This window comes from Panthera tigris, chromosome B3, assembly GCF_018350195.1.
Source record: "Panthera tigris isolate Pti1 chromosome B3, P.tigris_Pti1_mat1.1, whole genome shotgun sequence".
Classification (NCBI taxonomy): domain Eukaryota; kingdom Metazoa; phylum Chordata; class Mammalia; order Carnivora; family Felidae; genus Panthera; species Panthera tigris.
Genome location: NC_056665.1, coordinates 69,999,740 through 70,060,687, shown reverse-complemented (window position 1 = coordinate 70,060,687; position 60,948 = coordinate 69,999,740). Strand labels below are relative to the sequence as shown.

General features: G+C 35.4%; 2 protein-coding genes, 1 non-coding gene and 1 pseudogene across 3 annotated transcripts; 3 read left to right on the top strand and 1 right to left on the bottom strand.

Annotated features, from left to right (window-relative positions):
- Positions 1-19,654: 19,654 nt before the first annotated feature.
- On the top strand, positions 19,655-19,789 carry LOC122239981. Its single transcript, XR_006219366.1, has one exon. It is a non-coding gene; the product is annotated as a small nucleolar RNA SNORA17 (small nucleolar RNA).
- Positions 19,790-24,190: 4,401 nt separating this feature from the next.
- Positions 24,191-29,103, top strand: LOC107180140 (annotated as a pseudogene).
- A 5,426-nt stretch (positions 29,104-34,529) lies between these two features.
- On the bottom strand, positions 34,530-35,468 carry LOC102969860 (olfactory receptor 4F6-like). Its single transcript, XM_007087488.2, has one exon. The coding sequence runs from the start codon at positions 35,466-35,468 to the stop codon at positions 34,530-34,532; it is 939 nt and encodes a 312-aa protein (XP_007087550.2).
- A 23,189-nt stretch (positions 35,469-58,657) lies between these two features.
- LOC102970145 (olfactory receptor 4F21-like) lies at positions 58,658-59,569 on the top strand. The gene has a single exon (XM_015539951.1). It carries the CDS (start codon positions 58,658-58,660, stop codon positions 59,567-59,569), a length of 912 nt encoding a protein of 303 aa, XP_015395437.1.
- The last annotated feature ends 1,379 nt before the right edge of the window (positions 59,570-60,948 follow it).

Here is a 60,948-nt window from a genome sequence, read left to right as displayed (position 1 = left end):
ACCCACTGTGAAAAACAGTATGGGGTTTCCTCAAAAGATTAAAAACAGAAATACTAGATAATCCAACAATTCCAGTACTGCAATTTACCCAAAGAAAACAAAACCATCTATTCAAAAAGATATCTGCATTCCTAAGTTTATTGCAGCATTATTTACAAGATATGGAAGCAACCTAATACTAATATATATATATATATATATATATATATATATATATATATATATATATTTATTTATTTATATATATATTATTATATATATATATAGATTAATATATATTACACACACACACACACACACACACAATGGAATATTACCCAGACAAAATAGGGAATGAGATCTTTCCTTTTGTGATAACTTCGGTAGACCTAGAGAATGTTAAGTGAATGTTAAGTGAATACCAAATTATTTCACTTATATATGAAATCCAAAAAGCAAGACAAACAATAATAAAAAATACAGGAACACACTCATAAATATAGAGAAGAAACTGATGGGGGTGTCAGAATGGGCAAAGTAGGTGAAGGGTATTAAGAGATACTCTTCCTGGGGTACCTGGGTGGCTCAGTCAGTTAAGTGTCCAACTTCAGCTTAGGTCATGATCTCACAGCTCATGGGTTCAAGCCCTATGTTGGGCTCTGTGCTGACAGCTTGGAGCCTGGAACCTGCTTCACATTCTGTGTCTCCCTCTCCCTCTGGCCCTCCCCTGCTCATGCTCTGTCTCTCTCTCTCAAAACTAAATAAACATTTAAAATTTTTAAAACAAAGAGGTACTCTTCCTATTATAAAATAAGTAGGTCACTAGGGAATACAGGCAATAATACTGTAATAATATTGTTCGGTGATAGACAGTAACTACACTTATCATGGTGAGTGCTGCGAAATGTATAGAATTGGTGAATTACTATACTCTACACCTGAAGCAAGTATAACATTGTATGTGAACTATACTTCAATAAAAACTAAGCCAGAATTTTTTGACATGACAATAATAATACACACCAAAAAGTTTCAATTATCCTTCATTTACAACCAAGAATCTCACTTGAAGAAAATTTGCTTAATGCTACAATAGATTAGTTAAAAAATAAGCTATAGGGCTACATATATATTAGAACCATACTTATTAAAAAATATTAGAAATAACCTAAATGTCTACAATAGAGAATTAAATTATTAATGGTAATTCCACCTGAGGAGCCATTCAAACATGTATAATGAAATAAAAGTCAGTAACATCAAAATATATGAATAATTTTCATTGAATAAAAAGAAATGGTTATCAAATAAGATGAATATGAAATCCTAACCCCTAATCCATAACCTTGGAAGAGGTCTCTGAACAGCAGGATATTAGGCACATACCCTAACCCTAACCGTAGATCTGAGAGAGAAACAAATGAATAGGAAACCCATTTTTAAACTTATATGTCCAGGAAAAAAAAATAGAAATTCTTATCTTCTATGTTTATCAATAAATTGTCATTCTCTGGATTTCTGTGTATTTATTAGTTTGAAGCATATGGAATTGTTCTTTCTGTAGGTCCAAAGATGATTAAATTTTAATGTCATAAATTTCAGTCTAATATATTAACTAATTTGTTTCTTACATAATTTTCTAAACTGCCATTAAGCAACCAAACTAAATTATGGATGCTTATTTCATGCCTGAATTAAATAACGTGGTTCCCCCAATGCACTGCCACCACCAGTTTTCCCCCCAGCCCCACACTACTAACAACCATTCTTTCTTATGTCATCATTCTTCCCTTTTAATACCCCACATCATACCCAGACTCCTGCATGTCACAAGTCTGTGCTTCCTCAGAAGGAAAGCAACATAAGAAGGTGGGAGCATCATGGTCCCACTATAGCCAAGAATAGACTTGAGAAGAGTCAGGCCAGGCAGTAATAGGAATCCTGAGGGTTACTGTAGCCAAAAGGAAACACTACAGAGGTCCTACTAAGAGGACCCACCACAAGGGCAATGGATGTAGAATTTTATAGCCAATATCTGAGATAAAATACATAAAGATTAAGCAAAGAATAATGGGGTAATTACAGAACTGAATAGTGGTGGATATGACATCTCAAAGGACCTATAATCAACTCTATCTAAAGATTTTGAACACACAATGTGTGGGTATTTTAAAATATGGATACTCTGGAATACAAAAAGACACACATTTAGTATGTTCCCAACTCTATAAAATAAATAAAAATATTTTAACGACCAACAGAAAAGTCAGTAAAAATAAAAGATTATTTTTTTTCTTAGTCGCAGGAAAATTAGGTGTTTTTCCCTGTTTTTCTCTTTTCTTTATCTTCCAAATGTCAAAAAATCCTTTATTAAACAAGTGGTCTTAATTTGACACATTTCAATAGATAGGAAAAATATTCTCATCAATCAGAGTGGTATATTTGATAGAAAAATCAATATATTAACTCTACAAGGAGAAGGTCTAACTTTAAAAAGTGGGAAGGCATGCACAGGTAACTAACACCAGGAACAGCAACAACACATACAACTGGCCAATAAACATATTTATTGATATTTAGTCTCATCATCATCAGTGATCATCATCAATCTTCATTGTTTTGTGTTTTACTGATCAACAGAGAAAGAGAATTCTCAGTATTATCAAGGTTTCAAAAAAAAGTGCTCTTATACATTGATGAAGGGATTATAAATTAATATTTGTTAGAATTTAAAATGTACAAATCTATTCCTAGAAGTACCAGCATAAGAGCAAATATTATGTACATGCAGCATATATGTTCATATAATATATATGTATTTACAAACAGATACACACATGTATACAAATAATAGAATGTTGTTGGCCCATGTCAATCAATAGAAAAGGTATTAATCACATTTTAGTATATTTATATAATGGAATACCCTGAAGTTCTTAAAATCAACTAAATAATTCTACACATACAGATCTGGAAAGATTTAAATTTTAAGTGAAAAGAAAGTGCATAAAATTAATATGAAACTTTGTGTTTGAATAAAAAAATTCTCCAAGAATGAATACAAAATATTATAAATAGTAAGTCCTGAAAAGTAAGATTACATGTGGCTTTCACTTCCTCAAGTCTGTATTTCTTTTCTGTTTAAATGATCTAAAACAACTTATATTGTTTTTGACTTAAAAAGTATGATTTTTAAATACAAAATAAGGGGTTCAAGATGTACGCCCTTTCAAATTCAGATTATAGTGATATCAATATTCAAATAAGCATTTAAAAATTGAAATAAAGTTTTACAAATGTGTGAACAACTGTATAGTCATAAAAGTATCACAACCGTCACTTTTAAAATGTTCTCAGAGATTCATTGCCATGATAAAGTGACTTGTGAGCAGTCTATTGCTATTGTTTAGTTGATGGATACTAGTAAGAAAGGAGAGGGTAGGAAAAGGCAGGAGAAGGGAGGAGCGAGAAAGGACAGGAGCAATGAAAGAAAAGAGAGAGGAATAGAAGCAAGGATTACCATAAAGGTTTTAAGAGAGGCAGTTAACATACATACCAAGAGAATATTTCCTGTTTCTTCTGTCGCCTACTTACTGCTTAAAATTACGCAGTGATTTTTCCTGCTCTCAACATCACAGCATTTTGGCATATAAAACTCTTGGGAGCTGTCTATAGCCCATCTTTCTTGCACCTCACAAATGTCATGAACTACCTTGCTCCTTCATGAATGATCAGCTTTACCCATACTTTTGTTCTGCACTTAAGGCACCCTGACTTATTTCATTTAGCTGATTATTTCTTATAAAAATTCATTCCATCTATTCCACAACTAGTCAATGATGTCTCACTCTCCTCCAGTCTGGATTAGATATTCCCCTTCTATGCTTTCACATCATACTTGCAAACCTTTCATAATAAATTTTTCATGATAATATAATTTACACTTAAATAGTCTCTCCATCTCCCCTACTAGGTCTATGAGCTTCTTGAGAGAAGGGACTGTGCTTAGTCATAAATGCTGGCCCATGTAAATGTTGTGAGTTTGGGGAAAAAGATGAGTGGTTGGATGGATGTGGGCATGCATATGTATATAAATGCATGGGTAGTTGATGGTAATGGTTTTGTGATAAAGACTTTGATTTTATACTTTATTCCTATTGAAAACTGATTCCAGTAAAATAGAAAACAATTGCCACTCTAGAAATTGCCACAAATGTATGGCAGGTATAAGTTTACTCACATTAAAACCAGTTGCTAAGATCTTTTCTAGTCTCTATCCAAATGTAATACAATCAAGACTCAGAAATTTCCCTGTAAATCAAGACATAATCTAGGCATATGGAGCAATGCATACAGCCTGAAATGAAAATTCTCACTTCCCTTGGAGAGACCAGCACCACTGGGTGTCCAAAAAGTGCTTGTCGAATTGGAAAACAGAAATGGAGATTTATTTTTTTTATTATTTTTTTAAATTTTATTTATTTATTTTTGGGAGAGAGACAGCACAAGCAAGGGAGGGGCAGAGAGGGAGACAGAGAATCTGAAGCAGGCTCCAGGCTCTGAGCTGTCAGCACAGAACCCAACACGGGACTCGAATCCACAAATCATGAGATCATGACCTGAGCCGAAGCTGGTCGCTCAACTGACTGAGCCACCCAGGTGCCCCCAGAAATGGAGATTTGAAAAAAAAGGAAAGAGGGAGAGATTTTCTAATGTTGTGCCATAAATGTATACACTGTTAGGATAAAAAGAATAGCCAATAATTTTAGCAGGCTATTGACATAATATCTCCACTTACCTGGCCAAAAAAAAAATTTTTTTTTAACCCAGAAAGTAATATTTTCACTGTTACTGGATCTTTTAAAAAAAGGTTTCCCTCTTTGATGCTATATGGGTAGTGCTTCTCACAGCTGCTCCTGCTCTAACAATAATCTAACAGCTTTTGGGGACCACTTAATGGTTCCATGACCTGAGTCCCCAAGCCATTCATCATGCGAGTTTTACTTAATTCTCATGGCATGGCATTAAGAGAAGGAAAGAGTATTAGAAGTTTGGTTAAATAAGTAAATGGAAAGCAAAGGAAACTACGTATAATAAACTATGACAGCAAAATATCTTTAAGGAAAGTTAGCATCTTCTAAAATTTTAATGTCTATTTATAAACTAATTATCATTTAGATCAAATACCAGTGAAAAAGGAATAGTTATTAACAAACTCATTAAGAATTATTTAGGATATTTTTGAAAGCATATCCATGGACTATCCTTGGAAACACTGTACTTGCTTTTTACCTCATTTATACAATTAACATCCCCATTTTAGAGATACTAATATTATATACCAGAAAAAGACTAAACATGTTGGCAAAGGTCACTATGCTAGAGTCAGATCTATATTCAAAAACCGTTATTTTTTTATTTCAAAGTACATGGATTTAATCCTACACTCTACTGCATCCTTTTATATAAAAATAAGAATTTACAGATTTGTCTTTTAAATTTTCTGAGTGTTTTTACACATATTATCTCATTTATTCTTTCAAACAAAATGGTGAGATGGAAATGCAATATTCCTCCCTATCAGATGAAGAAACAGGTTGTCAGTTATGTCCAGTTAATAGCAGAAAATAGTTAGAATTCATGTTCCTTGGGATTCAGTGCAGTGATCTTTTTCTTCATTAACTGAATGCAGACATACTGAATGTCTCTAACTGCTTAGAAAAGCAATGTCTTTTTTTAAGACACAAGAAAAAATATCACACATTCTTGTATCATGTAACACTATAAGAGCTCCATTTGAACATATTGTTCTAATAAACTTGATTGTTATTAAATTGTTAATAATTATTCTCATTATATAAAAATTTTTAAACTAAATTCTATATAATATCTGACCTGGAGAGTTTAAAATGAGCAAAAACTTAGTGTGTGAATTTTAAGATACTTTTTTAGATCAAAACTGAATTTTCACCTAAATATCTAGTAGAGGGAAAGGTAAACCTAATCCAACTATGACTGAAAAACAATATGCCAAAACAAAGTGGACAACTAAAATCTTAATTCATAATAGAAAATAATATGTCCTCATTTATCTTTCTCAGGTATTTAATTTTATTGAGGGAAAATTCACACAACACAAGATCATTTGAAGGGTAGAATCCAATGGCACAATTCTGTGCAACCATAACTTCTATCTAGTTCCAAAATATTTCCATCACCCCAAGGAAAACTCCATATCCATTGAGCAGTCACTGGCCATTCCTCTCTTCCAGCTCCTGGCAAACACTAATCTGCTTTCTGTCTCCATGCACTTACCTATTCTGAATATTTCATATAAATAAAATCAAAACAATATGTGACCTTTAATGTCTGGCTTCTTTCATTTAGAATTTTCAAGTTTATATATATTGAAGTGTATATCAGTACATTTCTTTTTATGATTGAGTAATATCCCTTTGTGTGGATAAACCACATTTGTTTCTCCATTCATCGGATGATAAACATCTGCATTGTTTCCACCTTTGGCTATTGTGAAAAGTTCTACTAAAAATATACATGCACAAGATTTTTTTTACCTGTTTTCAAATATTTTGTATAAATACCTAGGAGTAGAATTAATGGGTTATATGGTGTAGAATTAATGGATTATATGGTAATTCCCTGTTTAACTTTTTAAGGAAATGCAATATTGTTTTCCACAGTGGGTGTCCCTTTTTATATTCATACTAATGATCCACAAAAGTTCTAATTTCTCCACATCCTAGCCAACACTCATTTTGGTTTTTTGTTTTTTTTCTTGCTTATAGACAACTTAATGGGCAAAAGGCGGTATTTCATTGTGGTTTTGACTTATAATTCCCTAATGACTAACAATGTGGAGTATCTTTTCATGTGTTTGTTGGCCATTTGTATATCTTCACTGGAGAAATGTCTGTTCAGGTCTTTTGCCCATTTTTATTGAGCTGGTTTTTATTTTTACTGTTGAGTTATAAGAGTTCCTTAAATATTGTGAATAGAAGACCCTTATCAGATATATGACTTGCAAATATTTTCTCCAATTCTATCTAACAAACTATCTTTTCACTTTCTTGATATTTTACTTTGATACACAATATTTATTTATTTTTTCTTGATGTCATACCTCCTCAGGCTGTTCTTGGCTGTAATAGTTACCTAGACTTTCTTTGTATTTAATGACCTTGACAGTTTTAAGGAGCACTGGCCATAAATGTTGTAGGATACCCTTCTATTGGAATGTATTTGATTTTTTTTTCATGATTAGACCAGAGTCATGGGTTTGGGGGGAGGAACACCACAAATAAAGTGCCATTTTCATCACCTCCTATCAAGGTTATATTCATTTCTCATGGCCTTGATTATCAGGCTGAAATAGTGTTTGTCAGTTTTCTTCATTGTAAAGTTACTTTTCCCTGCTTTCCATACTGTACACTTTGGAAAGAAGTCATCGTGCTGAACCTGTATTTAAGAAATGAGGGGTTATGTTCCTCCAGGTTTAGGTTAGAATGTCTACATAATTTACTTGTAATTCTTCTGTATGGAAAATTTCTACCCTACTTATTAATTTATTCAATCATTTATATCAATATGGGCTCGTGGATATTTATTTTATAATTTGGATTAAGATACTTATTTGGATTAAATATTATTTTATTTTGTTGTACAAATTTTTTCAGTTTAGCCCAGTGGGAGCTCTTTCATTTGGCTCCTGATATACCCTGATATCCTCCATCAAAATGGGTGAGTTTGTATATATTTGAACATTTCCTTATTTTCTGGCATTACAGAATGTTCCAGGCTTGTCTTGTGTATTTCTGCCCTATTTCTATAATCAGCCACTTCTCCAAGGATATCTGGTTCATTTTACTGGAGATGATATTAGAAACAAACATCTGGGCACTACACATGCTCGTTGTTGCCAGGGCATCATTCCTTTTAGGTTCTCATTGATGACACAGTATGCATAAAACCACATATCCAAAATTATACTATCATATAGAACAGTATCACTGCACTGAAATCTCCTGTACCTCACCTATTCATCCACCCCACTGAACCCCTGAACCCTTGATAACCACACATCTTTTCACTGTCTCCGTAGTTTTGCATTTTCCATAATGTCATATAGATGGAATAAGTATGCAGTCTTCTCAGATTTGCTGCTTTCACTTAGCAATATACACTTCAGTTTCCTGAATATACATTCATGACATGATACCTTATTTTATTTATTGCTAAATAATCCATTGTATGATATACCACAGTTTTTTTAATCCACTCACCTATCTTGGTTTTCTACAGTTTTTGGTAATTATGAATAAAGTTCCTATACACATGCAGTTTTTATGAGAACCTAAGTTTTTAACCAATCTGGTAAATACCTAGGAATACTATCACTTTATCTTATGGTAATATTATCATCAGCTTTGTAAGAAACTACCAAAATGTATGTCCCATTTCCTATTTCCACCAGCAGTGAATGGGAGTTTTGAAAAAAAATTTTCAGTTTTATTGAGGCATAAAAGAAAGACAAATACTACGTGGTATCACCAATATGTGAAATAAAAGAAAAAAGCATAGAAACAGGGAGTACAAAGTGGTTGCAAGGGGATGGGGAGAGGAGGGGAGGAGGAAATAGGGAGATGTTGGCAAAAGTACAAACTTTCAGCTATAAGATGAATAAGGTATGAAGATCTAATGTAAAACAATGTTACTACAGGTTGCTAACAATGTATTGTATAACTGAAAGTTGCTAAAGGAGTAGAACTTAAGTGTTCTCACAAAAAAATTAAATAAATATGTAAGGTGATGGATGTGTTAATTAATGTTTTTATAATGATGAGGATAATGCTTTTACAATGTATATGTATATCAAATCACCACGATGTACACTTTACATTTCTTACAGTTTTGTTAAAGAGAGTTCCTCTTGCTCTGCATCCTTGCTACCATTTAATGTTGTCAGTTTTTTAAGCCAACTTAATAGGTATACAGTTGTATCTCATTTGTTGTCAAAAGTTGAAATTCCTCAATGACAAATGATGTTGTGTCTTTTCATGTGTATGTGTGTGTGTGTGTGTGTGTGTGTGTTTCTCTGTTTGTTTTGCCATCTGTATATCTTTTATGATGAGGTTTGGTCTGTTTAGAATTTTTGCCCATTTTGCAATCGACTTGTTTATTTTCTGAGGGTTGAGCTTTAAGAATTCTTTGTATATTTTGGATATATTTCTTTATCAAATATGTGTTTTCCAACTATTTTCTCCCAATCCTTGGTTTGTCTTTCAATTCTCTTAACATGGTCTTTCACAGAACACAAGTTTTTAAATTTTAGAAAGTTCTACTTATCAATTTTTTCTTCCATGTATCATGTTTTTTGGAATTGTGTCAAAAAACTCCTCTCCAAATCCTAGATCACTTAGATTTTGTCCTCTTTAACTTCTAGATGTTTTGGAGTTTTGCAATTTATATTTAATTGTATGATCCATTTTTAGTTATTTTAGTGAAAGACAAAAGGACTGTGTTTTCATTCCTTTTGTGCATATGAATGTCATATTATCCCAACACCATTGAAAAGACTATCATTTCTCCACTGAATTGCCTTCGCTCCTTTGTCAAAGACCAGTTGACTCTGTTTTCATGGGTCTATTTATAGACTGTCTACTCTCTTCCATTGCCATACATGTCAGTTTTTACACTAATGCCACATTATCTTGGTTACTGTAACTTTATAGCAGTCCTTGAATTCAAGTAGTAGCTATCTCCTACTTTGCTCTTTTTCAGTATTGTGTTGGGTATCCAAATTTTTTTCTTTCCATATAAAGTTTAGAATCAATTTGTCAAAGTTCACAAAAACAGCTTGCTGAGGTTTGGGTTGGGATTGCATTAACTCTCTAGATCAAGTTAGGAATAATCCACATCTTAACAATATTCTCCACTATTCAGATATTATTTGATATCTTTTTTTTTACTTTTTTTTTTTAACATTTATTCATTTTTGAGAGACGGAGACAGAGCATGAGTGGGGGAGGGGCAGAGAGAGCTGGAGACAGAATCCAATGCAGGCTCCAGGCTCTGAGCTGCCAGCATAGAGCCCCACATGGGGCTTGAACTCACAGACCATGAGATCATGACCTGAGATGAAGTTGGACGCTTAACTGACTGAGGCACCCAGACACCCTGGGTCTTTGGTATCTTAACAGAGTTTTATAACTTTCTGCATATATATCACATATATATTTCATAGGATTTTACCTAAATGTTTCATTTTTCGTGGTAATATAAATGGTATTGTTTAATTTTAGATTCCAATTGTGTAGGGCCGTATATAGGAAAACAATTTACTTTGGAATATGAATTTTGTTTTTATGACATTGCTATAATTGCTTATTAGTTCCAGGAGGATTTCTTCTCATTTGTTTGGTATTTTCTACGTAGAAAATTATGTTATCTGTGAACAAACACAGTCTTATTTCTTTGTTCTGAGTCTACATACCAATATTTTTCTAGTCTTATTGCACTAGTGAGGGCTTCCAGTATAATGTTGAATAGGAGAAATGAAATATTGTTGCAGTATTAGGGGGGGGTAAACAATCAGATTCTCCCTCTCAAGTGAGATGTTAGTTATTTTAGTTGTTGGTTTTCATAATTGTTTTTTCACCAAATTGAGAAAATTCTCCTCTATTGTTAGTTTGCTGAAAGTTTTCACCATGAATGGGTGTTGGATTTTATCAAACACAAAATGCACCAAATATTTTAATGTATCACCTCATATGATCATGCAATTTTTGTTCTTTAGCCTGTTATAATTTAATTGCTTTTCAAATGTAACTAGAATAACTCCCCATCGGTCTTGGGTATAATCTTTTTAAATATTGTTGATTTAGATTTGCTAATATTTTGTTAGGGATTTTTCATGTGTGTTCATGAAAGATACTGGTCTCCAGTTTTTCTTTCTCATAATGTCAACATCTGATTAAGAATAATACTAGAAGGGGCACTTGGATGGCTCAGTCAGTTAAGTCTCAGACTCTTCATCTCATCTCAGGTCATGATCTCACCGTTCGTGAGTTTGAGCCCCGCATTGGGCTATGCACTGTCAGTGCCAAGTCTGCTTGGAATTCTCTCTCCCTCTCTCTCTGTCCCTCTCCCACTCATCCTCTCTCTCTCACTCTCTCAATATAAATAAATAAACTTTTTTCTTAAAACAAAGAATAATGCTAGAAAGCATTCCCTTTGCTTTTTATTTTTGGAAGAAATGGTAGATAATTAGTATCATTTATTCTATAAATGTTTGGCAAATTCACCAGTGAAATGAATTGGGCAAGTTGCATTTTTTGAAGGTTATTAATTATTGACTCATTTTTTTATTACAGATAAGCCTATCATATTATCTATTTCTCTATTAGGTAAGTTTTGGTAGTTTGTGTCTTTCAAGGAATTAACTGATGTATTTCATCTAAGGTATCAAATTTGTGGGCTTAAGGTTGTTAAAAAATATCTCCTTATTATTCTTTTAGTATTCATGGAATCATTAGTAATGACTCTTCTTTTATTTCTAATATTGGTATTTGTGTCTTCTCTCTCTTTCTTTTGGTTGCCAGGCTAGAAGTTTATTACTTTCATTGATTTGCTCAAAAAACTACCTTTTTAATGTTGTTGGTTTTTTCTATTTTGTTTTAAATTTTATTGATTTCTGCTCAAATATTTATGTCTTTTTTTCATTCGCTTTAGGCTTAACTTGTTCTTTTTTCAGTTTCCTAACATGTAAGCTTAAAGTACTGAGTTTAGATCTTTCATCTTTTCTAATATATGAATTCAATGCTATAAATTCCCCTCTAAGTACTTTTTTCACTGTGTCCCACACATTTTGATAAATTGTAGTTTAATTTCCATGTGGTTAAAAACATTTTTAGGGGCTCCTGGGTGGCTCAGTCGGTTAAGTATCCAGCTTTGGCTCAGGTCATGACCTCACTGTTTTGTGAGTTTGAGCCCTGCCTTAGGCTCTCTGCTGACAGCTCAGAGCCTGGAGCCTGCTTCGGATTCTGTGTCTCCCTTTCTCTCTGTTCCTTCCCTGCTTGCATTCTGTTGTCTCTCTCTCAAAAATAAAGATAGATTTTAAAAAATTAAAAAAAAACATTTTTAATATCTTTTAAGACTTCTTCTTTGATCCATGTGCTATTTAGAATTGTATGGCTTAATCTCCAAATATATTAGAATGTTCCAGCTATCTTTGTTATTGATTTTTAGTTTCATTCCAATGTGATTTGAGAACATACTTTGTCTGATTTCTACTCTTTCAAATTTTTTAAGGTGTGTTTTATGACCCAGAAAGTGATCTATCTTGCTGAACATTCCATGTGAACTGGAAAAGAATGTATATTCTGTTATTGTTGGATGAAGTGATCTATAAATATAATTAGATCAAGCTGATTGATGGTTCCTTTGAGAGCAACCATGTGCTTACTGAATTTCTGCCTTCTGGATGTATCAGTTACTGAAAAGAGAGACTTGAAGTTTCCAACTATAATCGTGGATCTGTCTATTTCTCATTGGACTTATCTCAAGTTTTGCCTCATGTATTTTCATGCTCTGTTTTTAGGTGCATACATACTAAGGAATGTTATGTCTATTTGAAAAATGAGTTATTTCTCTCTGAGAACATTTTTTTTTCTCCTACACTTTTGGAGGATAGTTTTGCTGAACATAGAAATCTGGATTAATTTTTTTAACATGGTAAATATTTCACTTCACTCTTTCAACCATAACATGGTTATGACAAGAAGTCTGATGTAATTCTTATCCTTGTTCCTCTATAAATAATGTTTACCCTCCTTGGATTCCTTCAAGATCTTCTCTTTTGTTTTCTACAGTTTGAATATAATATGCCTAAGTGTAGACTTTTTTCTTGTTTCTTTTTTTTTCATGTTTGTCATTATTTTTGGAAAATTCTCAAGCCATTATTATTTCAAATATTTCTTCTCCTTTTCCTCTTTCTTTTCCTCTGTTATTCCAATTATACATATGTCCTTTTATTATTGTACCCCATTCTTGAATAATATATATGATTATTTTTGTCATTGTTTTCCTTCCAAGTATTTGAATTTGGGAAGTTTCTACTGATGTATCTTCAAGCTCAAAGATTCCATCCTTGTTATGTCCAATCTAGTGATGAGCCTATGAAAGGCATCCTTCATTTGTCTTACCGTGTTTTTGATTTCCAACATTTCCTTTTGATTCATATAGTTTCTATCTCTCTGTTTACCTTACCAATCTGTTTTTGCATATAGTCTACTTTTCCAATTAGAACACTTTATGTATTAATTATAGTTATTTTAAATTCTTTATACAATAATTCCAAAATATGTCATATCTGACTCAGCGTCTGATAATTGCTTTGTCCCAAGATTGTAGTTTCTCTTGCTCTTTATGGTGCTTTGAAATAAACCTGATTTTAAAACACTTTTATTTCTTGTGGCATATATATACATACATACGTGTGTGTGTGTGTGTGTGTGTGTGTGTGTGTGTGTGTATACACACACACACACACACACACACACATATATAAAATCAGAAGTTGGGAATAAGTTTAGGAATTCCCTGGGCTTGCACCAATGGGTTAACAAGGCATGAAGAATTACAAAGCCATAGGATGCTCACACCCAAGTTTGGGTAAACAAGATTAGGCAAATAAGGATAGAGAGGGCAGGGCAAAGGCCCCCAGGATAGAGACAAGGGGCAAAGGCCCCAATACAAAGGTATATGAAGTATACAAGGTTAGGTATTCAAGGTGAATACGCCTCCCAATATGAAGTATACAAGGTTAGGTATTCAAGGTGAATACGCCCCAATACAAAGGTATATGAAGTATACAAGGTTAGGTATTCAAGGTGAATACGCCTCCCAATATGAAGTATACAAGGTTAGGTATTCAAGGTGAATACGCCTCCCAATTTAGTACAACAGCAGAAAGTTGCTTTCACAGGAAGGAAGGACCAAATTAGGTAAACAGGTAAATAGGGCTATAGACCACTGTGGGGGTGAAGCTGCCCAGAGAGGAACTAATTAGCAAAAGAAAGGTGCCTTGTTAACCCTGAGGCAGCATGCTTTATTTGTCTTATCCCCTAGGCTGGCTAAGATAAACAGACACAGAGCCTCTTGTCTGCAGTTAACATCCATCTGCCCTGAGCCAGGATTTTGTTTTATATTGACCTAAACCCCTAACACTGTATATCTTCAAAACCCCCTTTCCCTCACACCCATGAGTTAATGTTCACAGATTCATTGTCTTTTTGTGCACATCCATCATGCTTGTAAGCCTTCTGATCCTAATAAATATGGAGCAAGGACCCTTACTCGGGGCTCTTGTCTTTTCCTGGACATATCTTGCATTTTAATCCTGCATCCCACTTTCTTGCTGGACAAGAAAGATCTAGACCCAGAGTCTGTGACACAATTGAGGCCAGAATTACCCTGAGACCAAAACCAGAAAAAGATACCACACAAAAAAGAAAACTATAGGCCAGTAGCCCTGATAAACACAGATGCAAAAATCCCCAACAAAATGCAAATGGTATATAGCAATGCATTAAAAAGATAATTCACCATGATCCAGTGAGATTTATTCTGGGCTGCAATGGTGGTTCAATATTCACACATCAATCATAAATGACATCAACAAACAAAAAAGATAAAAATCAAATTGCCTTATCATTAGATGGGGGGGAAGCATTTGATAAAATTCAATGTCCATTCATGATAAAAACTCTCAACCAGATGGGGTTAGGGAAAACATACTTCCACATAATAAAGGCTATATATGAAAAACCATAGCTAACATCATACTCAATGGTGAAAAACAGAGAGCTTTTCCTCTAAGATCAGGAACAAGACAAGGATGTCCACTCTCACCACTTTCATCTGACATAGCACTGAATATGCTATGCCACAATAATCAAACAAGAAAAAGAAATCAGAAGCATCCATATGGGTAAAGAAGAAGTTAAACTGTCACTATATGCAGAAGACATCACACTATACATAGAAAATCATAAGGACTCCACCAAAAAAAAAAAAAAAAAAAAACTACAAGAAGTAATAAATGAATTCAGTAAAGTGGCAGGGTACAAAATTAACAGCCAAAATATGGTAGTGTTTCTGTATACTAATGATGTAGCAGAAAGAGAAAAACAGAAATTTTTAAAATAACACCATTTACAGTTGCACCAGAAGAATAAAATACCTAGGAATAAACTTAAGTGAGGTGAAAGACCTCTATCCCCAAAACCATAAAACATTGATGAAAGACACTGAAGATGACACAAACAAATGGAAAAATGGAAAGTTATTCCATGCTCAGGTATTGGAAAAATTAATATTGTTAAAATGTTCATATCACCCAAAGCAATCTACAGATTCAAGGCAATCTCTATCAAAATATCAGCAGCATTATTCACAAAACTAGAATAAATAATACAATAAACAAATAAACAAAGCAATCCTGAAGAAGACAAGATACCTGGAGGTATCATAATCCCAGATTTCAAGATACATTGCAAAGCTGTAATAATCAAAACAGTATGGTACTGGAGCACCTGGGTGGTTCAGTTAAGAGGCCAACTCTTGATTTAATCACCAAGGTCTCAGGTCATGATCTCACTGTTAGTGGGATCGAGCCCTGTGTTGGGCTCTGTGCTGACAGTGTGGAGCCTGCTTAGGATTCCCTCTCCCTCTCTCTCTGCCCCTCCCCAACTTGTGCACACACACTCTCTCTCTCTTCCTCTCTGTCTGTCTCTCTCTCTAAAAATAAATAAATAAACCTTAAAAAGCCACAATACAAAAACAGATACATAGATCACTGGAACAGAACAGAAAGTCTAGAACAAACCCACACTTGTATGGCCAATCAGTCTATGACAAAGGAGGCAAAAATATGCAACATCAAGACCACCATGTATGAGATATGTTCGGTGTCCTACAACATCTGGTGTATAGGAGTCAAGGCCTTGCTGAGGAGCCAGCTGCAGGTCCTGTGCCACACCACCCAGGTGACCAGACAGTTGCTCATCTACACTGGCACGTACATGCTCCAAGTGCTTGGTGACACAGAAGAGCAGACTCCTCCCAGGTCACAGTCCCGACAGAGGTTCACATGTGGATAAGGATGCGCACTGCAGGGGACCCAGCTGGCTCGTGACCCTAACATTCCCTCTCAAAAAATGAATTTTGAAGATGCTTATGTTCCAAACCATGTGCACTTATACACTGTGGGTCATGTGTGCTCAGGAGTGGCACCCAGGGGAAGAAAAAGGGATTGATAGCATATGAAATGGGGCTATGTATCAAGATGCCCTGAAGGGAGGAGATACCTAGGGGCTTCTGTGGGGGGAGGAAGAACCAAACGTGTGGTATCTCTGCAGCAACACAAATTATGCGTTAAACCTCACCTCCTGCAATACACCAATCACAAGAGCTACTTTTAATATGGATTAAAGAAAAATGGAGAGTTTCTTCAACAAATGGCGCTGGGAAAACTAGCCACCTACATGCAAAAAAATAAAACTGGGGATCACTTTATTACACCCTGTACAAAAATAAATTCTGCATGGATTAAAGACCTAAATGTGAGATCTGAAGCCATAAAAATCCTGGAAGGGAACACAGACAATAATTCCTGACACTACCCATAGCCACGTTTTTCTAGATATGTCTCCACAGACAAAGAAACAAAAGCAAAAATACACTATTGGGACTATACCAAAATAAAAAGCTTTTGCACCGTGTAGGAAACCATCAACAAAACAAAAGACAACTTACTGAATAGGAGAATATATTTGCAAATAATATATCCAGTAAAGGATTAATATAAAAATATGTAAAGAACTCATACAACACCAAAAAACAAACAAACAAACAAATACCCCATTTAAAATATGGGCAGAGGACCTGAATAGACATTACTCCACAGGAGACATAAGATGGACAACAGACACATGAAAAGATACTCAACATCATTAATCATCAGGGAAATGCAAATCAAAACCTCAATGAGATATTACCTCATAGCTGTCAGAATAGCTACAATAAAAAGACAAGAAATAACACGTGTTGGCAATGACGAAGAGAAAAAGGAACCCCCAAACACTATTGGTAGGACTGTAAATTGGTACAACCACTAAGGAGGTTCCTCAAAAAATTAAAAATAGAAACACCATATGATTCCATTTTTCCACTACTGGGTATTTACCCAAAGAAATGAAAACACCTTTTCAAAAAGATATATGCACTCCCATGTTTGGTTTTTTTTTTACGTTTATTTACTTGAGAGACAGAGCATGAGCAGGGGAGGGGCAGAGAGAGAGGGAGACACAGAATCGGAAGCAGGCTCCAGGCTCTGAGCCATCAGCCCAGAGCCCGACGCAGGGCTTGAACTCACAGACCGCGAGATCGTGACCTGAGCTGAAGTCAAATGCTTAACCAACTGAGCCACCCAGGCGCCCCTGCATTCCCATGTTTATCACAGCATTATTTACAATAGCCCAGATATGGAGCAACCTAAATGTCCATCAATAGACAAATGGATAAAGATGATGTGGTATATATCTATATCTATATCTGTATCTATCTATCTATCTAATAATGGAATATTACTCAGCCAAAGAAAGAATGAGATCTTGCCATTTGTGATGACTTTGATTTTGTTTGACCTGGAAGGTATTTTGTTAAGTGAAATAAGTCTGAGAAAGATAAATACCATATGACTTCACTTATAACATGAAATCTAAAAAAACAAAACAAGTAAATAAACAGAAAGCAGAATGAACCTATAAATACAGAGAACAAACTGATAGTTGCTGGGAGAAGGCAGGCAAAATGGGGGAAGGGGAATAGGAGATATAGGCTTCCACTTATTGAATGAATGTAATGGGAATAAAGGCACAGCTTAGGGAATATAGTCAATGGTATATACTACAATGTTGTATGGTGACAGATGGTGGCTACACTTGTGTGCTTTATATCATAGCATGATATAAAGAGAAAGTGAATCACTATGTTGTACATATGAAACTAATGTAATATTATGTGTCAACTATAGTCAAATAAAAAAATTAACTAATAAAAAATTATTTCCTCTTTCACTCTCTCACAGCACTATATACCTTTTCTTCCACAGAAGTTATGTACAGCTTTCAGTTATTTATTTATTTATTTATTTATTTATTTATTTACATAAGTATTTGTTTGCTATCTGATTTTCCCTCAAAACTCTAAGTTCTTGTCTGAGAAGGAGACAGAACAATGTCTTATCATGCCTGAGAGATATCAGGGATCTATAGAAGCAACCATATTGGGCCCCTGGTTGTTAGCAGAGGCAAAGACAATCATTTTATGGATACTGGGGCTAGAAAGAAAGCAAGGAAGGCAAGAGTGAATACTGATGTGTTGTATAAACTAAATCGGGTCCACTACTATCACCATTTTACATATTATGCATTTATTTGTTTACCTGAGCTAGTTTGCTTGGATACTGTCCAGAAATATACAAAAAAAAATTAAGGTAATACAAGAATCCCATTTTAGATAAAAGAATATGAGGCTCAGAGTTTGTAACTTGGCTAAGTTCGCATAGTTCACAAGTGACAGTGCCAAGTTTCAGGCTACTTTTGCCTGTCTTTAAAGCCTGGGCTTCCCGGTTTATACCATTCACTGTCCTCTTTCACATATTACATTCCTTACTCTCGGTATCTTTGGAGAGTCTATCATTCAATCAAATTAGCCATATCCCATAGTACTTTCACCAATCTGTGCTGCCCACGTTGACCTTTAATCCTTTGAAATTTGTAGTCCTTAATTGTATACCACCGTCTGCTGTTCAGTGTCTTACCACTGTTGACTTACCAATCTAATAGCACCTTCTTTAAGGTAAGGGATCTACACTACATATATTTACATCTAGTACTTCTTATAAGATACAGTCTTAACTCAGTCTCTTCCTTGAGTAGACTGCTAGAAAATGATGGGCTAGAAACTAATAGGCACCAAGCAGGTGGGATTCCACCAAACAAAACTTTGTTTTGAAAACAGTAGGTTAGAGAAATCATAACCTTATATGTCCCAGGCTTCTATATCTGGATGGAAAGAAGTTGAAGATAGAAGTAAAATAATCCTTAACAACACAAAAAATGTTATCTCTTAGGAGCTTATGAGGATATCATCAAAATAATACTGTTAAAAATGTAGGAAGTGGGGGCGCCTGGGTGGCTCAGTTGGCTGAGCATCCAAGATCTCCGAGATCTGAGATCCAAGATCTCAGTTCAGGTCTTGACCTCGGGTTGTGATTTCAAGCCCCACTTTTGGCCCCACGCTGGACACGACCCGGCCTGACTCAAGATGCTGCAGGTGCACCTCCTATGCTAGAAAGGCAGAGGGAGGAGGAATAAGGTGGCCTTCCTGCTGAGAGTTTGCCTGCTGGAAACTCAGTGCCTGGATGAGCATCCTGGGGTCTCAGATAAGTTAACACATTGGTGTTAGAATAAGTTCACCCTGAAGTATAAATGTTTTGCAGATTCAGGCCTTTCTGTGCAATATCCTAAGTCAGGGCCTGTTGATCCTTCATCCACAGGGAAATAAAACTTGAATTGTTCAATCTTCCAAATACACTGCACCAAGAGGCATCGCAGGTGTGGCTGCTTTTGTGTCACATTTGTGTCATTAGGTGACAGAAAGGAAAAGTGGCTTATCCAGGCCCAGTGTTCTGGCTGGTGAACATCTGAATGATTAATAGATTGACACTTGAAAAAAAATGTAGGAAGTGGAACACATCCATAACTACACCGCTTAATTCTTCCCTCCTCATTACCTGCGCACAACAATTCTTAGCTCATAGATGTCTTGGTCTTATTTATAATTATATTAATCAGTCTGGGTCTTTCAGTATTTTTTTCATTGTAATGGATTAGGAGCCCCATTGCCTAGCAGCTGGAGAAATACAGAAGTACAAGTTAAAAGCCATTGGAATTTTTAATCTAGTTGTCTATCCAAACTACTCAAGACAAAAAAAAAAAAGGTATTTTTCAAATATTGGTGAGAAAACAACTTAGAAAAACAACTCAGTTTAAGTTGCCTTAATATTTACTACTTTTTCTTCAAACAAGCAGTTGATGTAAAAAATAATAAAGTCAAATAAAAGAACAGAATTTAATTGCCCCCCTATTATTTCATAGAAGCCCATTTGAATTCAGGTGGTCAACACAAACAAAATTATGAGCAGTCTGCTGATCAGAGACCTCAGTGACACTAATCTATTGCTCAGTCTTGGAGAAGATCCAGGCCAACATTCAACAAGTCTACCTACTACTAAGTAAGTAAATTCCTTTTTGTGTAATAATTACTTAACTCCAAATTACAATTATTTTTGAGTCAGTGGTCTTAGAATGGCCCTTCCTAACATAATACAGAATTCTAATTTAAGAAATGAATGTCTATGTCTTTTTCCTAACATCCCCTGTGATATATACACATGTATCCCTTTTTAAGTTGGCAACAACTCATTTCCAGACATCGTTATTTAAACTTTACCTCCTTCCTCCCCCTTAAACATTAGTGAATAGTGTAAATCCAATAGGAATTGTTCTGAGACTTTTTTTTTAAGTTTATTTATTTTCAGAGAGACAGCATGAGCAGGGGAGGGGCAGAAAAAGAAGGAGAAAGAGGGAGAATCCCATGCAGGCTCCACATTGCCGGCACAGAGCCCAATGTGGGGCTTAAATCCATGGACCATGAGATCATGACCTGAGCCGAAGTGAAAGGCTTGACTGAGCACCCAGGCGCCCTCAGTCTTTTTTCTTTTCTTTTCTTTTCTTTCTTTCTTTTTTTTTTTTTTTTTTTTGAGAGAGAGAGAGAGAGGGAGAGAAACAGTGGGGGATGGGCAGAGAGAGAAGGGGAGACAGAGTCTGAAGTAGACTTCAGGCTCTGAGCTGTCAGCACAGAGCCCTACATGGGGCTCAAACCCACAAACCATGAGACAATGACCCAAGCCAAAGTCAAATGCTTAACCGACTGAGCTACCCAGATGCCTCCAAGTTTTGAGTCTTTTTGAGTTGTGTGCATGTGTTTTAACTCTCATACCTGAGCTTATGCTGTTGTGGGTTCTCTGCTTACTTCTACCAGGCACTTATTCAAGGTTTCATAATCACTCTCATACAGCGTGGCTGATCTATTGGCCAGCAAACATTCTAGTAAAAACCTTAGTCAGCTGTGGATGTTGACACGTGCTTTAGGATTATGATGTACAATATAATATGGTTCCCAAAGTGACTTGCTAATGTCCAGGATGATTGATTGATAAGTGATTAAAATCCCTGGTAAATCAGGGCACCTGAGTGGCTCAGTCAGTTGAGCATCCAACTCTTAATTTTGGCTCAGGTCATTATCCCTGGGTCATGGGATTGAGCCCTATGTCAAGCCCCACATCAAGCCCCTTGTCGAGCTCCACACTGAGCTTGGAGATTAAGATTCTCTCTCTCTCTCTCTCTCTCTCTCTCTCTCTCTCTCTCTCTCTCTCACATTCTCACTCTCTCTCTCTCAAAATAAAATAAAATATAAAATAAAATAAAATAATAAAATAATAAAATAAAATAAAAATCCCTGGTAAGTGAATATATTAATATAAGCAAGAGGTATTGCTCTCATCCTTTATCACAATTACATTTTTCTCAGTCCTTTAAAATTACTTCCCTCTGCCTGATTGGACCCACTTTAGGAAGATGATATATCTAAGTGCCCTTTGCTACATAAATGCTCATCTTAGGTGAAGTCTCTGAGACTTTTCACTCTTTTAGTTTTACCTAGGGATAAGTGAGCAAGATCTAATTAGGTAACTACTCCATTCTCCCTCAAAGAATAACAATCTTAAAACCTCTCTCAGTTGAACACATTGACCCACTTCTCTACCATGGTTTCTTCTTCCTTGGTGGAGCTGAAATTTAGGACTCATTTACTCCCTAGAATACCTACATAGAATGTACCAGACACAGGGATAGTGATTATGAAGTCTATACTTGGTAAATGCTTGGAACTTGTGTAGAGTCCCCCACCAGTCAGGACTAGTGAAATGCCTATTTAGCAAATGTTCTCTAACCAAGAGAAGAGAAGGAAATAAACAACAGAATGTGTTTGCAATACACTGCATCACAGCCACTTCTTCCTGATGAGCTAACGTGGGGTTGAGGTGAAGGTATATAACGCTGCTTCACTACATATTCAATGTTATTTTAGTGTAGTTGCCATAATTTAAAATGTTTGTATTCTCCAGACTGTCTAGAATGTTCACACAATGCAATAACTGGTTTATTTACTAGTTTACATGTGGTTTCCATTCCTTAAACATAACCATCTATACTTTAACGTAGTGATGTTTCTAGGCTATGTCTTGAGATACCACCTTCCTTTGCCTGATCTTTAGCCAAGCTGACTAGTGGATTCACATCACTGACACTATCCACATAGTTAATGTCAAGCCCAGCAATCCCATCCTTATGCCTCATTGTTTTTCTACATTAGCTTTCTAAACCCTAAGCATCCATCCTTAAACTGTGAAGAGAACATTTTAAAAATATACCTTTACCTGAGCATGTGGGTGGCTCATTCAGTTAAGTGTCAGACTCTTGACTGCAGCTCAGATCATGATCTCACAGTTCAGTTCATAAGTTCGAGACTTGCATCAGCCTCCATGCTGACAGTACAGAATCTGCTTGGGATTCTCTGTCTCCCTCTGTCTCTGCTCCTCCCCTGCTTACTCTCTCTATCTCTCTCTCTCTAAATAAATAAACATTTTTTAAAAATTAAAAAATATAAATATGTCTTTACTTTTGAACAAAAAATGAAATATGTTTTAAATAAGGTTTCTCTTTGTTTTTCTAAGAGTAGTAATCACCATTGAAAGAAAGATACTTAAGCATAAATTAATTTTAAATAAATTTTAAACAAATTAAAGTACATTTCTATATCTTATCTATTCAAAAACAAACAAGACTCCTCCCAAAAATATGTGGATATGTGTACACATAATTGTGTAATTGAATTAAAAGGAAACTGAAACAACCACCAAAAACGTGAACAGACTTGTGTGTGTGTGGTTAAACAAAAGTAACAAGAAAAGGCAGATAGAGACATATTATCATATTTCCTTCTCAGACCTCTAAAGCATTGCATTCTGATCAATAATACTTGATTTATGTAATACTTTGTAAGTGAAAATAAAAAGGTAGGCTTCCATTATTGTTTTGTTACCTAAAAGAATATTAATAATGTTGACTTTCACCCAATATAAACCCAGAACTTTGGTCATGTAACCACAGAAATTCTCGAGACTTCAAAATGTTTTTCTACCCTCCATTGAAACCCCACAAAACCAGCAATTCAAGGCTGGCTGTTCTGTCATATACACAGGTGGAGTATATCGGCAACCAGCTCATTTGTCTTGACTGGTCTTCTCTGACCACTCACCTAAGTCATCTGGCTCCTGAAGGGACTAGAAATAGCAATTTCGTTTTAAAATAATATAATTATTAAATTAAAAAGTTAGCCAAAGAAATGTTTTAAAACTGTGCTTGACTTCTATCAGTGGAACTTTTATAATTAATTGCACTGACCAGGTCTGTCTTTGATTTTAGCAAAAGGTACACTTTCAAGTGATTTTCTCAATTCAGAGGAACTCAGAAATTAAGAGGTCCCAAAGGAGCATAGATAGCTTGGGTAAGTGAAATTTTCCTACCCCAGAAGGTAGTCTCTACAATGAATATATACCTCACACTCTCACATGGATACTGGTCACAACAGAAAATGGATTATTTGTTTTGCTGCAATATGAGTTTATTTCAGATTCTAGTTAGAATATAGACAATACTTTATCCATGGGAAAAAATATGGTCAAATATGGGGTCTCTCTGATAGGAAGGTACAGTCTATACTCTCTAAATTTCTTAACTACTCCCTTAATTCCCTTACTCTATCACATTTAAGAAAATTTTACAATGTTTTAACACTATATTTCCATTAATACAAATTGGGATGGCTTGGAATTTTTGCAGTTTCCAGAAATATCAAGGGTTTCTTCTCCTAGCTACATTTGGGACTTCTGGACTCCATACAGCATCATAAAGAACACCTGCTATTCAGTCTGACAGCTCCCTAAATGCCCTGGTTGAGGAAGTATTTGGGTTCTCACAGCACCACAGTCATCAGGGGCTACAGTTTTTTCTGGATTATGTTCCAGGCACAGGTATGTAGGCATAAATAACAGAAATTTCCAAACATGGAAAAATGGACTGTTAATAATTTAGCTCAGGAAAAATCCTGATAGAAAATATGGAATGAAATCTCTCAAAAGTTGTAACAGTCAATAGTTACCATGAGAATGGAATTATGCTTTTGGAAATGAAGAGTAGGAAATGTGGAATGATACCAAAGAAGGAGAAAGCACTGGAGTCACAAACATTGGGTGTGCATCCCACTCCCCACCCCAGCCACACTATTTCTCTGTTCTGAGACTTCCAACAGGTTACAAATGGGGACCAACCTCAGGACCTATTTCATGGGGTTATTGTAGAGATTAAGTTAGACAATGTAGGTGAAAATATAGTGGGTATTCAGAGAGATAGAGAGAGCAGGCAGACACAGAAAGAAACAGGGAGACTTAGTTTTTACATGGCCCTAAAATTCATAGTTCAAAACAAAAAAATAGGTATTGTCTAATTTCCTTCCTTCCTTCCCTCTTTCCTTCCTTTTCTTTCTTTCTTTCTTTCTTTCTTTCTTTCTTTCTTTCTTTCTTTCTTCTTCCTTTTCTTTCTTTCCTTCCTTCCTTTCTTCCTTTTTCCTTCCCCCCCGCACCCCATCCTAAGTTTTGATTCTCTTTGGGGAGTTCTGCTTTAAGTCATTTGATTTTACTATTATACCCTTGGAATCAAGATTTAATTCTCCCACCTAGGACATGATTGAAAATAAATTATAACAGTGTTATTAATATGACTATTAATATAGTTAATTTAGTAGTAATATTTTGTCTTTTGTAATTCAACTAAAATAATGTTAACAACTTTTAAAGCAAGTATTAGGTGAGCAAGCAGGCATAGGCTTTTACTTCTTTAGTATAACCTACAGAACCTATTTTTTCATCTATAGTGTCCAAAAGTGATCAGAGTACATAGTAAAAATAAATTCAATAAATTCTTGTTGACCACACTAGAAAATTAGAAGGCCCTCCTATATCTAGTACTTTATAACTCTGTCCTTATTTTTATTGCTGGTATCTGGTAACTCTTGTGGATTTAAACAACATCAACAATTTTATAATAGACAACAGTGAGAATAACAGACTAAATTAGAGGAAACCAGAAGCAGTTAGTGCCAAGAAAAATAATAGAATTATTATGGATACAGAGAATACTTTTCATAGATCTACTGACCATTTATATTTCTTCTTATGTCAATTACCTCTTCATTGGACATGCAATCTTATGAAGAGTTTTATTATTTTTGATTCATAGAAATCATAGTTCTCAGCCAAACTGAACTTTTCTCCAAACCAACATTCTTTCCAGAAGCTAACTCCAAATAGACTATTAACCGTGTTCCTTTTGGGCATTTACCTTTTAACTCATCTTTTCAGCAATAAAATAAGTATGATTATTATCATGATTATGAAACAATGGTTAAAAGTGTTTATTACAGCTCTGAATTATATAGAAAAAGAAAAAATGAAAAAAATACTGTATAGCTGGTTTCCAGCTTTGATAGAGGACTGTGAACACCAGTCATCATAAACTAGTAGGGGCTGCTGGAGATAATTGATCCATTGTAGCAAAGCCCTTCAGATCAAGAAATTTTTGAAAGAGAGAAGGTCAGGGAACAATCAGAAGGATATGGGAAAAAAATAAGGAGAAAGGAAACTGAGAAGAGAGAAAAGGAAAAAGGGAAAGAGAGAGAAAGAATATGAATCTCTTGTCCAGTTTTATAGGTTTATTAGATCTTTAAAATAATTTACGCAGCAAAATGACTAGTTTAAAGGAAAACTTAAAGTTTCTCTAACTTGTTGATAAGAAATATAATTAATTTATATTTTCCATTTACCCTGGTATTACAAGAGATAGTTTGGAAAGAACTATCTGCCAAAGATTGTTAGAAAGAACAGATTTCAAAAATCATGGTTTCTCAGGCTAAAGCAAATGAGACTGAATGGAAATAGCTTCCTGTGGATATGTTGGAAATGATGGAATTTACCTAACTCTGAAACTCCCATTTGTAACACACACAAAAAAAACCTCTTTTCCTCAAGTAACTTGATGCATATCTCTCTCCCAGGGTTAATTATAAACTTTGGATTATTTTAGTCCACCCAGAGATTTCCAGATTTTAGTTTCTCAGAAGCCATCTTGTTTTGAATCAGAAACCTAACACCAGATTTTATATTCAATGGTCCCATACCACGTCTGGCAAAATGGCTTTAATACACATTTTAAAGTGCGATATTCAAAACTAAACCTTTCATGATGGCCGAGGTACACTTCAGGCTATAAGTAATTTCTTACAGGTTATATAAGCTTTGAATTTCATGAACAGAGAATATTTCTTCCTAGTGCTCATGATTTATCCTTTCTTTATGCCTAGAACATTTATTCTTTAACTGATTTTTAACTACCTTGTATTTGATTAGTTTATCTGCTCTTGTACTTAACTATGTTCATTAGTTAAAAAGTTTTGTCATTTTGTCAAAATAGTATTAATATCTCTTTTTAAAAATGATTGATTCAAAAAATGATTGATTCAAAAAATGATTGATTCATCTATTTATTCATTAAAAAATTAAGTCAGGGGTGTCTGGGTGGCTCAGTCAGTTAAGGGTATGACTCTTGATTTCAGCTCAGGTCATGATCTCATGGCTTGTGAGTTTGAGGCCCATGTCCGGCTCCACGCTGATAATGCAGGGTCTGCTTGAGATTCTGTCTCCTCCCTCTGTTCCTCCTCCGCTCTCTCTCTCTCAAAAATAAATAACTTTAAAAAATTAACCTTCAATAATGTATTAAATTGTGTCAGTTTTTCAAATTTATAAATAGAAACTATTTTTCTAACTTACAGCGCCTAAACAATGTCATTTTAAAAAATGTCACTATGGGGCGCCTGGGTGGCGCAGTCGGTTAAGCGTCCGACTTCAGCCAGGTCACGATCTCGCGGTCCGTGAGTTCGAGCCCCGCGTCAGGCTCTGGGGCTGACGGCTCGGAGCCTGGAGCCTGCTTCAGATTCTGTGTCTCCCTCTCTCTCTGCCCCTCCCCCGTTCATGCTCTGTCTCTCTCTGTCCCAAAAAAAAAAAAAAAAAAATGTCACTTTACCTCAGGTCTACAGTATTTATTGAATGATCATAATTCTTTTTTTCTAAAGATTTTTTTATTGTTAAGTAATCTCTACACCCAACATGGGGCTTGAACTTACAACCCCGAGATCAAGAGTCACCTGCTCTATCAACTGAGCCAGCCAGGAATCCCAAATTGATCATAATTCTTGATTCATAACATACTCTCACTATTTTTCCATGCCCATTTTGTGTTTGCTTGTTTATTTAATGATAAAATTACACTGATGGAAACATGACCTAATACAAGATCTAGATAATTGGTAACATACAACTGGTTATATGCTCATCCTTATGCCTACCTTTCACCTCCCTTCACTTAAGGTTACTTAGGTCTTACATCTTCTCTTTCTGTACAGAGTTTTATCATTTATATTTTTTCTGCAAAATATACATTATTTTTCCATTGCTCTTTACTTTATATAAATAGTACTGAGTGGATCCATTTTGGACTTTTTTTTCTTTCAGTATTATGTCTAAGATACGTCTATATCATTTTATAGCTGTAATTTGTTATAGTTCTGAATAATATTCCATTGTCTTGCTTATGGCAATTATTATAAATTTCTCTACATACACATACAAGAGTTTATCTTGGGTATAGAAATGGGAGTGAAATTGCTGAACCACAGAATTCATCAATATTGAGCTTTACAAGATAAACTTTTTTCCACACTGATTATATTAGTATAGACTTCCATCAGCAATGTAGAAGAAATCTTCTTGATTCACATACTGTTATTCAGAAAAATGAATTTCCTGTCTTTCCTTCAGGTGTATTTAGAACAAACTAGACAAAACTGAAGAAGTAAACCAGTCTGTGGTGGCTAAATTTATTATTTTGGGGCTTTGTAATTCATGGGAGCTCCAGGCCTTTCTCCTGGTGATATTTTCTTCACTTTATCTTATCACCATTTTGGGCAACATCTTCATCGTGTTCCTAATTATTGCTGACCTCATCTCCACTCTCCCATGTACTTTCTGTTAGCCAATCTTTCGTTTATTGACTTCTGCCTTTCCTCAGTCACTACCCCTAAAATGATCACAGACTTTCTCAAGGAAAACAAGACTGTCTCCTTTGAAGGCTGCATGTGTCAGGTTTTCTTTGGACATTCTTTGGAGAGGGTGAGATATTTCTGGTTGTGTCAATGGCCTATGACCGTTATGTGGCCATCTGCAAGCCACTCCATTATTCCAGCATCATGAACAGACAAATGTACATTGGGTTCGTGGTGACATCATGGATCATTGGCTTTGTGCATTCAATAAGCCAACTCACTGTGATTATAAAGCTGCCCTTCTGTGGGCCCAGGGAACTGGCTAGCTTTTTCTGTGATATTCCATTGGTGACCAAGCTAGCCTGCATAGACACCTATATCCTAGAAATGTGGATAAATGTTGACAGTGGGGTACTGGCAACCATTTGCTTCATTCTATTGCTAATCTCTTACTCATATTCTGTTTACCATCTGTCTTTGCTCTAAGGATGGGACATTCAAGGCTCTCTCCACCTGCACTGCCCACATCACAGTGGTAGTGCTCTTCTTTGGGCCTTGCATTTTTACTACCTGTGGCCACTCAGCATCACCTGGGTGGACAAATTTCTGGCTGTGTTTTATGCAGTCATCACACCTCTCCTAAATCCGGCCATTTACACTCTAAGGAACCAAGAAATCAAAAATGCCATTAAGAGATTATGTTAGCATATGGATTTCTATATTTCAGGGCCTCATGTTAACAGAATGTGTACTATAAGACCTCTAAATTAGCCATACCTGTCTTATTATTTGGTACTGGGAAGCATTCCCCAAGTCACATATGGAAACAGGTAACAGTTTTATGTCAATTCTATTTTATTCCATAATCACTTGCTAATCACTGAATACAAAATGATTTCCTGTCTGGAAAATTTGGCCAGTGTCTATGACTATGATGTTGGTTGTGGTCCAGAATAAGTTAAAATTAATAACAATGTTAATGTTATTTACTACTAGTCGTGTTGCTACTTCAGCACCTTATCTTAAAATTTCCTGTTAAGCTAAGCATTTCTTTGAGCAAAGCACTTGACATAGATCTCTAAATTTTGATCAACAGGTCAGTGTATGGAATACTGCTCTTTATTTTTATAATGGGTAAATTAGTCTCTCAATTAGTTAAAGCTCTAGCTACCTTATCTGAAGAGACCGTTGGAAAGGTAGTAACTATTATTCATCATCCTCAGAAAAAAAAGAATCGTAATCATAATCTGAAGAGAGTGTTGTCCCCGCAACCTCATATTTTAGCCATCTGTGAAACAATATGATTCTCTTCAGAAGATGAGCTAATTTAAATACAAAGATGGATATACTAACAACCTTTGGGGATTTTGCTTCATCTCTTTTTATTTGTAAATGGGTTAGAAAGTTCATTATCTATATCAGATTAAAGCAGGGAAAAGTGTTATGAGGGTGAGGTCAAAAAGTCTGATTTTAGAACAAAGTATCCATTCAATTATCCAGGGTTCAGATGGCCTGCAAGCAACTGGATTATACACAAAGTTTGTGAATTGTTCATTACTACATATAATATAACTGATGAGGGACAGAAGCAGGGAAATGTTCACCTTTAACCCAGAAGGCTGATCTGAAGCCTGCATAGTTCCAATATGGATCAAATACCTGCTAGTTCCTACATTCTTAAAGGGTCTCGTGACTGCCTGTACATCTCGCCAGTAATTAATATCAAGCTGAATAATAAGCACCAGAGAAATCTTGCAAAAGTAATTTTACGGGTAGAAATTTGAAGAATACATTTATGATCTAATAGTCCTTGCAAGGCCCCTCCCCCTTACACACTAAGCATACAACCACCAGCTTCATACAGCAAAAGTGCAACCCTTTCTATCCTCGGGTCCTGTCCCAGGCCTATAATAAAAGCACTTTTTGCACTGAAAACATCGCAAGAATTCTTTCTTGGCCATTGGCTCCTAGCTCCACATCAACAACTTTCTTAAGAGTTCTTCCTACTCTGTGTTTCAAAAAGGTATGCAAATTTTCATCTCCTTATCTGAAACCCATGGATCCAGATATACTTCAAATTTCATATTGTTTTTTTAATGATGAATTGAGCAGAAATTTTATTTCCAAGCTCATCAAAGATGATTACAAACACAAATCAAATACCCTTTAAAAATGTTCCCAATTAAATCAAAGGTACATCATCAAAGTAAAACACTTGTGACATTAAGAATTCATTTAGGCTATAGTACTTTCACATTATTTTGTTTTTAATCATTTGCAATGTTCTGAAGGTCACATTTAAACATTTTGAAGACAAGAAATAATATAGTGTTTTTTTAAGGTACAACCAAAACTATAAAATAGAGGAAATTAAGAAGACAATGACCAAATCTGCTGCATACACAGGATGGAGTAATCTAATATACACGAATCTTTCCAAACAAGTTTGCTAAAACACAGCTCTCATGATTAGAGAGAGAGATTTAGAAAAATCAAGACATCATTTGATTAATAAAGCCTATTCTTCCCCCAATTTTCTACTTGCTTGTATTCATTTACAAACTGTAAATTCATGAGAAAAGAACACGTTTTGTTATGGTATAAAAATCTTGGGGGGCACCTGGGTGGCTCAGTCAGATAAGTGTCTGACTTCAGCTCAAGTCATGATCTCACACTTCATGAGTTGGAGCCCCACTTTGGGCTCTGTGCTGACAGCTCAGAGCCTAGAGCCTGCTTCTGAATCTGTGTCTCCTTCTCTCTCTGCACCTCCCCCGCTCACACTCTGTCTCTCTCTCTCTCTCAAAAATAAATAATCATTAAAAAAAATCTTGGGAAAAACAAATTACAAATATTCAAATTTTTAACAAAAATGTTTTCCTTCCCAAAATGTAAACATCCATAAAACAAACATAATATTCCAGGTATAGAAACACTAGTAATTCACTTATAAAAGACGTGTATTTGGTGGTAACATTTTTAAGTATAAAAGCACTTTACAAAACAAATCAGGCCATTATTATTTAAAGTCTACTCCTTCACCCAGTTTCCTTTATCTGAGTAGACACTCATCAATTTCTGTAGAATTTAGGCTCTAGGACCAGGCCACAGGAAAGATCTGAAATATCTAAAAGTCATTTGGCTGGAGAAAAGCGTTTTCTTGAGACTGGGAGGCAGTCATTCATCACTTTGTGCTTAAGAGCCTTCCTCAGCAAACTTCTTCCCTACAGTCTTTAGAAGAAAGCCCAGAATCTGGGCTCCAGGGGTTGCTTCCAGCTGGAACACCTACCAGCAGGGCATCTTTACAGGCATTCTACATGCAGTACTATTGAACTCTGTGGCCACCTGCTGAGACCTTGACCCTTCCCGTGTCCACCTCCTGCCAGAGCTGCTCCGCCCCCCATCCCCTCTGCTCTGAGGGGTATTCATGCTGGCCCAGGAAGATAGCAGTGCTGCTGGGCTCCTGGGCTCCTGGGCTCCGAGGGAGGGGACCGGGCTCCAAATTTCAAATTGTTTTGTAAAGGTAACATGGTCCTGTGTATTTTTGTAATATTCCAAAAGAGAGGGTCTCAGGCACAAACCCTTATATAAAATAATTATTATTTCTGTGTATGTGTATGCATATACCCATATACCTTCTGATTTTTTTTTGTCTTTTACATCTCTGCACATCAATATGGGTATCTATTGACTTGTCTTTGAATCCACTGATTCTTTCTGCTGTGTTCACTCTGTTTTTAAGTCCACTTAAATTCATAATTTCATGTTGCTTTTACAGTTCTAAAATATTTGGTTCTTTCTTCAATATTCCATTTCTCTTAAAATTTTTATAGTTTTCTCTATTTTTTGGCTTTATAATCTCTCTCTTAAAATATATGATTTTTTTTCCTCTTTACTAATTTCAACAATTGAGCCGCCCTTGTTCTTAACTATTTTCCTCTTAATTACGAGGCATACATCTCTGCTTCTTTGCATATTCCTATTTTATGTATTTTAGGTACATTTTTATAAAAAAAAATCATATAGATCTGACAAAATATTCCTCCAGAAACTATTTACTGTTTCTTCCATGAGGCATAAAATGTTGTTATAATCACTTCAATCCAATCAAGTACTGAGCTTATTTGAATCGGATTGTAATTTTTACAAGTCTCAGTATACTTGTGATTTGTGCCTGCTCCTTGGATATATCCCTTCCAAGTCTTATTTTTTTTAATGTTTTTTTTTTGTTATTGTTGTTCTGTTTTGTTTTTTGAGAGCACACGTGCGCACAAGTGGGGGAGGAGCAGAGAGAGGGAGAGACACAGAATCTGAAGCAGGCTCCAGGCTTCTAACTGACAGCACAGAGCCCAATGAGGATCTGAACCCTGAGATCATGACCTGAGCCTAAGTGATACACTTAACCTAGGAAGCCACCCAGGCGCCCCTCCCTTCCAAGTTTTACTTGTGATTTTAATGGTTCTCTTGTTCTTCAGTCTTAAAGATTTTAGGTGATTAATTTTTGCCCTTCAGAATTTTTTTTAAGATTTTTAATTTGTACGTAATCTCTATACCCAATGTGGGGCTCAAACTCACAACCCCAAAATCAAGAATCAGCACATTCTGGCTCTATGACTGAGCTAGCCAGGTGCCCCGTTCTTCAGAATTTTTGAGCTTAAAAATTTAGTCTTCTCTCTTCTCCGCTTGCCTTAAAAGTATGGCAAATTCCTCACTCAGAAATCTGACTTTATGTTTGTCCTTTTCAATGTATTGTACCCAATAAGAATCCATTACAAATATAAATATTAAACAACAAAGTAATAACAAACAGGAAAAATATAAAATATTACTGATTGTATAACCAGAAAGAATCACAAACACTCAGGACACAGAGTCCTTTTATACTCTAGGAGTGAATTTGTCTTGGTCTTCTTGTTATCAAAGCAAAATATAAATTAAATTAGTTTTGCAATTTCTACAGATTATACACACAAATGCACAAGCACATGTATACTTGAAACCAATATCTTGAATAAGAAAAGAGTTACCCAAGACAAGTTACTAGAGAAAAATTGTCAACAAACAGTTTGGACAGAATAATTACTGGATAATAATAATATCAGCCATTAAATGATCACATTAATATCTATTTGACATTTAAAGAATATTGGCTGGTCACAGACATTAAGTCAGAATTTCAAAAATTGTGAAATAAGATATATAAATATAATATATATTCTATATTTATAATAAAGATACATTTTTCCCTGCCCTAAGCCAACTGGAGATGGCATGAGTCCATTGGAATTGGGCAAGCAAGGGTAAGAGTAGCAGCCACAGGCCAAATATATGAAACACGCAGTTTCTGAGGCTCTCCCTCTTGTTTTCCCACCCACATATTTCAGTCTTTCCTTATTACACTGCCTTATCCATATTCTATTAACCTCACACTACCTTTCTGTTCCTTCTTCCTCCAGGAACAAATGGGTATCTATTTAAATACTCTCTCATATATTTTTTGTTTTTCAGAAAACAATAAAATTGAATCATTCATATCCCAGGTTTAAATTGAAGGAAAGTTGTATAATTCATAGTTCCCTCAAAAGTTTGAGTATGTTAGCTCCAAGTAGATTAATTTGAATCCAGACAGTCTAATGCCTGAGGCCATGCTTTCAGCAGATTCTAAATCTATAATCTAAGCTTTTCATCAACTTCCCATACTTTTCCTAGGGCTTTAATTCAGTTTTCAAACAACTTGTTAACTAGAGAGTTAATCTGATAGTTCAATGTACCCTCACAATCAGTGATCTATTCTGAATATTATAAAATGGTAACTTTAGAAAAAAACAACCCCAAATTTTGTATTTTTTTAATATTTATTATTGAGATACAGAGAGAGACAGAGTGTGAGCAGGGGAGGGGCAGACAGACAGGGAGATACAGAATCTGAAGCAGGCTCCAGGCTCCAAGCTGTCAGCACAGAGCTTCACACAGGGCTCGAGCTCACAAACCGCGAGATCACGACCTGAGCCGAAGTCGGACACTTAACCAACTGAGCCACCAGCACCCTGTAAATTTTGTATTATTATTTAAGCATTTGTATTACTTGAAGTTGTCTGGAAATGCATAGAGTAACTTGTCCTCTTGTGAATTATTTAGGAGATCATTCTCAAACTCAGGAATTGACTACTCAGTCTTTTCATTGCCATCTTCATGTCCTTGTTCCTCAATGTGTAGATAATGGGATTCAGAATGGGTGTGATCATAAAGTCCAAAATGGCAAGAAACTTATCCACTGGCACTGTGGGAAATGGCCACACATAAACAAAGATGCACGGTCCGAAGAACAAAACCACCACAGTGATGTGAGCTGACAGAGTAGAAAAGGCTTTAGACAAACCACCTGAGGAACGTTTCCATACAGTGACCAGGATGAAGATATAGGACATGAGCAATAAGAAGAAGGTGCCCATGGAAATGAACCCACTGTTGGCAGTAACCATGAATTCCATTCTGTAGGTGTCTGTGCAGGCAAGTTTGATAAACCAAGGAAGGTCACAGTAAAAGCTATCTATCTCATTAGGACCACAAAAAGGCAAATGGACAACAAAAGCTACCTGGACCACTGCATGAATGAGGCCAATAACCCAAGCACCGGACAGAAGCAAAATGCACATCTGTGGGCTCATGATAGTCAGGTAGTGGAGGGGCTTGCATATGGCCACATATCTGTCCAAGGCCATGGCGATGAGCAGGACCATCTCAGATCCACCCAGGACATGAAGGGCAAATATCTGGATGACACAGCCCTGAAAGGATATGGTTTTGTACCCAGAGTATAGGTTATGAATCATCTTAGGAACTGTTAAGGTAGAAAAACACAAATCAATGAATGAGAGATTGGCTAAAAGGAAGTACATGGGGGAATGTAAGAATGGGTCAAAGGTCACTGCAAACACAACCAAAAGGTTTCCCAGAACAATTGTTACATAAAACACTGCAGAGAAAGCAAGGAGAAAATGCTGCACTGGTCTATAGGTAGAAAGTCCCAGCAACACAAATTCAGACACTGGAGAGTAATTTGACTTATTCATTGACCTTGTGTTACCTGAAAGGAACAAATAAAAATAATTACAAAAGGATGCACCAGAGCTATTGAAAGAAACAGATGTCACTGGGTTTCAAATTCTGACATTACAGAAAAAATTTCACTCTTGGTCACAAAAGTCCTTTGAGAAAAAGTCATACAGTAATTTATTGATTTAACAAATGTTCATTGAGCAGCTACCATGAAGACCTATGTACCTGGCACTGTGCCACATTCTGGGATATAATATATACCCTGTCTTCATGTAGTTTGTAGTCTAGTTGTGAAGCTAGGCATTAAACAACTAATCATATAAGTGGATGATTATAATGGTGATAAGTTATTTGAAGAAAAGAACAAAGGGCTATGAGAATTATAAGAGCTCATAGCAGTGCCATCTGCTATGACCTGGAAGAAGACATTTGTGCTAAAATCTAAATGATGAATAAGAGTTAAATAAGTGAGGAAGATAGGAAGAGTGATCTACTCAGAGGACAGATATGGGAAATACTCATTTAGGATGAAGAAACAGAACAATTTGGAATAAACAAACAAATAAATAAATAAGAGTCTGATCAAGGTAGAGTCCTCTACCCTGTGTAAAGAATTTGGTCAATATCTTAAAAGTGACAGAAAGCCACTAGGTAGAGCAGTGAAATAATAATATTAGTACTTTGAAGAGTTTACAGTAGCTGCAAAGTAAAGAATGTAACACAGTAATCCCAAAGCAAGAGAGAGATCTATTAAGAGTCTATCAAAGGACCATTTCAAATCAGTATAGAAAGGGTAAATTTATCAATAAATGGTGTTGACACAATTTACCAAACTTGGCAAAAGAAAATTAAATTCCTTACCTTACAACAGTAAATAAAATGCATTTTAATGAATATTTAAATGACAAAAGAAACAGGAAATAGAAGAAATATAGGCTTACTTTTAGGCAATCCTTTGTGTGAGAAAAGTCTTTCTAAACACATCCCCTCATGTGCAACTCATGCAGAAAAAAAAGGACACCTACAGATTCAAAAATTTTAATGTTCTATATAAACGTTTTAGGGAAAAAAAACAAATGTGGGAAATACTTGTTAAATATAATGATAAACCAAATTTTAAGTGAACAAACACATAAAAACTTGGACAGAATAATAAATATAAATAGTCATCACATGAAGAATAGTCATACTCACTAGCAATCAAAGAAATGTAAATAAAACAATATGGAGTTGCTATTATGTATGAATAATTGAATAATATATCATCAGTGAAGCTATGATGAAACAATCTCTATTATTCCCAGTACAAATTCATATAACATCTCCAGAATACAATTTCAAACTACATATCAATCAAATATCTTTGAATTGCCTTATGACTAAGATTCCCTATACAGTAAATTTTGTTTAAGGTAATAAGAACAGATGAGCCAAAAAATTTACCTATTGGGCAAATGTCATACAATTATTTAAAAAAGGAAAAAAAATGAAAATAGCCTAAATTCAAATGAGGAATTAAATTATGAATAGTATACCCAAATGGGAAAGGCATTCAACCTTAAATGTACAAAAATATGAAAATTTTAATAATAAACATTTATTTTAAAAGAACAGTTTACAAAAGGAAATGTATAGAAAACATTTTTTAATTAAGCCTAGAAAAATAGAAATAAAAAAACAACAGATTGTTGAGCTCCGTGTGTGTGTGTGTGTATGTGTGTGTGTATATATATATAAGTTTGAACCATATAAAATTGGTATTTTGATAGATCAAAAAATACTGAAATATCAATTTCACAGGAATCCAACTAATATATTAATTTTTTCCCTTATAAGATTTTCTAAACTACTTTCCCTTTTCACAACCAAACATATTGATGCTTATTCCACATGTGAATTGATTTCCACAGGTTCCCCATCCACCTGCACTGCTACCACCAAGCTTTCTTCCAGGCCCCACATCACTGACAACCATTCTTTCTCTTGTCATGACTTCTTCCTATGCTACTTCACATTATGCTCAGGGTATAGCCTGGCACAGCCCTGCACTGTGTATGCAGATGGGATCACCATGGACACTATATGGCTAAGAATAGTCTTGAGGGCTGCCAGGTCAGGCAGAAATGGGCATCCTGAGGGTCATGGCATGGGATGGGTATTGTAGCCAAGAGGAAATACTATTGCGGTGATGCTAGGGCCTTCCCACAAGGGCTCTTTATGGAGAACATGGCCAATAACTAAAAAAACAGAGCAGAAATAAACAGAGATGTGGAACAATCACAGAAGTAAATGGCAATGGATGTGACATACAAGGACTGCCAGGCATTTTTATATTTTGACCATGTAAGGGCACCTAGGTGGCTCAGTCAGTTAAGCATCCAACTCTTGATTTTGGCTCAGGTCAAAATCTCATGGTTCATGGGATCAAGTCCTGTGTCAGGCTCTGTGCGGAGGCAGCATGGAGCCTGCTTGGGATTCTCTCTCTTCCTCTCTCTGCCCTTCCCCACATGTGCTTTCTCTCTCTCTCAAAATAAATAAAATAAACTTAAAAAAAAACACAGTGGTATAGATCTACCAGAGGTGAAAACTTTGCATAATAGAATCAATAGTATCTTTGTGTGTATATGCACATAAACAAATGCCTGACTTTTTAGAATTATTAATATAGTAAAATGTGATTGACTAGACATGACTTTAACTTTCTAAAATCCTTATTTCTGCCATTTAGATGCCTTTTACAAAGAATTGGTATTTGTTAATAAAAAACATTGATTTTTGAAAATACAAAAGTGAAGGTTAGATCAGGGGAGTTCTGGGAAGATGGAGTAGATCCTGAGCTCTCCTTGTCCCATGTACACACCAAGATAACAGCCATATTAATACAACTAACTGAAAATAATCCAAAGATTGGCAGAACAGACTTACCACAGTTAATCATTGAAAGGAGGTCATATAGAAAAGGGTATGAGGGGCAGAAACATGGTCTGGAATCAAACTCCTGGGAGACTCACCACAAACAGAAGACACCACACACAGAGAGATGTAGGAGGATCAGACTCCTTGCCAGAGACACTAGGCATGCGGGACCTGTCCTGAGATGGTGACTCCCCATAACAGTTGGCTGTGAAAACCAGTGGAGCTCAACTTCTCCAGCTTTTACAATCAATGGGGCTTAACTCCAGGTATATTAAAAATCAGATGGTTTAGCTCTGGGAAAGCATGCAGGCTATAGGAAACTGAGTCCTTGCCCTGAAAGAGCCAGCATATAACAAAAATTTGCAGAGAAGCAGCAGTTTGAAAAGTGCCCCTGGAATATACTGAAGGAGATTTATCTACTCATCTCCAAACACTAGGGCACACATAACACACATAGGAGACACCCATGAAGCACAGGGTCTGGTGAATATGGGGCATTATGTTATAAGGCACCCCGATATCTCTTCTTCATAAAGCAACTACTTTCAAGACCAGGTGATGTAGTTGACTTTTTTAATACATAGAAATAATTCCATTTCCGGGTATTTACCCAAAGAAAATGAAAACATTAATTTGTAAACATGCATGCACCCCTATATTTATTGCAGCATTATTTATAATAGCCAAGATCTGGAAAGCAACCCAAGTGTCCATCATAGGTAGATACTAATGATGTGGTGTATATATATTTACAATGGGATATTAATCATAAAAAAAGATTGAGGCCTTGCCATTTGCAACAACATGGATGGACCTAGAGGGTACTGTGCTATGTGAAACAAGTCAGTCAGAGAAAAATAAATACCATATGATTTCAACTCATATGTGGAATTTAAGAAACAAAACAAACAACAGAGAAAGAAATGGAAAAATAGACTCAAATACAGAGAATAGACTGGTTGCCAGAGGAAAGCGGGGTGGGGCGGGGTGGGGGGGAAGGTAAAAGAGGCCATGGGGATTAAGGAGACACTTAACTTGATGAGCAGTGAGCAATATACAGAATTGTCGAGTCACTATATTGTATACCTGAAACTAGTATAACAGTAGGTTAAAATTTTAAAAGTTTAGAATAAAAAAGTACAAAACTGAAAGTTCAAAATGCATAGCATGTTAAAAGGAAACATAGAACACAAACAGTGAAAAAAATGGCATGAAACTTCACTAGTAAGTGATCAACTCTTTTCTAGTCAACAATCAAAACTATAAATATAGCAAAAATTCTCAGCAAGGGGTCCATCTTGCGGTGCAAACTTTATATACTTATATTTTTAATACTATCTTTTGCTGGATATGTATATGAGAAAGAGAGAGAGAGAATGGATACATTTCTTGATTAAGTATGGAGATGATTTTAAAAAGAGAGGAAAAGGGAGCGAACTTACAAAGATAGAAGAAGAGGAGAAAATAGAAATAGAAGTAAGCAATTGAGAGAGTAAGAGAAAAGAAAGAAGATGGCTTCTGGGAGAGTCCTCTGATTGGTTATAGTCCTGCTTAAACTCCTTTAGTGACTTCTATTCCTTCACTTGGACTCCTTCATATGAGGCCATGTATCCTCTGTCTATTCCTAGACTCACATCTTGATTCTCCCCTATTCCCACAAAATACTCTCCAATTTTCTTGAACTACTTGAATAATCCTGTTTTTGTTAACGTTTGTTTGCTTGCTTGCTTGTCTGTTATGGCTGAACTGCTATGTGCACCCTGTACTTCTGCTGACTGCTTCTCATACGTGAGTACAATTCATACAACGCCTCCAGAGGACAGTTTCCTCTTCCAGCTGCAACTGACCTTATTCCTTTATGTTCTCAGGCCATGCTGTGCAAGCATAATGTTTATGATACTACTTTGGCTATACTGTATGTCACTCCTACCACATCTATGAATTCCCTAAAGAGACACAGTATGTTAGTAACAAATTCTGGTCCATTAACAAGTGTTCAGTAAATGTTTGTGTGCATAGATGAATGGATGGATGACCTGATAATAGTTTCTTGTTATATATTACTTACATATTTTTGATCCTGTCCATAATATGGCTAATCACATCGACAAACCCCATAACCTGCCTGCCACTGTATCACAAGCCAAGAAAATGAATCCAACAAGTTAGGGGAGGGTCATTCAAAGGCTAATGTGAATCCAGAATTGACTTTTGAAGCACACATGTATGTCTTATTTTAATTTTAACAAAAAGAATTGACAGGAGAGAGTCCAGCTAACACCATTTCCCACAGAATAACATGAGTCCTAATTTAGAAAAGCTAAAGAGACCTAACAAGGGTGCCATCCTGTTGAAACCTGCCACCCTACAGAGGCTGCCCTCAGGGTCCACTGTCTAACTCCATGTCTTTGAGAGTTTAGGATACACAGGCAGCAAGACTGGGTCCTGAACACTGTTGTTGATTGACATTCCCTCCATGAAACATTAAGTTTCAGATTTCTCCATTAACAACTTTAATTCCTGTCTTTCCATTCATCTCTGAATCCTGTCAGTTCAGGGCATTCCCCAACCTGACATCTTAAAGCACCCCTCACTGTAGCTCAGAGCTCGTTTCTTCCTTCTAATGAATCTTTTGATTGCTATTAAATGAAGCAAGAGCTAGAAATGGCAGTGGCAGATGAAGCTATGAGTGTTGTTGGCAATGTACAAGCAATGACCTGGCGATGTTCCTCAGTCATCATCAACATAAATACTTTCCTTCCTTTTTTAAACTATCTCTAACCTGAAATGTGGATTTATCTTGCATGTCCTTCTATTGACATCTATCTACAGTTATCTCAGTGCACACTTCTGTCAATTCTTTAGATCATTGGCTATTTCGCCATGTGAAAATTTCCTCTCCCCAATAAAAAATAGTCAAAAAGTAAACAGAAAATTACCACTATCTAGCTGTTATACTATTCCTCACTTTTTTTTCCTACTCATCTTGATTAGTTCAATGATCAAAATGTTTATGAGAGTATATGCAAACTTTTGTCTTCTAATTCCTCGAGTGAGTCTTCCCTTTATTACTTCTTCATCTTTTTAATACAGGTTAGAAATAAATGAAACACTTATGACATTTTTCAATTCTTCACCCTAATTTCTTTAGATTCCTAAAGAATTCCAAATTTCTAAAACTAACTTTGGCATGCTTATACTAATTGATACTCATGAAATCTGACCAAATGTGGAGGAGCGTGGGAGGATGGGTGAAATAGGTGATGGGGATTGAGCAGTGCACTTATGATGAGCACTGGGTGTTGTATAAAGTTTTGAATCACTATATTGTACACCTGAAACTAATATCACACTGTATGTTAACTAACTGGAATATAAATAAAAACTTAAAAAAAAGAAATTGTCTCTTGGAAAATTATTTTTTCAATGTTGGTTTACTAATTTATTCTATATCCCCCCCTCACTTCTGGAAACTTTGAAGTCATTATAGAATATATTCTTAGGGAATTTTATCTGGTGACAGTATTTGTATGTTTATAGAAGTCTTCGTAAAGAGATTTCCTTTGAATACATTCCCTATCACTGAGAAGTCTATGAGCTATGCAATAATCTCCAAATATCTCATTCATGCCCTTGAAGAAGTTACAAGTATGAAATAAATATTTTTGTAATGTCTGTCCAGTGCAAAACATATCAAACCTTGAAAATCACATAGTAAATTTGTATATTGAATTTATATTTTTGACAGGAGGAAATAAAGCTTCTGTGCATTCCCCCATTAATTTTGTGGGAAGGAATAAAGTATAATATTACAAAGGAACACACTGTGATTCTGGCCGTGGGAAGGCAGAATCACCGAAAGCCTCTCTCATTTCTGTTTTCTCTGCATCCTCCTAACTGACTCTTCTCACTGGCCCGGACTTGTGTCTTCTAAGATTCTGTGACCTACCAGACAAGTTATGATGCCTTCTACAAACCAATCCTTCTGTGAAAGTGTAGATATGCTCCTAATTATTTTGAATCCAATGATTTGTAAACTTCAAATGGCTTTCTCTACACTTGAATTTTCTAAGGTACTGAACTATAACTAATTCATCTAAAAAGTATGGTCTTCTCAAGTGAGACTCACACACATAACACATTTTCATTTCCAGAGGTGTGTTTGCTCAACATGACATGGCCAATAAAACATTACCCATCTTCATTCTTTCCCCACTCCTACCGACACATGCTCATCACAAGCATGAAACCTGGAATACCTCTCTGGTGACACTTAGATTTCCCTATAGCTTCAAGGATAACATCAAGCCTGGAGTAGAAAATTCAGTTGTGTGTAAAGTAAGTTTGAATAAATAGAAACAATCAGCAGAATTTACCTGTCCCAAAAGTATGGTCTATTCTTAGTGAGTTTTCAAAAACCTTCAAGGCACAGTCCAAAGCACTGTACCTAATAATCACTGTCCAAGTCATTCTAGGCCCCCCTGGGATAGGCTATGATCGAGGCACAAAAATATCTTCCTATAAATCAGGGTATAATCCAGACATAAAGAACAACGTATGCAGCCTGAAACAAAAGTTTTCATTTCCCCCTGCTAAAAGTTAGCACCCAGGAGGTATTCAATAAATGTTTGTTGAATTGAAAAAGAGAGAGAAAATCCTTATGATTCTGGAATTGCAGCAGACTACCAACTTTAATTTTATTTTACTCACTTACCTGACCCCCCCCAAAAAAAAATGAAGATAAGAAAAGGATATTAGAAAGCAATATCTTCAGATACGCCTGTGTCATTTTTAAAATCTTTCCACTGTGATGTCCTGTGGTTATTACTGCGATGTCACTAGACTAAGTTAGAACTGCTCTAGCAGGAACATCAACTCTCAATGACAAAACTATACTTTGGTGACCTAATAGTCCTCAGTCCATTCATCTCGGGAATTCTGCCTTAGAATCCCCATGGTCTGAAGAAAGGTGGAATATAGAAGTTTGGTACAGAGTAAAATTAAGTTAAGGGAAAACAAATATTTGTGCAACCAAACACACCTGGGGAACCCTTTAAAGGAGAATCAACATTTCCAGGCAGTAGAATGTTACAAGACACCTGTGAAACTTATCTCAGTGAACAGGAAATAGCTATTAACACATTCAATAAGCACACTTCAAAATTTATTGTGAAGCATATTCATAATGAAAAGGTTTAAGTGAGAAAGTCTGCACATGCATTCCCATTTTAATGAAGTTAAGTTTCAGGCAAAATAAGTTGACCAAGGTTACCCTGCTGATTTTGTGTAACTGATACTCAAATCAGAGATTGAGGAATTAACCACTACACTGTACTGTTTCCCTTTTATGTCATTGTTATAGCATATCAACAGGGGTTCATAGGTTTAGGTAGCTTTTGAATTTTGTAATCAATATGACAAATATCACATATTCTTTTGACTTAATAAACTAAAAATAAGAATTTAGAGCACATCATTCACTTAAGGCTGGTAGCAGAGAACTCACATAACTCTGGGATTCTGCCCTAACATCAGCCACACTAAATGCCTGGAATGTTGTTCAGAAAAGAAATCTAAACAAATATAAAATTCAGTCTCACGCATCTTAATCATGGGAATTTAAAGTTAGTATAAGAATTAATTTTAAACACATGATTTCAGCTGAAATACATACGTAAATTTAATTGTTGTCAATGAAATTGCTATTAATCCTTTTCTGTTTATTAAATATTACACCAAGTTCTTCATAAAGCCTAACCTGGGGGAGCTTAAAAATAGATGAAAAATTTTGTGCATTAATTGTTTAAACATCTCACAGGCACAGACAGGACATAAAGTCGAATATGATTTTTACAATCACATTTATCCAAAGTAAATGACTAGATGAGTAATTAATAGAAGCTAGTCCCTGAAGAATTACTGAAATCCATTTACAATTTTTAATTAATTAATTAATTGATTACTTTGTGATGAATGAATGAAAGAACTGAGTGTACATATATCCGCTTCCATGAGATTATTATTATTATGGTTAGGAAGTGAGATTTCTGCCACCGGAAGAATTCCAGCATCAATGAATAATCATCTGACAGAATTGCCATAGGGTAAAATTATACCAGATAATTTCTAAAGCCTTCTCATACAGAAGGAGCCCTTAATATAACTTCTCCTTTTAAAGTCTAATTAGGAATATACATTTGATAGTAAAACAGTGGTTGGAAGGTAAAATAGTTTACTCATTATTCATTATTGCTGAGCTGAGAAAATACATTTCAATAATCACTGATTTAAATATTACTTTATCAGATTAACTAAATGGCAGTCATAATCCATTCATTCGATACGACAACAAAGGAAAAGTAGAAAATCTAGTCAATAAACCAATTATTTGATGTCCATGATATTAAACAGATGTTTTGACTAAATGAAGTAGTTGGTGTTGGATTGTGAAAACAGCCCTACACAACGCTCCATGCTTGCCTATGCTTTTTAGAGTGAGAAATATCAAAGGAATGATTACAACTAAACATGACCAACTTGGGAGTGGGGCAACATGGGTGCAGCCTTTTAGTCACTGATGTTTATTGACTATCTTCTGCTTGTTCATAAGAACAAAATGTTTTTGCATGTGTACATCTCATACTGAGTGTAGAATACTCTCTATGGAGGCCAAACCTGTGCTTTCATGATTCAAGGCCTTCACAATTGTGCTTACTCAAAATTCTATTGCCTATTGAACTGAAAAGATGCCTGAAATGTCTATTGTAAAAATGGCTTCCTTACATTATGTCCAGAATCCATATTAAAAGGCAAATATGTTACTTTAAAATATTTATATATATATGTCCAGTTTATTCAATATTAATGCAAATATGGTAAAAAATTTTTTTCAAAAAGTATAAGAGTGTTAAATTCCCCTCACCTTCCCCAGTTTCCCAGAAGTAATCACTGTTAAATATGTTCTTATGCATCTCTTGAAAAGTTTTCTATTCATATACATTATATCCCATTTTTACATACAAGAGGAATCACACTATATATTTTGTGGTATTATTTTAAGAATTTTTCTAGGAGCTAAGCCTTGTATATTGGGAAACCAGGGAAGTAAGACATTAATCTCTAAAATTCCTACAAAACATGACATGAAATACTGCATGTTTGTTGGACCTCCAAATCAAGTGGGAACTGTGGTATGGATATAAATAATTTTTCATGTAAAGGCTACAGAGGAAAGATTAAAGCCCAAGTAAACAGCATTCTAAGTAGCCATGTAGTAATAGAGGTAGAAGGCATGAGAAAAATATTGCTAATAATCCAGCTATAAACTTGGAAAAGCAGCAATATGAATTATCAAAGACAGAAATACAGCTATACTGTATCTATCTTTTCATAAGACTTTCACTCTAGTCCCCGGTATCAAAGAAGCGCACTGTTTGCCTTGGATTAGTAGTTTTCCAAGACTTCAAGACTACACTGTATGTTAGCTAACTTGACAATACATACATACATACATACATACATACATACATATTAAAAAAATAAAAAATAAAAAATAGAAATGTCTTGACTTTGGGGGCACCTGGGTAGTTCAGTAGGTTAAGCATCTGACTCTTGATTTCGGCTCAGGTCATGATGTCACAGTCTGTGAGTTCAAGCCCCACATCAGGCTCTGTGCTAACAGCGTGGAGCATGCTTGGGATTCTATCTTCTCCTCACCTGCTCCATCTCTTTCTCTTTCAAAATAAATAAATAAACTTTTAAAAATAATAATAAATGAATTAATTAAATAAAATAAAAATATACTATAGAAATGTCTTGACTTTGGAGAGAAGTTGTGCTTATTTTAGAATTGGTTTGCTTATGTTTTTTCCTAGTATAACTGATCTGCTTAATCTTCTTTGTAAACAATTTCTAGAGTTCATTTTGAGAATAAACATTACCTTGAAACTGATCAATATAATTTTTGTATTTCAAGTTCATTTTTTAAAAATAAATATAAAATTCTTTTTATATTTTTTCTGTGCCTGTGATTTCTTTATCCTCAATTAAAATACTATGAAATTATTTTCATTATTTAAAACCATTATCTAATATTTCAATTACAATATTTTCTTCAAATAAATTATTTTGGCTTTGTTCATTGATCCTACTGTGAACATCCATTAATATTTACTTTTCAATATATTATACCCTGCCATGTTAGTTGGGTTTACTATATTAGCCATCACTTACATTCAAAAGTTGAAAAACAATTACAATATTTTATTCATTCTTATTTGATTGTGTTAAAAGTTGAAGAGCTATAAAATTTTCTCTGAGCAAGATTTTACCCACAATCTAAAGGTTCTAATGACTACTGTTATCATTAGTATTATTATTACTCTACAGATTACTTAAAAATTTTAGTTGCATTTTACTTGATTAAAAGTTGTAAAAATATATATTGGTTTTGTTATTGATTGGATTTCATCTCCTCTTACCATATAAATTATACTTTAAAAAATCTTTAGTAGTTGCCCTAGACTTAAAATACATTTTTGCCTAACCTAAATGCACTTTCAAATAACACTATACTGCTTCACATGTACTTGCAGGTACCTTATAACACAATACCTTCCTTTGTTCCTTTGTGTTAAGGAAAAACATTTATTCTAACATTTATTCCTTCTCCAGTGCCCTTCATTTCTTTATGTAAATCCAAGTTTCTGGCCTATGTCATTTTCTTGCTGCCTGAAGAATTTTTTTAAACATTTATTGCACGATAGGTTTTCTGATAATGGAATCCTACAATTTTTGTCTGCGAAACTTGTTATTTCTCCTTCACTTTTGAAGGAAAATTTCACTAGACATAGAAGCCTATGTTGATGTTTGTTTGTTTGTTTTCTCTTAATTCATTACATATTTCACTCCACTGTTTTTGCTTGCATGGCTCTAATAAGGAGCTCACTGTAACGTCTTACCCTGTTCCTCTACAGGTAAGATGTCCTTTCCACCTTTGGTTTCTTCTGGATTTTTCTGTTTGTCTCTTCATTTCTGCTGTTTGTATTGGATATGCTTACATGTGAGGATTTTGTTTTGCTTTGTATTTATCATTTTTGATCTTCTCTTGGCTCCCTCGATCTACAGTTCTCTCATTTTTTGACTTCTCACTCATTGTTACTTCAAATATTTTTTCTGCTCTGTTTTTTTCTTTTTCTCCTTCTCTCCCTGGTAACCCACCAAAACATACAATAAGCCTCTTTTTATTGTCCCACAATTTTTGGCTATTCTCTTCTCCTTTCTTTCTCTTTCTCTTTCTTTTTGCATTTTAATTTGGGCATCACCAACCTTATCACTTCCTTCCTTGGCTCTATGGAGGCCAAAACTCTCTAGTGCATTTGTTTTATCCTCATCTCTTGACTTTGGGCTTCCCTAAGTATTCCTCCTTGAAAAGAGTCTGTGACATGCAATTCTGTCTCTTGTAATCTCTTGTTATCATACTGCAGCCCTGATCATATTGTGGTACATTGTGGAGGAAGGAGAACTTCTATAATCTTCTGAGATTAGATTTCCATTCTTTAGTGGGTCTGTGTTTTAAGGTTGTATCTCCAGTGATGTAGCTTGTTTAATTCTTCTGCCTCTTACTTCCTTTCCTCAATGCAGCATTTTTAATGTATTTTCTTGAAGCCCTTACCCCTTTGACTATGTTGGTGTATCCAGGAAGACTTAAAAGAAAAAAAACAAAGTCAGCCTGGGAAAAATTTCCTTACCCAGCTGGGAAGGATTTTAAAATTGTATTCTGACAAGGTCGTTTCACCTGTCCCTTGTTGTAGGAAAGGCTCTTAGTTCACAATGTTTACTTTGCTCTTCCCCAGCCATAACCATGAGGAAAAGATCCTTCTCAAATGTTTACAGTGATAACCTGGAAGGGTTCTTGGATGTAAAGGCCCCCAAAAATGTGCCACCCAAAAAGTTCTCACACTAGTCCACACTCAAGCCTACAACAAATCACCAAATTTATCAATCAAGTGTCCCTACAACTTCATAGTTCCAGCGGATTCCTCTCCAGTTAGGTAGACTTCATTTGAATCTTTCTGAATATGCTTCTCTTTCCAGATTCCAAAGTGGCAGTTTGCCTTATGACCTCAGTTATCTTACGGGTACAAAAAAAGTTAATGATTTTCATCATCCAGCTTTCCCTTGTTGTAAAAATTCAAGTGACAACTTGCAAGCTCTTTACTTGTCAGAGGGAAACCATAAGTCTCCTATGCTTTGTTTCTGTTGTACTTTTAAAACATGTCTGATGACTGATTACAAGATAACTACTTCCTTTTGCTTTCTGAGCTTGTAGTTCTTAATAAGTCTCAAATTGGCTCACTTCTGATTGCTATTCATCCTTGAATGTGCCCATCATATGTAAGCCAAAGAGTATTAGAAATAATGGACAGGGAAGAGTTGGAAAAGCAGGAAGCTAAGGAAATCATAAGTACACAGCTATATATGAGTTTCCAAAAATGAAAACAGTCAAGCAAACAGCCAGGAAAAGATATAGAACAACAAGAGCTCTCCAGGAGTACTTTATTGTATTACAAAGGCTTTTATTTTTTTCAAGTTTCATGGTAAGCATATATTTCCTCAAACTCTTCTCTAAACCAGCATCCTTCCCCAGAGGGTACCTCTCATTGGTCTTTCATTTAACAGCTGTAAGGCTTAGAAAAGTCACTTAGCCTCTTTTTGCGTATTTTCCTCTCTATAAAAGGATCTATATGTTATCATGATTATACAAGATAGTGCCTGGGAAGTGTATTACAGCATTCAAGCAAGTAAATAAGCATTGAATCTCTATGTATGGATTCTAGACCTCAGGGCACAAAATGGTTCATGGAGCAAATAAATGTTTTGAGATCTAGAAATGAAAGGAATAAAGGAAACTCCAAGAAAGGGAAAATGAAATAGTAAAGAGGAAGGAAAGGGGCAGGGCCCATAAGGGATAAGTTGAAAGAAAGAAAACAGAGATTTAATAAAAATAGACTTTCAGGGGCAGCTGGGTGGCTCAGTCAGTTAAGCATCTGATTTCATCTCAGGTCATGATCTCGTGGTTCATGAGTTCAAGCCCCCTTGGGCTCTGTGCTGACAGTTTAGAGCCTGGAGCCTGCTTTGGATTCTGTGTCTCCCTCTCGCTCTGCCCCTTCCCCATTTACTCATGCTCTGTCTCTCTTGGCCTCAAAAATAAATAAAACATAAAAAAAATTAATAGACTTTCATATATAATTTATTTAAAATCAAAACTGCAAACAAATAGTTAAGAAAAAAATTTACAATGATATATGTTGATATGTACACTTATCCCTATTGATAGGATCCATAAAAGAAGTCTGTACCACAAGATTGAAAACGGTAGTGATTACCTCCAAGAAGAGATAAAATTGGGAGAGGACAGATGAAGGGGGTCACCAATATTTGCTCCAGATAAATCTATTATTAATAGTTTAAATCTTATTAAGTTATATGGCATTCATATCATTATTTCTTTAATAAAGGAGTAAATGGCATCTGGTGGCTTAGTTTGTTAAGCATGTCTCTTGATTTTTGCTCAAGTCATGATATTGCATTCATGAGACTGAGCCTTGTGAGTGCTGACATCATGGAGCCTGCTTGGGATTCTCTCCCTCATTCTCTCTACCCCTCCCCAACTTGCATACCTGCATGCATGCATACAGGTATGCTCTCTCACTCTCTCTCAAAATAAATAAACTTAAATATATATATATATATATGAGTGAATTAAGAAACGATCCTTTCATTCTCTTTTCATCATTTAGAGAAATGCCTCTAATATGATTTACACTCAAACTATTAATATACAGGACCCTGCTCAAGGAAGTACTGTGAAGGATGAGACCTAATATTCCCCTGAAATCCAAGGAAACAAAGTTCAATAGTTGCAACATTCCAAAGACGAGCTGTCACCTGTCCATATATGATCTAACTTCTGCTGGGACTGGTATCAACATCTTGCTTCCCTTTATGACATGGTAGATACAGAGCAAAAGAAAGAAAGTTACTTCCTCCTAATAAAAAAGAAATATAACATTTGAAACTCCTTTCTTTTATACTTCCACTTGTATTTAAAAGGACTAACTTGAGGGATGCCTGGATGGCTCAGTCAGTTAAGTGTCTGACTTCAGATCAGGTCATGATCTCACAGCTTGTGGGCTCAAGCGTTGACAGCTCAGTGCCTGGAACTTGCTTCAGATTCTATGTCTCCCTCTCTCTCTGCCTCTCCCCCACTCATGCTCTCTCTGTCTCTGTCTCTGTCTCAAAAATAAATAAACATTTAAAAAAAATTTTTTAATAAAAAAAAGGACTAACTTGAATCTAGCTTTCAAAAGAGTAGATTATTGCATGATGCCCTTAATGCCCAACTTTTCCTCAGGGAAAGGTGGAAGCTAAGGATCCCCCAAGAGCATGATAGGGAAAACCTTTCCAAATACTTGACTCACTTAAAACACAGAGATAGAGATGGAAAGCCTCCAAGCTCAGAGGCTACTCTTTACAGCATACACTTGGCACACTGAGGACACAATCCCTCCAATATTGCTCACGGTACCTGGAATTCATTTCACCTAAAGCAGACTCTGGAGGTAAGCCCTCTCATTAAGCTGGTTTCAGAGGTGATCAGTGTAGAGTAAGTATATCCCAGATAAGAGATTATTTTTCTTTGAACTTTTACTTTTAATGCGTCCCCCCTATTTTTTTTTAAAGTTTATTTGTTTTGGGAGAGGTGAGGGCAGTGAGAAGGAGTGAAAGAGAATTCCAAGCACACTCTGCACTGTCAGAATGAGCCACCCCACCCAGGGGCCCCGGTTCCCCCCTATTTTAAAACTATTTTGCAGATTTTTTATACCTATCTATGGAGCTTAGAGTTCTGAATGTTTTATTTGGTTAAATGCTTACAGGAAAGTTTATGGGTTTTTCTCTCCCAGCTGATCCCTGGGACTTCTGAATTCCTAACAGCATTAGACACACTAACAAAAAGCACTGACTTTCTACAATCTTAGAGGTTCTGGATTGCCCTGGTTGGGGAAGATGTTTTCTTATCCTGATGTTTTCTGGATTTAGCTTATTCCACCATTTGATATACAAAACATATGAACATAGGGGAAGGGAAGGAAAAATAAGATAAAAACAGAAAGGGAGGCAAACCATATCTCTTAAATATAGAAAACAAACTGAGGGTTGCTAGAGGGGAGGTGGGTGGGGGATGGGCTAAATGGGTGATGGGCATTAAGGAGGGCACTTGTTGGTATGAGCACTGGGTATTATATGTAAGAGATGAATCACTGTGTTCTATTCCTGAAACCAATACTACACTGTATGTTAATAATCTTAAATTTAAATAAATAAGTAAGTAAGTAAGTAAGTAAGTAGTGGTAAATGCAGAAAAATCTTAGTCATTAACATTAACAGTCCTCTTAGTAATTAACATTAATAGGCCTAAGTACTGTCCTATGAAAACAGACAATGAAGTTAAAATGATTTTAAAATAAATATGAACATTGTTTTTGGACTCTTACATATGTTTGTGTCTGGGCTACCTCTTCATAGAATAAAAGGTCTTATTTTATAAAAACCTTTTCTATTTTTATAGTCTTGTCAAAATCAGAAGGTATCTCTAGGAGGGAAGTTATGTTGGTGGTTTGGGGATCAGAAAGACCTCAGTTTATATTCCAGTTCTGTTAACTTTCTAACTTATGACCTTGAAAAAAATCAAGTAAGTGGCAATAAATGTTGTGATTATTGAAATAGATAATGCCTATAAAGTGCATATTAGCACAGCAACTGGTACTTAATAAGCACTAGGTAGTCAATTTTTTAATCTTCTAGTTTCTAGCCTGAAAAAGGTAAAAAAAAAAAAAAAAGACAGAGAAATTAAGAGAGACAAAGCAAAAAAAGAATGAAAGGAAGAAGAAAGATAGAAAGAAAGGAAGGATTAAAAGAAAAAAATTTCCATTGAAATCAATATATATAATATAGATAAATAGTTCATGAACAAGTGAACTGAGTTTACATATTCTCCCATCGAGGAGAGTCAGGAACTTTCAGAAGTCTGTCATATAAGATAATCTCAAAAAGGAAATTCCTCTTGCCAGTGAGGGGGAAGCACCAGTGAATATATGGAACATTTATGAGTCATTAATTCTCAGTCATGCTAATTGGTTTCATTTCTAATGGTACAATCTATAACTATTTGTCTAGAGCAATGATGATGAACCCAAAACAGACTGAATCTCTCCGTGTTTCTCAATCCCCTGAAGCTGCTGAGGATGAAAAGAGAGCCTGCGCAGGTACATGGAAATCCCATCTTTAATTCTCCAGCATCTGGTTCCATAAATTACCTCCTCTTTCTATGTTCTCCACTATTTACTTCTCTTTCAGTTGCCACTTCCTTTGTTAACTCACCTGATTTGACTGATTTTCACTCACATTGGTTATTTCCTTCTGGTCTTATTCTCACAATTAAAATTGTATTATAAGATGTATTTCTTCAGAATGCCTTGGTCTTTGTTAAAGTGGTATGTGAAGTACTTTGACCTTTTCATCTACTTTCTCCCTAAATATTAGTATCACAAAATAAAAGGTAACATCTATGTCTTGACTATTCTATTCCTACTATTCAATATGAAAAGCATGCTAGCTTTATCTTTGCCAGAGGAATTAAACCACTGCTCCCATGGTTTCCTGAAAATCATCAAAATTATTGAGCACTTATTATATAGCAAATAAGTGCTTTGCTAGCACTTATTATATACCATAGCATTTCTCATGTTTTCTTGTTTCAACTCATTTAGTCCTCGAGACAATCATAAGAAGTACCGACTCTTAGTGTCTACCTTTAACAGAGGAAGAAATTGACCTATAAGGCAGTCTGGTAACTCACACAGAAATCACAGCAGGTAAGTGGAGCATCTAGAAACACAAATAGTTTGGCCCCTGTGTTGGTGCTGATGCTGTATATTGGAAATGGCTCCTATATAAGTGTTCTGATTCTCTCAACTAATTTTGATACATTTGATTTTAAATTTTAAAAAATACTACCTGTAAAAGTATAGGAAGTCGAGTTGGGGATAAAGAAACAAGCATAAAATTAGTTAAAATCCCACCACCTATATGGCCACAGATGGTAGCTATACTTGGGGTGAACATAGCATAACCTATAGAGATGTTGAATCTCTATGCTGCACAGCTGAAACTAATGTAACATTGTGTGGAAACTATATTCAAATTAAAGTAGAATTTGGGGGCAAATTCTAAACATCCGTTCATGCAAATGTAATTTGTACTCTCCTCTCCCAGTAAAAATATTTTTTTTCCTCTCTAGTTTTCTGGACTTACTGATATCTTCCCATGCTAGTTAATGTAGACACCTAATAACCCTTTTAAAACTGGATATATCCACATAATCAGTCCCTTATTAACAAACATTTCCTATTATAACAAATGCTAAAGTAAAATAACATTATGCATTTTGTCTATTTTCTTTCAATTAATTCCAAGACATAGGATTCTGAATTACACTTAAAATATTTTTTACTCTTATGACTCAACTGCCTTCTGGGATGACTGTACCACTTCACATCTCCCATCAGCTGAGAATGAGAAGCACTGCTTCCCCAAACCTACAGCAGCAACAGGTTTATCTATTCTGTTGAGGAGAAAATTTTTAAAAATGGAATCTGCTTTCTGAATTTAAAGTAAACATAGACCTCTTCAATCTCCAGTTTTAGAAATTAACTCGTACCCATTTTATTAAAACTTTACAATTTTATTTACAACTTAAGCCTTCTAAGCATCTGGAAGATACTTTGCTGTAAGAAGAATGGTAAGATACTTACAAGTTTATGTTTCCAATGTTGAGCTTCATATTTACTAACTATCGAATACTCTAATTTTAGTATATAGCCTTCGATTATCCTATTTAATTCCAATGCCTTATTTATCATATACTAAGTTTCCTAATTTGTACCACATTCTTAACTGGGTTTCGTTATATTTATCTGTTCAACTTCAGTTAAATCAATCATTGTTTAATTAGTATGGGTTTATGATATATCCCAATCTCCTTTACAGAAAGTGTTCTCTTTTCTACCCCCTAGCACCCACTTCATTTCCTTTTCACAATATCTCTGGACTTTGAAATGGACATTTAGATCACTCTGTAATGCTCCACAATATTTCTGCTTGGCTTTTTTTTTAAAGGTTATTTATTTATTTATTTTGGGAGAGACAGAGCAAGTGAGGGGGAGGATAGAGAGAGAGGGTGAGAGAGTGCTGAGCCTGACACTGGGCTCAAACTCACGAAACTGTGAGATCATGACCTGAGCTGAAACATAGAGTCTGATGCTTAACCGACTGAGCCACTCAGGCGCCCCTCCACTTGGCTTTTTATTTTACTTATTTTTATTTTTTTATTTTTTTAAATATGAAATTTCTTGTCAAATTGGTTTCCATACAACACCCAGTACTCATCCCAACAGGTGCCCTCCTCAATACCCATCACCCACCCTCACCCACAGTCCCCCTGCCTCCCACCTCCCATCAACCCTCAGTCTGTTCTCAGTTTTTAAGTCTCTTATGTTTTGGCTCCCTCCCTCCCTAACCTCTTTTTTTTTTCTTCCCCTCCCCCATGGTCTTCTGTTAAGTTTCTCAGGAACCACATAAGAGTGAAAACATGGGAACTGCAATTATTGCTCAGAAGAGTTCAGTGAGAACGGCTATTTTTACAACTTTGAATCTTTTTTCTCTATTTACATGGTTTCATTTTCCATTTCAATCTGCATTTCAAATGTTTCAGAAAAGTTCGTTTTTTCAATAGAATGCATATGTTGCATAATTATTTCACTTATAAAGGAGACCTTTCTAAATTGTTTTATTTTATTAAGTTATTATTTACTGTTTATTATTTATTATGTTTATTAAAATAATCCTGATTTATTTTTTTCATTTAATTACAAGTTATTGAGATGGGATTTGTGAACAATTATATTTTTGATATCATCCTTTCAAGAACATTACTTGATTTGCTCTTTCTGCTATAGTAAATTATTGAAACACAATTCTGCAAGTTTCCTTATTCATGTTCCTGATTTTAATGTTTCATCTATAATCAGACACTGACTATTGGTTTAAAAATTATATTTAAAATATCATATCAAAATATTTCTTAATCTTTCCTATTTTACTAAGTTTTTTTATCAGGGATAAGCTTTGAAATTTATCCAGTGATTGTTTAGTACATTCATTCCCTATCATCTTTATAGAAATAGCCTCTGAAATCAAGTATTGTTTATCTCTTCTCATGGTCTTTATGTGATATGCTGTGGGATCTAAAATTTTCTCTTGATAGACCCACATAGGAAAACCACGTGATCATTTGATCTGTGGATAGACAGATATGGAAACAGACTGTAGAACAGACTGGACATGGGAAAAATGGAACAGAGAGATCATTCACGAGCCTTTTCAATTGGGAGCCTTTTCAAGATGGGAAAATATGTAGACCAGATGTAAAGGACAAAATGACAATAGAAGTGAAGAAGGAAATGAAATAAGAAATAGTTGAGAATAAAGTTATACAACTGGAGCTAGAAATGAAAGAACAGAGTGCTACCCAGGTATCTACACCAGACACTGGAGAGAATGGTAGTGATATTTATCAAGTCATTGCAGTAAATTAAAATATTATAATTTCAGTTCTGACATATCTACTTGATGATGGAGATGGAACTTGCATTTGTGTATACCACAGACTGCTTTGCATATATTACTCTGGAGCAAGGGATAAACCTACAGATTCAGAATTCAACATGTAGGTACTAGTGAAAATAAGTAAACGAGTATTGAATAAAATCTTTTTCCCCTCAGAGCAATGAGAATCTTTATGAGGGTTTTAAAAAGATACAGGCGGAGGTATGTGATGAAGAATTTGCATTTTTAAGTCCTTCCTATTATCAGACCAAGGTAAACAGGCATAGAAGACTTTCCTGAGAGAATGGTTAAAAGAGGTGTTGTCAACACACTTAAAAAAAAATACTTAACACAGACTCTGAGTCACACCAGAAGTTAAGGTGAAGGAGAGTAAAAATGATTGCTATGTTAGTGAAAGGTATAGAGAGGTCAGAAAGGCAGAGGAATAATTAGGGAAGGGCTGTTATAAAAATGATGTAATTGCATTCAACAAATTAACAGAAAACCTGGTTTATAGTGGATCAAAGAAGTTACAGTTTATTTTTCTCACATTATAAGAATAAATCTGAAGGGACATTATTGCAAGCTTTAGTTAAATGATTCAACATGCCTTTGGTTTCTAGGTCCTCTCTGAATTTTTACTGTATTATTTTATTATATGGGCTTTGCAAGTTTGTGGTTTCTGCACTTTTAAACATATCATTAGCATTAAATGCAAAAAAAAAACCCCACAAAAACAAAAAACAAACAAAAAACAAACAAAAAACCAAGACCATGAAAAGAATCTTCTCTACATGAAGCTTTTCATTTGGAAGGAAAGTTCTTCAAACAACATTAGTTTACCATTGAATAGTTCTGGGTCACATGCCCTATCTTAGATTAATTCATGGCCAAGGAAATGGGTTTATAGCAACTGGTTTATATAATCACGTATAGATCATGTATAAAAATCATGCTCTCAACTGGAGATAGAGCTAATGTCTTCTATAATCTAGAGATTTAAGCCAACTACCAGAAAAAAATGAAATTTCTGTTGGCAAGAAGTGGGAAGAAGATTGGCTTTAGAAAAGCCAATGAGGGGCACCTGGGTGGCTCAGTGGGTTCAGTGTCTGACTTTGGCTCAGGGCATGATCTCACAGTTTGGGAGTTCGAGCCCCACATCAGGCTCTGTGCTGACAGCTCAGAGCCTGGAGCCCGCTTCAGATTCTGTGTCTCCCTCTCTCTTTGCCCCTCCCACCCTCAAAAATAATAAATAATAAACATTACTTTAAAAAAAGAATTAAAAAAAAGCCAAGGAGCCAAGAGCAAAGGGAGTTACAGAATAAAGGGCATGATAAATATTATCACATCCTGCAGAGAGATCAAGGAAAATGATGCTAAAAATTGATTACTGTATGATGTATTCAGATTCCAGGGGTTCTTCCTATCAACAAGGAATTTTGGAAACTGAATTGTTTTGGCCTACTGGTGAACAAAAAGTGAGGACCACCAATGAGGAGTTAGGAAGAGAAAGAAAATTAGGAGACACAAGTTCAGAAACTTGATTTTTTAAAAAAGAACTAACTATGTAAATAGGTAAAAGGAAGCAAAAAGTTGAAAGTTTAATTGATCAATCCTTAGGGAAGATCCATGGTATATGGGGAAGAGCCAACCTTCAAGATCACAGAGCCATGGTCAGAAGCATGCATCATGTTGTCCTACAGCTCTGGGTAAAAGTCCTGGCTCTGACTTGATCCCTCTAAGACTCAGTTTCTTCATTAGTAAAATGAGTCTAAAAAAAGTTTTCCAAATTGAATTCTGTGGGGTTTAAATGAGATAATGTACTTGGTACAAAGCTTTGCATGGAGGATACATCAAAAACATGTCATCTATTAATATTATAATTGTTTAATTAACATTTTTTACTTACTAAGCATTCAGTCTTTGTATCTAACATTTTCATTGAATATAGAGGCATGTACCCATGATAATAGTTATGAATCAAAATTATGAATAATCACAATCTGAGCACCTGATTTCCATGGAAAATTACACACACACACAAATTTAAAAACAAAACCAAAACACATATACAAGGTGAAACAAGGTGAAAGGCATTAAACAATTTTGGCCTAAAGATCTCTATTTGACCACTGAAATAAATTCAGTTAAGGAAAATTAGCAAGTTTAGTGTGAGAATATTAATGTGAAGCTGATAGTAGTAGCCGAGATTATTCAGATGGGAGAACACGTAAGTAAGTGATCAGGGAAAGGTCTAGAAATCCTTGAGAGGTAAAATAAAAGGATCTGAAAATGTAATAGAAGGGAATTAATACCATTTACCTCCATCGAAAATATTAATAATTTTCTTCCCTTTTTATGTAATCATTCTCTTGATCACCATAATGTTTTCATATCCTTAATTTTTTTCTTATTCAATTAAAGGATTTCTAATTGGGGATATGTACCCCAAAGAAAAAACTAGCAAGAAATAGGAAATTTACACTTGTACCACTGATTCTGACTTTTAATCATTTTCTATTCTCAGGTGATTTGAAAATCAGCTCCTCTGCCCAAGTCAATGGATGGATTAAATAATTCTATGGTTTCTGAGTTTGTGTTGCTTGGACTCTCTAGTTCTTGGGAAACTAAAGTTTTTCTTACATTAATATTTTCCTTGATCTATTTAGGAATCATCCTGGGAAATCTCTTCATTGTCTTTTTGGTAATTTTTGATTCTCATTTACATTCTCCTATGTACTTCCTACTGGCCAATCTGTCCTTCATTGACGTGGGGGTTGCCTCTACCACAGTCCCCAAAATGATTAGAGACCTTTTAAATGAATACAAGATAATTTCTTTCCAAAGTTGTATGACACAGATATGCTTCATCCACATCATGGGAGGAGTGGAGATGGTGTTACTCATTGCCATGGCATTTGACAGGTACACAGCAATCTGTAAGCCTCTTCGCTACCTGAACATCATGAACCCTAAAATATGTGTTTCTTTTGTAATTGCTGGCTGGGTCATTGGGGTGATCCATGCCATGTCCCAGTTTGCTTTCGTTATAAACTTGCCCTTTTGCGGTCCTAATAAAGTAGACAGCTTTTACTGTGACTTTCCCAGGATCATAAAACTTGCATGCACAGATGGAGCCAAGTTTGAGTTTATTATTGCTGCCAACAGTGGCTTCATGAGCATGGGCACCTTCTTCCTGCTAATCCTTTCCTATATCTTTATTTTGGTCACTGTCTGGAAACGTTCTTCAGGGGACTTATCCAAAGCATTTGTCACTCTGTCAGCTCACATCACTGTGGTGGTTCTATTTTTCACTCCATGCATGTTTCTCTATGTATGGCCTTTCCCCACATCGTCAGTTGATAAATACCTGTTCATTGCTGACTTTGCTATCACACCCATCCTAAATCCCATCATATATACGTTAAGAAATAAAGACATAAAGGTAGCCATAAAAAGATTGAGCAAATAAGGACATTATGTCAGACTCTGCTAACTGGTTCTATCATTGGAGATCTCAACCTATACATCCACCTGTCTTTTATATATTTCTACCTAGGCATCTGACATTTAAAATAGACATAAACTTAATATATTTTCTACCTCACTGATCAAAATTCTACTCCTCTGTAGAGCATTTATTCATTACTTTGGTTTGCATGGGAGATGTGAATCTACTATATAAGGGTATTATTTTATTATTTTAGCAGACAGCAGTAGTATCTACTAAATAATATTTTATGATTGAAACTGTGATTATTTTGACAATAAGTAATATAAGAAAATCCCTTCTGCTTCCCATAAGGTTTGAAAACAAAGTACAACCCAGCTCTGGGGAATGTCAGGAACCATTACATTGAAGGGTTATATATGTAGGAGTAGCAGCTCTACATAGTTACTTAGGTTGGTTTCCCTTAGAAGACCCTAAGACAAAATTGTATTGCATGTAGTTTATTTGGCAGCTGATTTTAGTATTCATTAGTAAGGGAACAGGGAAGCGGTATTGAGAAAGGAAAGATGCTTATGTTGCTATAACTGGAGTGCAAGCCAACTGTATTCCTCCAGGAGACTGTAGAGATTCTGTGATTTAGAATTGTCCCAATTGAAGGGCAAGGTATTCGAAGTATTTCTTCATTTGTATTAGGTGCATTAACTCCTTGGCCTGTCCAGTCTTTCCCACAGTAAATACTGAACATCTATTTTAAGAAACAAAAGATAAGCAATGAGATAGCCTTTCTGGTGCTGATAGTAAAGAACCATCTCCAATAAAAGTACACTAGGGGCACCTGGGTGACTCAGTTGGCTGAGCATCCGACTTCGGCTCAGGTCATGATCTCATGGCTCATGAGTTCAAGCCCCACGTGGGGCTCTGTGCTGCCAGCTCGAAGCCTGGAGCCTGCTTCAGATTCTGTGTCTCCTAATCTCTCTCTGCCCCTCCCCAACACTCTGTCTCTCTCTCTCTCACTCACTTTCTCTCTCAAAAATAAATTAACATTAAAAAAAAAGTAAACTAAAAGCAGCCTCCTAATACTGCTTTGTAACTGAAAGAAGTGTTAATTAAACATTTTACTCTAACAGAGCCAAACTGGTAACTGAGCACAGAGAATTCTGTGATAGAAAACATTTCTCTGCTTTCAATGTGCCTCATCAAACCAGCAGTTCAAAGTGGGCCATTCAGAATCCAGGAGCATGGTTTTGCAAGTCATGACCAGCCTATGGGATCAGGTCCCACAACTGGCCATCATCTGCTACCCACAAAAGACTTCCGACTTCCTCAAGAATGGGAAGTGAAATCTTGGTTCCACACAAAAACTGTAGACATTGATGAAAATAAAATTTTTCTCACACCTA

What these genes read in the sequence shown, in the direction of transcription:
- LOC102970145 (XM_015539951.1), top strand. Translation starts at nt 58,658, where the DNA reads ATGGATGGATTAAATAATTCTATGGTTTCTGAGTTTGTGTTGCTTGGA.
- LOC102969860 (XM_007087488.2), bottom strand. Translation starts at nt 35,468, where the DNA reads ATGAATAAGTCAAATTACTCTCCAGTGTCTGAATTTGTGTTGCTGGGA.